At 37.6% G+C, this 72089-nt stretch overlaps 3 protein-coding genes and 2 long non-coding RNA genes across 5 annotated transcripts in view; 2 read left to right on the top strand and 3 right to left on the bottom strand.

Moving 5' to 3' along the window:
* The first annotated feature begins 6462 nt into the window (after positions 1-6462).
* LOC138330783 (THO complex subunit 5 homolog) lies at positions 6463-21297 on the top strand. The gene is made up of 7 exons (XM_069278303.1): positions 6463-6643; positions 6981-7133; positions 8428-8541; positions 8696-8793; positions 8949-9024; positions 9723-9913; positions 21165-21297. The coding sequence occupies exons 1-7, from the start codon at positions 6527-6529 to the stop codon at positions 21295-21297; spliced, it is 882 nt and encodes a 293-aa protein (XP_069134404.1). The 5' UTR covers positions 6463-6526.
* Positions 21298-21586: 289 nt separating this feature from the next.
* On the bottom strand, positions 21587-30577 carry LOC138330784 (calphotin-like). The gene is made up of 4 exons (XM_069278304.1): positions 30448-30577; positions 23759-24164; positions 21979-22217; positions 21587-21786 (listed from the first exon to the last, which is right to left on the bottom strand). The coding sequence occupies exons 1-4, from the start codon at positions 30575-30577 to the stop codon at positions 21587-21589; spliced, it is 975 nt and encodes a 324-aa protein (XP_069134405.1).
* A 5836-nt stretch (positions 30578-36413) lies between these two features.
* LOC138332380 (uncharacterized) lies at positions 36414-41201 on the top strand. Its single transcript, XR_011209825.1, has 2 exons — positions 36414-36679; positions 40861-41201. It is a non-coding gene; the product is annotated as an uncharacterized lncRNA (long non-coding RNA).
* A 19586-nt stretch (positions 41202-60787) lies between these two features.
* The window catches only part of LOC138330785 (neurotrypsin-like), a 25990-nt gene continuing 14688 nt past the window's right edge, over positions 60788-72089 (bottom strand). The window contains exons 7-8 of the mRNA XM_069278305.1: positions 61071-61205; positions 60788-60801 (exon numbers count right to left, since the gene is read on the bottom strand). Coding sequence (XP_069134406.1) covers positions 60788-60801; positions 61071-61205 — 149 coding nt within the window. The remainder of the gene's footprint in view (positions 60802-61070; positions 61206-72089) is intronic.
* Positions 68813-69376, bottom strand: LOC138332383 (uncharacterized). Its single transcript, XR_011209828.1, has 2 exons — positions 69267-69376; positions 68813-68902 (listed from the first exon to the last, which is right to left on the bottom strand). It is a non-coding gene; the product is annotated as an uncharacterized lncRNA (long non-coding RNA).

Genomic DNA, 72089 nt, shown 5'->3' on the forward strand with positions numbered 1-72089 from the left:
TGCACGTGACCTAGCCAATGCGATCCTAGGATGTAATCATCTTCAGCAGATCATACCAAGATCCTTTTGAAGTATTAAACATCAATATCAAGCTATCAAATTTTTGAAAAATCCTAGTTTTCTGCAAAAACATTAAAAAAAATTATTCTAAAGAATTAATGCTTAACTAGGTTACTGTGACCTACTTTTTGATTTTTTTAAATCATTTTTCTGAAGTGAACTTCACAAACCCAATATTTACAGGGAAAACTGCAAAAAATGTTATCTCTATTTTATTATTTAATTAATTCGCATTTAAACAATGAAAATGTAAATTTTCATCCTTTGACCTTTGACCTCTGAGTTACTATGAGCGCGGAAAATATAGGATATTCTGAATAGCATGCAATATGCAGCTGACCCTAATGCATTTGCATGCAAAATATTTTGCTTATCAATGCGTGGCCGTAAAACGGCCCAAAGTGAAACCCCTCCTTTGATAGTACAAATGTATTGTCATGTTAGTATATTTTGAAGTAGTCCACCAGTTAAAGTGTAACCGACTTATATTCAAATCGCAGAATTATATTGATACTGTCATTCACATTTTCATGTCACATGCTTATGCCTTGCTGTCTGTATTTCGTTAGGTAATGGCGTAGTAACTAATGTACTAATGTCTATTTAGTCTTTTCTACAGATTTTGTTGTGTTATCTTTAATTCCACTGGAAGTATCTCACCGTGGCTTAGACAATCTTGAAATCTTCTATGTGATCAGAATCCATTGTGATCAATCTCAGCGTGGTTTGACAATCTATAAATCTTCTATGTGATCAGAGTCCCATGTGATCAATCTCAGCGTGGTTTGACAATCTATAAATCTTCTATGTGATAAGATTCCAATGTGATCAATCTCAGAATGGTTTAGCCAATCTATAAATCTTCTATGTGATCAGAGTCCCATGTGATCAATCTCAGAATGGTTTAGCCAATCTATAAATCTTCTATGTGATCAAAGTCCAATGTGATCAATATGTATTACTGAAAATATGAATATTTTCCCTAATTAAGGTCTATAAATGTTTGCAATGTGATAATGTTCTTGCAATTTAATTTTTGAAAGCTTTCATATATTCTTGCACGGATTTTTTTTTTGGCGCACGGATATATCCATAGAGATAAAATGATTGATAATTGGTAATTGATAAAAAATCTCCACGCCGTGAATAACTCTCCGTTTTTGTCTTAAACAACATAGCATGTGAATTCAGAATGATGTCTACAGTATAAAAGTTAATCATCGACAGATAAGATTTTCCAGCGGATGGTTATGTCACTTGATAATACAGGGACGAGCCTGCACTCGAAATAATAATCCTTTTCTACAGATTTATCTGACAATATCTGGAATGTCAGATAAACAGACACAAGTCAATGTAGCTCGGAACTAACGTATAGTGTATTTTGATATACAATTACTTTCTCCGGGGGCGGTCCACGAATGTCCAGGTGTATCCCGGCATTGTCCGTCACACACCTATGTATTACATACACCGTGGCGGGCGGCGCGGCGTCTGCTCGCTCTCACCATGTGCGCCTGTTTACCTCGCGCTGCGCTCGCGGGACAGATGATATACTTACGATTGTTTCCGGGTCATGTGGCACGCGGCATACTGCTGTCGTGGTACATAATAAAAGACTTACCTCAACAATGCAATGATTTCTTTTTCAAAGGGTACAACAAGATGATTTTATTTTGAAGTTATATTTTTTCATATTCTAAATGACATTGAGATAGGCCCATTTATTATCTCAAATTACAGCTTATTCCGATATCATACTGTAAGGCATTTTGTCAAGGGCGCGTGATTTTTTTTAAAAGGTCATTATGTTTAATGTAGGCCTAGCATATACGTGTAACTAGAAACGATCTAATTCTTTTAAAATAATTTACCTTTGCATGAACTTTTTTATATTTGACTTACTGATGCGTTCAGGATCAGGACTACTTCGTAAAAATGATGAAACTCAACTTCTCCCATGATGCAATGCGATGACTTTTAGGATACGCATATCCGTTTTGAAAATAATCCACGGATTTAATGTTTTTAAGTTGAAAAATTTATCCCTATAGTTCTCAAATATGAAGATCATGTTGACTTTATGTTAGAGTGTAAGTAGAATCAACGACATTCGATTTACAACTGATAATGTAAGACAAAACTAAAGGTCATTCGAAATACAGAGACTACCGAAAATGTTTTATTGTTCACAAAATTAATAACCCTTAACATCATAACTGTTTACCATTAATACAAGGGACACAAACATAACACAAACAGGGGATTAGGGGCCGGGTTTACTTCTCACTCTTATACAAGGGACACAAACATAACACAAACAGGGGATTAGGGGCCGGGTTTCCTTCCCACTCTCCCTTCCAACAAAGATATAATGTGTGTGTATTTCGTAGCACTAACGATTCTAAACAAATTATTTTTATGTAGACGATAAATCATTATGGTCAGTTAGGTGGTACGTCGTTTAGAGTTTAAAATTTAGCTATCCGTCACTCTATACGCCTTGTACACGTTCGTGTGAAAACTTGTTTCAAAGCCTAACTTTAGATTGATAAGTTCCGCTTCTTTCTGTGAGTCACAAAAGGTTAAAGGGCAATAGGAAACCATTTTTTATTATAACGACTTCAATATACATATATTTAACTAAGACCAGCGTCTGTATTTTGGTCGTTTTATGTCGTCCATTCATTCGATCATTGTCTTTAGTCGAATTTTAAGTGATAAATCTGTACACATAGCGATTTTGCTCCTCTGAAGACAATGTTGCTTGACTTTGTTTGATTTAATATAACAGCAATGGTCATTTAGGGACAAACTAACAACAGCCATGGTCATTTAGGGACAAACTAACAACAGCCATGGTCATTTAGGGACAAACTAACAACAGCCATGGTCATTTAGGGACAAACTGACAACAGCCATGGTACAGATTTTAAAACATACCTTTGGTAAAAAAAAATAAAAAAAAAGTGCGATAAAAACTCTAAAATGCTTTCTTCTTCTTCCAGATTTAGAGTCAGACTCAAAGGGTAGAGTGCGTTTGACTCTGGGAGGTGGCATGAAATTTAATGTTGGTTACATGATTTTTTTTAATTTTTTTTTATGATAAAAACTTGTTCTTTTATGGGTGCTAAAAAATGGCAAGGGCGTTTAAACGGTTTTGGATAATTAATAACAAGTTTTTCCAGTTAAAACACAACGATTACATGAAAAAGTGTGTAAATTGTAAGAAAAAAATGACAAAGTTATAAAAAGTGAGACGTCAAACTAAAAATGAAACTAAGATTCATTGTAGTATAAATCTAAGACGATGTAGCATCATCCGTTCAACAGACAATCGAGACTTACACCAAGAACGTTTATCGCGCTTTACTTCTCAGTTCGATTCTAATAACAAGAACAATTTTGGTATTATGAGATTAAAATCTTGTAAAAAGGAATAAAAACTTGTGAGATTAAAATCTTCTGCATTATTGTAATAACAAGAAAAAAAATCTTGTAATAACGAGAACAATCTACAATGTAGTACTTAGGCCAAACAAGTTAATATGTCTGTTTAGGGTTACCCGACCGACCCTAATTTTTTACCCCAGACCCTAATCTTTTTCCACTTTTCTACGAAAAAAAAATAAAAGTCGGGATTTCGATCTTAGACTCCGGTTCCGGCCATTATTTTAGAGTGAAAGACACTAAAAAAAGAAAAAAACAATCCCGACCTACAGACCCTATTTTGCTAATGTAACCGTAAACAGACACAGTTTTTGGCCTTATTAGTTACGAGATTAAAATACAGGTAGCGTAATTACAAAAAAAAAACGTAAAAGGAGAGAACAATCTTGTGATCAATAACAATGATGAAAATCTTGAGTAGGAACTAAAAAAAACAAGGACAATCAAGTTCTTTGTATGACGTCTTCTGTATTTGAGAGTGTATTTGAACCTGTATAAAGGGAGGTAAGTCGTACGAATTTCACAAGGGAAGGCCTTATTCTGAACAACCGGTTCGATCGTTGTTAAAGTCATTATTTCAGGTATAAATCCTGACGGACCTTCAGCTTTTGATACAGGCCTGTGAGACCTTTGTCAAAGCTTGTCTGAAAACAATATAAAATCGCCAGGTCCGTCTTTAATTCATAAACGAACAACTGGGAGACTGTGGTATGTTCTTGTTTTGTCTTCTTGTATAGTGGAACTGTTGCCCTTTTTATAGTGCTATATCACTGAAGCATGTTGCCGAAGACACCAAGCAACACACCCCACCCGGTCACATTATACTGACAACGGGGGAACCAGTCGTCCCACTCCATGTACGCTGAGCGCTAAGCAGGAGCAGAGAAACTACCACTTTATAGACTTTGGAGTGTCTCGGCCAGGGGACAGAACCCAAAGCCTTCCTCATAGGGGCGAACGCCCAACTCGAGGCCAAAAGTGAGGCGGTGCCAATGGAGGCATTAGGAAGGATAAAGTCAGTTAGAAAGAAGAGAAAAGATAAAATCCCAAATTGTGTCGCCTTTTACGATCATGCAATAGGGGCCACAGGTACAATTCTAACGCCCTACCTGCAGGGCCATTAGGTCCAACCGCACAAATCGTATTTTAACCGAAAACGGTCCTACATGTGCAATAATTTTCATACTGACAAATCTAGAAAAGGCTTATGAATCCTTGGTGTTATTCGTCACCAAAAGTTACCAACATTTTAAAAATGACAATATCTACTAACAACGCATTTTTTACATAGATAAATCAGAACTCAAAACGAATTTTTAGTACATGTACTGCCAAAAATCATTAAAATGTATTTACATGTACGTCTGCAAGAGCAATGAAATGCAAGACCATGAAGCCAAGTCATGGTCTACAAATCTATAATTTCACATTTTTACATTTTGCATCGCATTCTTCATTCTAGCTCTTGTCCTTTGTAGCGAATGGACTATTTAAACTGAATCAAATGGGATATTTCAACCATGTATATTTTATTCTACATACTATCAGAGACTTAGATATAATATATATATATTTTATATCTAAGTCTCTGATACTATAATAATTAATTTTTCTTTGTTTCTGGCTTTCTGATTGGCCTAGGCCTATTCATATTTTTCATTCCACGATGAAAAAAAATCGAGAATGGCGCGGAATCTTGACGTTATCGTGACGTCACAATAGAAAAGAAACATTGGCGTTGCATATTGATTTGGAAAAAAATAATCCATTGGAAAATTTCAATGGAATCGTAAGTGGAAACGTATTTCGTTTTATAAAGTAAATTGGAAAATTGATTATAAGCATTGAAGTCACTAATTCTTAATCTCGATACCCCGATGAAATAAAAAAAAATAAAAAAAATAAAAAAAATAGTGACTTCAATTAGTGACTAAAATTAAAAAATAGTGACTTCAATAGGCCTATATATCTTAATAAAAGTCTGGAACGCCCGATGCTTGCACGCATTGGGGCCGCGGTGGCCGAGTGGTTCAGATGTACCGACATATTACCACATGCCCTCCACCTCTGGGTCGCGAGTTCGAATCCCATGTGGGGCAGTTGCCAGGTACTGGCCGCTGTTCGGTGGTTTTTCTCCGGGTACTCCGGCTTTCCTCCACCAACAAACCTGGCACGTCCTTAAATGATTTGTTTGTTTGTTTGATTAATTAACGTCCTATTAACAGCTATGGTCATGTAAGGACGGCCTCCCATGTATGCGGTGTGTTGCGTGTATGTTGTGCGAGGTGCGTGTTTCGGGAGACTGCGGTATATTCATGTTGTGTCTTCTTGTATAGTGGAACTGTTGCCCTTTTTATAGTGCTATATCACTGAAGCATGCCGCTGAAGACACCAAGCAACACATCCCACCCGGTCACATTATACTGACAACGGGTGAACCAGTCGTCCCACTCCCTTTTTGCTGAGCGCTAAGCAGGAGCAGAAACTACCACTTTTACAGACTTTGGTGTGTCTCGGCCAGGGGACAGAACCCAGAGCCTTCCTCACAGGGGCGAACGCTCAACTCAAGGCCAAAAGTGAGGCGGTGCCAAGGGAGGCATTAGGAAGGATAACAATCTGATTAAAATACAGATACTTATTATCACTACGTTTGATAAGAGGGATCTTTATTTAACGTAGTGATAATAAGGATATGTATTTTAATCCGATTGGGTTAATAAGGATATGTATTTTAATCAGATTGGAAGGATAAAGTCAGTTAGGAAGAATAGAAAAGATAAGATCCTTAATTTAGTCGCCTTTTACGATCATGCAATAGGGGCAGCAGGTACAATTCTAACGCCCTACCTGCATACCCTAGCTGTTAATAGGACGTTAAACTAATCAAACAAAGCTTGCACGCACATTTGAGTGATTACGGTAAAACTGCTGATCGTTGTCCTTCGGACGCTTGAGTTATCATCGCTCGAGTAAAGCGTTTGCGAGATCTTTCATTTTGTCTGCATCTTCCGGCGCCATGGCCAGCGAACCTGCGAAAACTGAAATAAAGAGAAAACGGACGATAAGGAAAGAGCCGTCATCTGTTGCAGCATCAGGAGACAGCAAGAGGATAAAAAGTGATGCTACGGTTAAGGTAATTCTTCTTATAGGCCTATAGCCTAGATCAATATTCTCTCGATATGTCAACGTGTAGGATGATTCGGATTTCGAATCATGCCTGCATTCGCATAGTATATAATAAGAACATTTGTTAGATGATTTAGTTAATATTTATCAGGCGAGAACTGGTACTTGGCGAGAACAGGTCGCCTGTCAGTACTGTAAACTTGTTGGAGTTTAACCATTGATTGTGGTTTTGGAAGGAACAGGCTATTTCGCCTCAAATGCCATTCATTTTTAGTGTTGTTTTGTTTTAAATCCTGTTCATCCTGATATGTTTCTCTTTAATATGCAGTGATATTTTGTTGTAGGAAAGTAAGAGTGGTCTTTTCTTTGCGGAGGAGGAAGAGGTTGAGAGTCGTAACCCACAAAATGACCTGACAACCTTCAGGAAAACATGTGAAGAAATAAGGACGGCTATGACAGAGATTAGGAAACTGAAGGAAAAAAAGGGCAAAGATCATGTATGTTTGTCATTGTAGCAGGTTTTAATTATAAATAGTAGTGCTGGGAATCACTATAATATTAAAGATTGATTATCAGTCCCTTCTTACATCGATTGATGATAGATTGCCGGTAAAAATATGTGCTAAAAATAATTGAAGTTTAAGTAGACTTCCCAAACTTCTAAACAAAAACAAAAAAATTCTCACCAACGTGTATCAAAAATTGTTATTTTGGTTAGTAAACAATTACTTGAATAAAAGAAAAGATGTTTATACTTTATGAATAAAAGTATTTCAATAAATTTCTGCAACTATAAGTTTACCATTCCTGTGTCATACAGACGATCACATTGACTACGAATGTATCCAAATAAATTTGGTTATGCATCTTGTATTATATTCCTTATACAGTGCATTTATATTGTTATCTCAAAAATAGTTGAGTCAGATTTAATTGTTTCTGTCTAGTTTATGACGCCTGCGACATCCACTCGCCGAAAAGTGAAAACTAAAGTGTTTCTCCCGGCGGACGCCATATGCATTTGTCATAGCGCTATAAGTGCATGCACGGTCGACCTCTTTGTACATAACCACAGATTCAAAATACTGCACTAGCCATTATTAAGTAAGGAGTGTAACACGCTTCAATGTCGACTCGAAGTGAAGTGACAAAGAACATCACATGAAAAATGAGTTTCATTTTGGTTTTTCAACATTAAAACAATGAATACCAATGTATGTTTACGATCATTTGCAACACATTAACAATAATAATCAATTTCAATGAAAAAATTTTAAATAGATTTTTCATAGGAAAAATAGATCATCGAATCAATTTCTCCATTTAATCGATGTTTTCGGTTATCAGTACACCACTAATAAATAGTGATACAGTCGCCTAGCTTTGTGCTAGGTGGAATTTCCCTTTAGCTTTAGTGGGAAGAACTGTGAACCATAAGTCCAGGGTTAGGTGTTTAAATCCAGCTGGTGACACTCTGCTCTCACTCTGTTACATCATGTAGAAAAATGAAAATAAAAATCTTGTAATAAATAAATCTTTTGCTTTTATGAAGCTGTTTTAAAATCTCTCTATATATATACAGGTACCACACAGTTATAAGAAAAGTTCAATTTCATAGACTAAATATAGAAATGTAGGCCAAACAAATTAATGATAGTGATCAATAAAGATAGAAAGTACAGTTTGTATGTAGTTTAAGTAACTTTTAGTTAAATGTTTTCATATATACATGAACATTTGAATATTCAAAAATGTTTTGTATAATTCGAAATTCATTTCCTCTTTTTGCAGTCTGAAGAAATTGAAGAAAAGAAGATAAATGCTCTTCTACAGTTTGTTGTTCTGAAAAAACTGAATCGCTTGGCCCACGTGCGATGTAAGAAAGTGAGAGATGCCACTAGTGAGGTAAATATATTGTTCAAACAAAGACAGGAGATATAAAACATTCTACACAAAGACAGAATTAAGATACACATATTGACGTGTAGCCACTAATAATGACTTCATTGATCAATGAATACCGTAATTGTAAAACTAAGATCCACATGATGTGTTCCAGGCCAAACAGAGGATTGACCAGTACCACCTACAGCTTCAGAACCTCCTGTATGAGACCATGCATCTGGAGAAAGAGATCACACGCTGTCTAGAATTCAAGTAAGAATTATTATCACAATTCGTCTGAAAAACAGTATGGTCTGTCAAGCTGTGGATGTTTTGTAGGAGGGCAATGCTTCACCCACCATGTTCTACCCTAACTGTAATATATATCTCTACCTGTATATAATTGATAAACTTTCTACTCATTCCAGGTCTAAAGATGAAGAGATAGAGCTGGTATCTGAAGAAGAGTTCTATCAAGATGCACCGAAAGAAGTATCACGCCCAGTAAGTTACACTCTGAAACCAGATGCATGAGCAGCATGACAGTCTTTAAAATCTTGCTAGTTAAAAATTAGCTTTAATGAATATCACATACATTGTAGTTGTATTGATTCAAACATGTGTGTCACATATTGCATCTAGTTCAAAATTTTATATGTTAACAATTTGATGACGGTTTTATATAGCAGATTGTTTGTGCAGGTCAAAAAGATGGTGATTTTGTTTTAGAATAGGAAACCTTTTATTCATCACTTATTATTTGTGGGATCACAACAATGTCATTTGACAGTGAACATACCAACCCCTGGAAAATGACCAACAGTACAGTGTCAAGTTTTAACTCCAGCACTGTAGCTCCTTATATGAGCCTTAGAAACCTGTGTATAGATAACATGTCATGGGATCATAAAAATGTCATATAAAACAGTGAACATACTCCAGCACTGTAGCTCCTTATATGAGCCATAGAAACCTGTGTGTAAATAACATGTACTTTAATTCAATATCATGACTTTCAAAGCTTGAAGTCACGCTGGTCTGATACCTGTGTGTAGGTCGGTGTTTTGTCTCAATGAACTGTGGTTTTCCTCCATCTCCTAAACCTAACATGTCCTGTAATGATCCTTGCTGTAATAAGAGCAGTAAACAAAAACTAATCACATGGTACACTTGTATTTTGATACAATTTTATGTGTTACTAGGAGGTGACACAGGCGGACGCCCATCAGAGAACGCTGGCCCGACTAGACTGGGAGCTGGAACAGAGGAAACGTCTCGACCTGAAGCTGAAGGAAGCCAAGGACAACAAAGAGAAACTAGAACAGGAAATAAAGACAAAACAAGAATATCTAGAGAACCTACAGCCCAAACTTAATACTATATTACAGGTAGGGTATTAATAAAACCAGGAATATCTAGAGAACCTACAGCCCAAACTTAATACTATATTACAGGTAGGGTATTAATAAAACCAGGAATATCTAGAGAATCTACAGCCCAAACTTAATACTATATTACAGGTAGGGTATTAATAAAACCAGGAATATCTAGAGAACCTACAGCCCAAACTTAATACTATATTACAGGTAGGGTATTAATAAAACCAGGAATATCTAGAGAATCTACAGCCCAAACTTAATACTATATTACAGGTAGGGTATTAATAAAACCAGGAATATCTAGAGAACCTACAGCCCAAACTTAATACTATATTACAGGTAGGGTATTAATAAAACCAGGAATATCTAGAGAATCTACAGCCCAAACTTAATATCTAGAGAATCTACAGCCCAAACTTAATACTATATTACAGGTAGGGTATTAATAAAACCAGGAATATCTAGAGAATCTACAGCCCAAACTTAATACTATATTACAGGTAGGGTATTAATAAAACCAGGAATATCTAGAGAATCTACAGCCCAAACTTAATACTATATTACAGGTAGGGTATTAATAAAACCAGGAATATCTAGAGAATCTACAGCCCAAACTTAATACTATATTACAGGTAGGGTATTAATAAAACCAGGAATATCTAGAGAATCTACAGCCCAAACTTAATACTATATATTACAGGTAGGGTATTAATAAAACCAGGAATATCTAGAGAATCTACAGCCCAAACTTAATACTATATTACAGGTAGGGTATTAATAAAACCAGGAATATCTAGAGAATCTACAGCCCAAACTTAATACTATATTACAGGTAGGGTATTAATAAAATCAAAATCTAGAGAACTACAGCCCAAACTTATACTATATTACTAGGGTATTAATAAAACCAGAATATCTAGAGAATCTACAGCCCAAACTTAATACTATATTACAGGTAGGGTATTAATAAAACCAGGAATATCTAGAGAATCTACAACCCAAACTTAATACTATATTACAGGTAGGGTATTAATAAAACCAGGAATATCTAGAGAATCTACAGCCCAAACTTAATACTATATTACAGGTAGGGTATTAATAAAACCAGGAATATCTAGAGAATCTACAGCCCAAACTTAATACTATATTACAGGTAGGGTATTAATAAAACCAGGAATATCTAGAGAATCTACAGCCCAAACTTAATACTATATTACAGGTAGGGTATTAATAAAACCAGGAATATCTAGAGAATCTACAGCCCAAACTTAATACTATATTACAGGTAGGGTATTAATAAAACCAGGAATATCTAGAGAATCTACAGCCCAAACTTAATACTATATTACAGGTAGGGTATTAATAAAACCAGGAATATCTAGAGAATCTACAACCCAAACTTAATACTATATTACAGGTAGGGTATTAATAAAACCAGGAATATCTAGAGAATCTACAGCCCAAACTTAATACTATATTACAGGTAGGGTATTAATAAAACCAGGAATATCTAGAGAACTACAGCCCAAACTTAATACTATATTACAGGTAGGGTATTAATAAAACCAGGAATATCTAGAGAATCTACAGCCCAAACTTAATACTATATTACAGGTAGGGTATTAATAAAACCAGGAATATCTAGAGAACCTACAGCCCAAACTTAATACTATATTACAGGTAGGGTATTAATAAAACCAGGAATATCTAGAGAACCTACAGCCCAAACTTAATACTATATTACAGGTAGGGTATTAATAAAACCAGGAATATCTAGAGAACCTAGAGCCCAAACTTAATAACTATATTACAGGTAGGGTATTAATAAAACCAGGAATATCTAGAGAATCTACAGCCCAAACTTAATACTATTACAGGTAGGGTATTTACCAGAATCTACAAACCCACCCAAAACTTAATACCATATTTTACAGGGACAGGTAGGGTATTAATAAAACCAGGAATATCTAGAGAATCTACAGCCCAAACTTAATACTATATTACAGGTAGGGTATAATAAAACCAGGAATATCTAGAGACTCTACAGCCCAAACTTAATACTATATTACAGGTAGGGTATTAATAAAACCAGGAATATCTAGAGAACCTACAGCCCAAACTTAACACTATATTACAGGTAGGGTATTAATAAAACCAGGAATATCTAGAGAATCTACAGCCAAAACTTAATACTATAACTATTTACAGGGGGTATCTAATAAAACCAGGAATATCTAGAGAATCTACAGCCCACAACTTATATATATTACAGGTAGGGTATTAATAAATCCAGGAATATCTAGAGAATATGACAGCCCAATCTTAATACTATATTACAGGTAGGTTAGTGATAAAAACCGGAATATCTAGAGAACCTCTACATCTCTCCAAACTTTATAAACACCATAATACAGGTAGGTATAATAATAACATGTCAGGAATATCTAGAGAATCTACAGCCCAAACTTAATACTATATTACAGGTAGGGTATTATAAAACCAGGGAATATCTAAGAGAATCTACGAACCCAAACTTAACATATGATTTTACAGGTAGGGTATTAATTAAACCAGGAATATCTAGAGAACCTACAGCCCAAACTTAACACCATATTACAGGTAGGTTATTTAATAAAACCAGGAATATCTAGAGAATCTACAACCCAAACTTAACCCATATTACAGGATAGGGTATTAAATATTGAATCAGGCTATATCTAGAGAACCTACAGCCCAAACTTAATTACTATATTACAGGTAGGGTATTAAAAAATTAGAGAACCTTTGGAATAGGGTAACACATATTAATAAAGTATTCTGTCACAGAGTTAGAGCCCCATACTTAATATATATCTAGAACTGTCACAGTATTTTACGGGTAGATAATAAAACCAGGACCATATTAGACACTCTAAGGGCCCAAACTTAGTACTATATTTACAGGTAGGGTATTAATAAAACCAGGAATATCTAGAGAATGTTTTGCCCCAAACTATTAAGTACTTAAGTTAATCTAAAGAGTTAAGGGTATTGTAAAACAGAGATAGCAGACAAACTTTACTATGTACAGAGGGTATTAATAAAAGGGTTGTATCATAGACTTAGTCTATAAAGATTTGCAAGTCACAAGAGATAGGTAAGGGTTGTATCATCGACAAATCCTATAAAAGAGTTCTGTCATCAGAGTATAGGGTACGGGTTTTGTATCATAGCCATGAGCTATAAATGAGTTCAGTCATAGAGATAGGTAAGCGGATGAATCAGTAGACATGTCTATAAGGAGATCAGTCTCACAAGAATAGGTAAGGTTTGTATCCATAGTACAATGGTCTATACAGAGTTTCTGTCACAGAGATAGGTAAGGGTTGTTAATCATAGACATGTCCTATAAAGATTTTTCGTCGATCCCAGAGAATAGTGTAAGGTGGTTTAATCATAGACAATGCGTACTATAAAAAGTTCCGTTACTGTAGATAGGAAAGGTTGTATCATAGAACAAAAGGTCTATAAAGAGTTCTGTAACAAGAGATAGGTAAGGGTATGTATCATAGCCAAGTCTATAAAGAGTTCTGTCACACAGATAGTAAGGGTATCATAGGGTCTATGAAGTCTGTCATAGATAATGTCTATCAATAAGAGTTAAAAGAAGTATTCTGTCACAGAGATAGGTAAGGGTTGTATCATAGACATGTTCTCTCTATAAATGTGAGTTCAGTCACAAGAGATAGGTATAGGGTTGTATCATAGACAAGGTCTCAGATAAAGAGTTCTGTCACAGAGATAGGTAGGGTTAGGTATCATAGACATGTCTATAAAGAGAGTTCAGTCACAGAGATAGGTAAGGGTTGTATCATAGACATGTCTATAAAGAGTTCAGTCACAGAGATAGGTAAGGGTTGTATCCTAGACATGTCTATAAAGAGTTCAGTCACAGAGATAGGTAAGGGTTGTATCATAGACAAGTCTATAAAGAGTTCTGTCACAGAGTTAGGTAGGTAGTGTATCATAGACATGTCTATAAAGAGTTCAGTCCACAGAGATAGATAAAGGGTTGTATCATTAGACATGTCTATAAAGAGTTCAGTCACAGAGATAGGTAAGGTTATGTATCATATACCTGTCCTATAAAGGTAAGTGGGTTGTGTCATATAGACAGTCTGTATAGTAAGAGTTCAGTACAGAGATAGGTAAGGTGATCCAGATGGTTATAGGTATAGGGTTGTATCATAGACAGATCTGTCAGAGATAGGGTAAGGTATAATAAACATTGATACTGTCACAGAGATAGTTAAGGGTGTGTATCACAGAGTTCATTCACAGAGGATAAGGTAGGTCACACGAGATAGGTATAAGGGTTTTGTATCATAGTCATAAGAGATCTGATCACATGTCTATCATAAAAAGAGTTCAGAGATAGGTAAGGGTTGTCACAGAGATAGGTAAGGGTTGATATTGTCTATAGTTCTGTTCACAGAGAGTAAGGTAAGGTATCATAGACAGTTCAGTTCACTATAAAGAGAGTTCTGTCAACTGAGATAGGTAAGGGTTGTATCATAGACAGAGATTAGGTAAGGTTGTATCATAGACAAGTCTATAAAGAGTTCTCTGTCTGCACAGAGATAGGTAAAGGTTTATATCATAGACATGTCTATAAAGAGTTCTGTCACAGAGATAGCTGTAAGTGGTTGTATCATATAGGTAGACATGTCTATAAAGAGTTTCTGTCATAGACAAGTCAGAGTTCTTGATAGGATAGTAAGGGTTGTTCATAGCACAAGTCTATAAAGAGTTCAGTCACAGAGTTCTGTCGCAAGGAGATAGGTAAGGGTTGATAGGTAAGGGTTGTATCATAGACATGTCCTATAAAGAGTTCTGTCACAGAGATAGGTAAGGGTATGTATCATAGACCTATGTCTAGTTTCAGTCCACATGAGATATGAAAGGGGTTGTATCAAAGACAAGAGGTCCACAGAGATAGGTTAGGGTTGTATCATAGACATGTCTATAAAGAGTTCTGTCACAGAGATAGGTAAGGGTTGTATCATAGACATGTCTATAAAGAGTTCTGATCAACAGAGATAGGTAAGGGTTGTATCATAGACAATCTATAAAGAGTTCTGTCACAGAGATAGGTAGGGTTGTATCATAGACAAGTCTATAAAGAGTTTTCAGTCACAGAGATAGGTAAGGGTTGTATCATAGACATGTCTATGTTCTATAAAGAGTTCATGTCACAGAGATAGGTAAGGGTTGTATCATAGACATGTCTATAAAGAGTATCTGTCACAGAGATAGGTAAGGGTTGTATCATAGACATGTCTATAAAGTAGTTCTGTCACAGAGATAGGTAAGGTTGTATCATAGACAAGTTCTATAAAGAGTTCTGTCACAGAGATAGGTAAGGGTTGTAATCATAGACAAGTCTATAAAGAGTTCTGTCACAAGAGATAGGTAAGGGTTGTATCATAGACAAGTCTATAAAAAAAGAGTTCTGTCACAGAGATTAGTAAGGTTGTATCATAGACAATGTCTATAAGAGAGTTCTGTCACAGAGATAAGGGTAACGGGTTGTAATCATAGACAATGTCTATAAAGAGTTCTGTCACAGAGATAGGTAAGGGTTGTTATCATAGACATAGTCTATAAAGAGTTCAGTCACAGAGATAGGTAACGGTTGTATCATAGACATGGTCTATAAAGAGTTCTGTCACAGGAGATAGGTAAAGTTGTATCATATAGTCATGTCTATAAAGAGTTCTTTCACAGAGATAGGTAAGGGGTTGTATCATAGACAAGTCTATAAAGAGTTCTGTCCACAGAGATAGTAAAGGTAAGGGTTGTATCAGGGTTGTATCATAGACATGTCTATAAAGAGTTCTGTCACAGAGATAGGTAAGGTATCATAGACACTGTCTATAAAGAGTTCTGTCACAGAGATAGGTAAGGGTTGTTATCATAGACATGTCTTATAAAGAGTTCTGTCACCAGAGATAGGTAATGGGTTGTATCATAGACAAGTCTATAAAGAGTTCTGTCACAGAGATAGGTAAGGGTTGTATCATAGACATGTCTATAAATAGTTCAGTCACAGAGATAGGTAAGGGTGTATCATAGCACATGTCTATAAAGAGTTCTGTCACAGAGATAGGTAAAGGGTTGTATCATAGACAAATCTATAAAGATTTCTGTCACAGAGATAGGTAAGGGTTGTATCATAGACATGTCTATAAAGAGTTCTGTCACAGAGATAGGTAAGGGTTGTATCATAGACAAGTCTATAAAGAGTTCAGGGTCACAGAAGATAGGTATAATGGTTGTATCATAGACATGTCTATAAAGTAGTTCTGTCACAGATAGGTAAATGGGTTTGTATCATATACATGTCTATAAAGAGGTTCTGTCACAGAGATTAGGTAAGGGTTGTATCATAGACATGTCTATAAAGAGTTCTGTCACAGAGATAGGTAAGGGTTGTATCATAGACATGGTCCCTATAAAGAGTTCAGTCACAGAGATAGGTAAGGGTTGTATCATAGACATGTCTATAAAAGAGTTCATGTCACAGAGATAGGTAAGGGTTGTATCATAGACATGTCTATAAAGAGTTCTGTCACAGAGATAGGTAAGGGTTGTATCATAGACATGTCTCTATAAAGAGTTCAGTCACAGAGATAGGTAAGGGTTGTATCATAGACAAGTCTATAAAGAGTTCTGTGGTACATCATAGACAAGTCTATAAAGAGGTCACAGAGATAGGTCACAAGGGTTGTATCATAGACATGTCTATAAAGAGTTCTGTCACAGAGATAGGTAAAGTTGTATCATAGACATGTCTATAAAGAGTTCTGTCACAGAGATAGGTAAGGGTTGTATCATAGACAAGTCTATAAAGAGTTCTGTCACAGAGATAGGTAAGGGTTGTATCATAGACATGTCTATAAAGAGTTCTGTCACAGAGATAGGTAAGGGTTGTATCATAGACATGTCTATAAAGAGTTCTGTCACAGAGATAGGTAAGGGTTGTATCATAGACAAGTCTATAAAGAGTTCTGGTCACAGAGATAGGTAAGGGTTGTATCATAGACATGTCTATAAAGAGTTCTGTCACAGAGATAGGTAAGGGTTGTATCATAGACATGTCTATAAAGAGTTCAGTCACAGAGATAGGTAAGGGTTGTATCATAGACATGTCTATAAAGAGTTCAGTCACAGAGATAGGTAAGGGTTGTATCATAGACAAGTCTATAAAGAGTTCTGTCACAGAGATAGGTAAGGTGTTGTATCATAGACATGTCTATAAAGAGTTCTGTCACAGAGATAGGTAAGGGTTGTATCATAGACAAGTCTATAAAGAGTTCAGTCACAGAGATAGGTAAGGGTTGTATCATAGACATGTCTATAAAGAGTTCAGTCACAGAGATAGGTAAGGGTTGTATCATAGACATGTCTATAAAGAGTTCAGTCACAGAGATAGGTAAGGGTTGTATCATAGACAAGTCTATAAAGAGTTCTGTCACAGAGATAGGTAAGGGTTGTATCATAGACATGTCTATAAAGAGTTCTGTCACAGAGATAGGTAAGGGTTGTATCATAGACATGTCTATAAAGAGTTCTGTCACAGAGATAGGTAAGGGTTGTATCATAGACAAGTCTATAAAGAGTTCTGTCACAGAGATAGGTAAGGGTTGTATCATAGACATGTCTATAAAGAGTTCAGTCACAGAGATAGGTAAGGGTTGTATCATAGACATGTCTATAAAGAGTTCAGTCACAAGAAAAGGTACGGTGGTTGTGATATAACAGCCAAAGTCTATCAAAGAGTTTTCTGACCCACAGAGAATAGGTACAGACGTGTATCATAGACATGTGCCATAAAGAGTTTCTGTCACAGAGATAGGTAAAGAGGTTGTATCATAGACAAGTCTATAAAGAGTTCTGTCACAGAGATAGGTAAGGGTTGTATCATAGACAAGTCTATAAAGAGTTCTGTCACAGAGATAGGTAAGGGTTGTATCATAGGACAAGTCTATAAAGATCACAGAGATAGGTAAGGGTTGTATCATAGACAAGTCTATAAAGAGTTCTGTCACAGAGATAGGTAAGGGTTGTATCATAGACAAGTCTATAAAGAGTTCTGTCACAGAGATAGGTAAGGGTTGTATCATAGACATGTCTATAAAGAGTTCTGTCACAGAGATAGGTAAGGGTTGTATCATAGACATGTCTATAAAGAGTTCTGTCACAGAGATAGGTAAGGGTTGTATCATAGACAATGTCTATAAAGAGTTCTGTCACAGAGATAGGTAAGGGTTGTATCATAGACATGTCTATAAAGACAGAGATAGGTAAGGGTTGTATCATAGACATGTCTATAAAGAGTTCTGTCACAGAGATAGGTAAGTATCATAGTACATGTCTATAAAGAGTTCTGTCACAGAGTATTGGTAAGGGTAGACAGGTACTATAAAGAGTTCTGTCACAGAGATAGGTAAGGGTAGTGTATCATAGGCAAGGTCTATAAAGAGTTCTGATCACAGAGATAGGTATAGGGTTGTAATCATAGACATTCTATAAAAGAGTTCTGTCACAGAGATAGGTAAGGGGTCTCATAGACCAAGTAAAGATCACAGAGATAGGTAGGTTGTATCATAGACAGTCTATAAAAAGAGTAATCTGTACACCGAGAATGTATCACGGTAACTAGACATTGTCTATAAAGAGATAGTCACAGAGTCTAGGTAAGGGTTGTATGTCATAGACAATGGTAAGTCTATAAAGATCTGTCACTGAGATTAAGGGTTGTCATAGACAGAGATAGGTAATGGGTTGTATCATAAGAGACAATGTCATAGACAGAGATAGTATTAAGGGTAGTGTAACCATAGCCATGTACTATAAGAGAGTTCTGTCACAGAGATAAGTTAAGAGTTGTTATTTCATAGACATGGTCTATAAATGGACTTCAGGTCACAGAGATAGGTAAGGTGTTGTATCAAAGAACAAGGTCCTATCAAGAGTGTCAGTCACAGAGATAGGTAAGGGTTGTATCATAGACATGTCTATAAAAGAGTTCTGTCACAGAGATAGGTAAGGGTTGTATCATAGACATGTCTATAAAGAGTTCTGTCACAGAGATAGGTAGAGGTTCTTATTTGTATCATAGACATGTCTATAAAGAGAGTTAAAGAGTGGGTAAGGGTTTTTTTCTTTTAAATGCAAGTAGCTTTAAAGATCTTCACAGAGATAGGTAAGGGTTTGTATCTATAGACATGTCCTATATAAGAGTTTCTGTCAACAGAGACTAGTGTAAGGAGTCTGTATCATAGACAAGTCTATAAAGAGTTCAGTCACCAGAGATATGGTAAAGGGTTTGTATCATAGGACAAGGTCTATAAAGAGTTCTGTCACAGAAGATAGGTACCAGGGGTTGTATCATAGACCTGTCTATAAAGTAGTTCTGTCACAGAGAAAGGTAAGGAGGTGTCATCATAGACATGTCTATAAAGAGCTTCTGTACACAGAGATAGGTAAGGGGTGTATCATAGACAAAGTCATATAAAGAGTTCTGTCACAGGAGATAGGTAAGGGTTGTATCATAGACTTTGGTCTATAAAGAGTTCTGTCACACAGAGATAGGTAAGGGGTTGTATCAATAGACATGCGGTCTATAAAGAGTTTCTAGTCACAGAGATAGGTAAGGGTTGTAATCATAAGACATTTCTATCAAAAGAGTTCATGTCACAGTCAGATTAGGTAAGGTTATATCTATTAGTATTGACCTATAATTTATAGTTCATGCTCACGTGATGAATAGGTAATGTGTAGAATCAATAGTCATGTACTATAAACGTGTTCTCGTTCACAAGCTGATTAGGTAAAGGGTTGTATCATTGAGACAATTACCAATAAAGAGTTCTTGATCCACTGTGTCTAGGAAAGGGTTAGTATCCATAGATATGTTCTATAAAGGAGTTTTCATTCAACAGAGTTTAGGTAAGGTATCATATCGACAAGTTATAAAAGGAGTCTATCAGTCACAGTGAAAGGTAAGAGGTATCCCATTAGACATGTCCCTATAAAGATGTCTGGACCCCTGAGACAAGGAAAGGTACATAGCCAGTCATCTAAAGAGTTCTGTCACATAGATATGTAAAGGGGTTGTATCATATACAAGTCAATAAAAGTCAGTCACAGAGATAGGTAAGGGTTGTATCATATAGACATAGACATGTCTATAAAGAGTTCTGTCACAGAGATAGGTAAGGTATCATAGACATGTCTATAAAGAGTTCTGTCACAGAGATAGGTAAGGGTTGTATCATAGACAAGTCTATAAAGAGTTCTGTCACAGAGATAGGTAAGGGTTGTATCATAGACATGTCTATAAAGAGTTCTGTCACAGAGATAGGTAAGGTATCATAGACAAGTCTATAAAGAGTTCTGTCACAGAGATAGGTAAGGGTTGTATCATAGACATGTCTATAAAGAGTTCTGTCACAGAGATAGGTAAGGGTTGTATCATAGACATGTCTATAAAGAGTTCTGTCACAGAGATAGGTAAGGGTTGTATCATAGACATGTCTATAAAGAGTTCTGTCACAGAGATAGGTAAGGGTTGTATCATAGACATGTCTATAAAGAGTTCTGTCACAGAGATAGGTAAGGGTTGTATCATAGACATGTCTATAAAGAGTTCTGTCACAGAGATAGGTAAGGGTTGTATCATAGACATGTCTATAAAGAGTTCTGTCACAGAGATAGGTAAGGTATCATAGACATGTCTATAAAGAGTTCTGTCACAGAGATAGGTAAGGGTTGTATCATAGAATGTCTTTATAAAGAGTTCAGAGATAGGTAATGTATCATACAAGTCTAAGAGTTCTGTCACAGAGATAGAGTTCTTAGAGATAGGTAAGGGTTGTATCATAGACAAGTCTATAAAGAGTTCTGTCACAGAGATAGGTAAGGGTTGTATCATAGACATGTCTATAAAGAGTTCTGTCACAGAGATAGGTAAGGGTTGTATCATAGACAAGTCTATAAAGAGTTCTGTCACAGAGATAGGTAAGGGTTGTATCATAGACATGTCTATAAAGAGTTCTGTCACAGAGATAGGTAAGGGTTGTATCATAGACAAGTCTATAAAGAGTTCTGTTAGTCTAGATCTATTGGATGTATCACAGACTCCGTGATGGTAGTCTAGATCTATTGGATGTATCACAGACTCAGTGGCTGGGTAGTCTAGATCTATTGGATGTATCACAGGCTCAGTGACCTGGGTCTAGATCTATTTGGATGTATCACAGTGCTCAGTGACCTGGGAAGTCTATTGGATGTATCACAGGCTCATGTGGTTCTGGGTAGTTCTAGATCTGGCTCTCGTGACTGGGAAGTCTAGATCTATTGGATGTTCCACAGACTCAGTGGCTGGGTAGTCTAGATCTCACAGGCTCAGTGGCTGGGTAGTCTAGATCTATTGGATGTATCACAGGCTCAGTGATTGGGTAGTCTAGATCTATTGGATGTATCACAGACTCTATTGGATGTCAGTGGCCTGGGTAGTCTAGATCTATTGGATGTATCATACAGGCTCAGTGGCTGGGTAGTCTAGATCTATTGGATCACAGATTGGATGTAGTCTAGATCATTGGGCTCAGTGGCTGGGTAGTCTAGATCTATTGGATGTATCACAGGCTCAGTGGACTGGGTAGTCTAGATCTATTGGATTGTATCACAGACTCAGTGGCTGGGAAGTCTAGATCTATTGGATGTATCACAGGCTCAGTGGCTGGGTAGTCTAGATCTATTGGATGTATCACAGGCTCCGTGACTGGGAAGTCTAGATCTATTGGATGTATCACAGGCTCAGTGGCTGGGTAGTCTAGATCTATTGGATGTATCACAGGCTCAGTGGCTGGGTAGTCTAGATCTATTGGATGTATCACAGGCTCAGTGGCTGGGTAGTCTAGATCTATTGGATGTATCACAGGCTCAGTGGCTGGGTAGTCTAGATCTATTGGATGTATCACAGGCTCCATTACTCAGTGACTGGGTAGTCTAGATCTATTGGATGTATCACAGGACTCAGTGGCTGGGTAGTCTAGATCTATTGGATGTATCACAGACTCCGTGACTGGGAAGTCTAGATCTATTGGATGTATCACAGGCTCAGTGGCTGGGTAGTCTAGATCTATTGATGATGTATCACAGGCTCCAGTGACTGGGTAGTCTAGATCTATTGGATGTATCACAGGCTCAGTGACTGGGTAGTCTAGATCTATTGGATGTATCACAGACTCAGTGGCTGGTAGTCTAGATCTATTGGATGTATCACAGGCTCAGTGGCTGGGTAGTCTAGATCTATTGGATGTATCACAGGCTCAGTGGCTGGGTAGTCTAGATCTATTGGATGTATCACAGGCTCAGTGGCTGGGAAGTCTAGATCTATTGGATGTATCACAGACTCAGTGGCTGGGTAGTCTAGATCTATTGGATGTATCACAGACTCCGTGGCTGGGTAGTCTAGATCTATTGGATGTATCACAGGCTCAGTGCTGGGTAGTAGATCTGGGTAGTCTAGATCTATTGGATGTATCACAGGTCTCAGTGGCTGGTAGTCTAGATCTATTGGATGTATCACAGGCTCAGTGGCTGGGTAGTCTAGATCTATTGGATGTATCACAGGCTCAGTGGCTGGGTAGTCTAGATCTATTGGATGTATCACAGGCTCAGTGGCTGGGAAGTCTAGATCTATTGGATGTATCACAGGCTCAGTGGCTGGGAAGTCTAGATCTATTGGATGTATCACAGCTCAGTGGCTGGGTAGTCTAGATCTATTGGATGTATCACAGCTCAGTGGCTGGGTAGTCTAGATCTATTGGATGTATCACAGGCTCAGTGGCTGGGTAGTCTAGATCTATTGGATGTATCACAGACTCAGTGGCTGGGTAGTCTTAGAATCTATTGGATGTATCACAGGCTCAGTGGCTGGGTAGTCTAGATCTATTGGATGTATCACAGACTCAGTGGCTGGGTAGTCTAGATCTATTGGATGTATCACAGGCTCAGTGGCTGGGTAGTCTAGATCTATTGGATGTATCACAGACTCAGTGGCTGGGTAGTCTAGATCTATTGGATGTATCACAGGCTCAGTGGCTGGGTAGTCTAGATCTATTGGATGTATCACAGGACTCAGTGGCTGGGTAGTCTAGATCTATTGGATGTATCACAGACTCAGTGGCTGGGTAGTCTAGATCTATTGGATGTATCACAGGCTCAGTGGCTGGGTAGTCTAGATCTATTGGATGTATCACAGACTCAGTGGCTGGGTAGTCTAGATCTATTGGATGTATCACAGGCTCAGTGGCTGGGTAGTCTAGATCTATTGGATGTATCACAGGCTCAGTGGCTGGGTAGTCTAGATCTATTGGATGTATCACAGACTCAGTGGCTGGGTAGTCTAGATCTATTGGATGTATCACAGGCTCAGTGGCTGGGTAGTCTAGATCTATTGGATGTATCACAGGCTCAGTGGCTGGGTAGTCTAGATCTATTGGATGTATCACAGGCTCAGTGGCTGGGTAGTCTAGATCTATTGGATGTATCACAGACTCAGTGGCTGGGTAGTCTAGATCTATTGGATGTATCACAGACTCAGTGACTGGGTAGTCTAGATCTATTGGATGTATCACAGACTCAGTGACTGGGTAGTCTAGATCTATTGGATGTATCACAGGCTCAGTGGCTGGGTAGTCTAGATCTATTGGATGTATCACAGGCTCAGTGGCTGGGTAGTCTAGATCTATTGGATGTATCACAGGCTCAGTGGCTGGGTAGTCTAGATCTATTGGATGTATCACAGGCTCAGTGTGACTGGGTAGTCTAGATCTATTGGATGTATCACAGACTCAGTGTCTGGGTAGTCTAGATCTATTGGATGTATCACAGGCTCAGTGGCTGGGTAGTCTAGATCTATTGGATGTATCACAGGCTCAGTGGCTGGGTAGTCTAGATCTATTGGATGTATCACAGACTCAGTGACTGGGAAGTCTAGATCTATTGGATGTATCACAGACTCAGTGGCTGGGTAGTCTAGATCTATTGGATGTATCACAGACTCCGTGACTGGGTAGTCTAGATCTATTGGATGTATCACAGGCTCCGTGGCTGGGTAGTCTAGATCTATTGGATGTATCACAGACTCCGTGACTGGGTAGTCTAGATCTATTGGATGTATCACAGACTCAGTGGCTGGGTAGTCTAGATCTATTGGATGTATCACAGACTCAGTGGCTGGGTAGTCTAGATCTATTGGATGTATCACAGGCTCAGTGGCTGGGTAGTCTAGATCTATTGGATGTATCACAGACTCAGTGGCTGGGTAGTCTAGATCTATTGGATGTATCACAGGCTCAGTGGACTGGGTAGTCTAGATCTATTGGATGTATCACAGGCTCAGTGGCTGGGTAGTCTAGATCTATTGGATGTATCACAGGCTCAGTGGCTGGGTAGTCTAGATCTATTGGATGTATCACAGGCTCAGTGGCTGGGTAGTCTAGATCTATTGGATGTATCACAGACTCAGTGGCTGGGTAGTCTAGATCTATTGGATGTATCACAGACTCAGTGGCTGGGTAGTCTAGATCTATTGGATGTATCACAGACTCAGTGGCTGGGTAGTCTAGATCTATTGGATGTATCACAGGCTCAGTGACTGGGTAGTCTAGATCTATTGGATGTATCACAGGCTCCGTGACTGGGTAGTCTAGATCTATTGGATGTATCACAGGCTCCGTGACTGGGTAGTAGTCTAGATCTATTGGATGTATCACAGGACTCAGTGGCTGGGTAGTCTAGATCTATTGGATGTATCACAGGCTCAGTGGCTGGGTAGTCTAGATCTAGATCTATTGGATGTATCACAGGCTCAGTGGCTGGGTAGTCTAGATCTATTGGATGTATCACAGACTCAGTGACTGGGTAGTCTAGATCTATTGGATGTATCACAGGCTCAGTGGCTGGGTAGTCTAGATCTATTGGATGTATCACAGGCTCAGTGGCTGGGTAGTCTAGATCTATTGGATGTATCACAGGCTCAGTGGCTGGGTAGTCTAGATCTATTGGATGTATCACAGGCTCAGTGGCTGGGTAGTCTAGATCTATTGGATGTATCACAGGCTCAGTGGCTGGGTAGTCTAGATCTATTGGATGTATCACAGGCTCAGTGACTGGGTAGTCTAGATCTATTGGATGTATCACAGGCTCAGTGACTGGGTAGTCTAGATCTATTGGATGTATCACAGGCTCAGTGGCTGGGTAGTCTAGATCTATTGGATGTATCACAGACTCAGTGGCTGGGTAGTCTAGATCTATTGGATGTATCACAGGCTCAGTGGCTGGGTAGTCTAGATCTATTGGATGTATCACAGGCTCCGTGGCTGGGTAGTCTAGATCTATTGGATGTATCACAGGCTCAGTGGCTGGGTAGTCTAGATCTATTGGATGTATCACAGACTCAGTGACTGGGTAGTCTAGATCTATTGGATGTATCACAGGCTCAGTGGCTGGGTAGTCTAGATCTATTGGATGTATCACAGGCTCAGTGGCTGGGTAGTCTAGATCTATTGGATGTATCACAGGCTCAGTGGCTGGGTAGTCTAGATCTATTGGATGTATCACAGGCTCAGTGGCTGGGTAGTCTAGATCTATTGGATGTATCACAGACTCAGTGGCTGGGTAGTCTAGATCTATTGGATGTATCACAGGCTCAGTGGCTGGGTAGTCTAGATCTATTGGATGTATCACAGGCTCAGTGGCTGGGTAGTCTAGATCTATTGGATGTATCACAGGCTCAGTGGCTGGGTAGTCTAGATCTATTGGATGTATCACAGACTCAGTGGCTGGGTAGTCTAGATCTATTGGATGTATCACAGACTCAGTGGCTGGGTAGTCTAGATCTATTGGATGTATCACAGGCTCAGTGGCTGGGTAGTCTAGATCTATTGGATGTATCACAGCTCATGCTGGGTAGTCTAGTCTATTGGATGTATCAGTGGACTGGGTAGTCTAGATCTATTGGATGTATCACAGGCTCAGTGACTGGGTAGTCTAGATCTATTGGATGTATCACAGGCTCAGTGGCTGGGTAGTCTAGATCTATTGGATGTATCACAGGCTCAGTGGCTGGGTAGTCTAGATCTATTGGATGTATCACAGGCTCAGTGGCTGGGTAGTCTAGATCTATTGGATGTATCACAGGCTCAGTGCTGGGTAGTCTAGATCTATTGGATGTATCACAGGCTCAGTGGCTGGGTAGTCTAGATCTATTGGATGTATCACAGGCTCAGTGGCTGGGTAGTCTAGATCTATTGGATGTATCACAGGCTCAGTGGCTGGGTAGTCTAGATCTATTGGATGTATCACAGGCTCCGTGACTGGGTAGTCTAGATCTATTGGATGTATCACAGGCTCAGTGGCTGGGTAGTCTAGATCTATTGGATGTATCACAGGCTCAGTGACTGGGTAGTCTAGATCTATTGGATGTATCACAGGCTCAGTGGCTGGGTAGTCTAGATCTATTGGATGTATCACAGGCTCCGTGACTGGGTAGTCTAGATCTATTGGATGTATCACAGGCTCAGTGACTGGGTAGTCTAGATCTATTGGATGTATCACAGGCTCAGTGGCTGGGTAGTCTAGATCTATTGGATGTATCACAGGCTCAGTGGCTGGGTAGTCTAGATCTATTGGATGTATCACAGGCTCAGTGGCTGGGTAGTCTAGATCTATTGGATGTATCACAGGCTCAGTGGCTGGGTAGTCTAGATCTATTGGATGTATCACAGGCTCAGTGGCTGGGTAGTCTAGATCTATTGGATGTATCACAGGCTCAGTGACTGGGTAGTCTAGATCTATTGGATGTATCACAGGCTCAGTGGCTGGGTAGTCTAGATCTATTGGATGTATCACAGGCTCAGTGGCTGGGTAGTCTAGATCTATTGGATGTATCACAGGCTCAGTGGCTGGGTAGTCTAGATCTATTGGATGTATCACAGACTCAGTGACTGGGTAGTCTAGATCTATTGGATGTATCACAGGCTCAGTGACTGGGTAGTCTAGATCTATTGGATGTATCACAGGCTCAGTGGCTGGGTAGTCTAGATCTATTGGATGTATCACAGGCTCAGTGGCTGGGTAGTCTAGATCTATTGGATGTATCACAGACTCAGTGGCTGGGTAGTCTAGATCTATTGGATGTATCACAGGCTCAGTGGCTGGGTAGTCTAGATCTATTGGATGTATCACAGGCTCAGTGCTGGGTAGTCTAGATCTATTGGATGTATCACAGGCTCAGTGGCTGGGTAGTCTAGATCTATTGGATGTATCACAGACTCAGTGGCTGGGTAGTCTAGATCTATTGGATGTATCACAGGCTCAGTGGCTGGGTAGTCTAGATCTATTGGATGTATCACAGGCTCAGTGGCTGGGTAGTCTAGATCTATTGGATGTATCACAGGTCTCAGTGGCTGGGTAGTCTAGATCTATTGGATGTATCACAGGCTCAGTGGCTGGGTAGTCTAGATCTATTGGATGTATCACAGGCTCCAGTGGCTGGGTAGTCTAGATCTATTGGATGTATCACAGGCTCCGTGACTGGGTAGTCTAGATCTATTGGATGTATCACAGGCTCAGTGGCTGGGTAGTCTAGATCTATTGGATGTATCACAGGCTCAGTGGCTGGGTAGTCTAGATCTATTGGATGTATCACAGGCTCAGTGGCTGGGTAGTCTAGATCTATTGGATGTATCACAGACTCAGTGACTGGGTAGTCTAGATCTATTGGATGTATCACAGACTCCGTGACTGGGTAGTCTAGATCTATTGGATGTATCACAGGCTCAGTGGCTGGGTAGTCTAGATCTATTGGATGTATCACAGACTCAGTGGCTGGGTAGTCTAGATCTATTGGATGTATCACAGACTCAGTGGCTGGGTAGTCTAGATCTATTGGATGTATCACAGGCTCAGTGGCTGGGTAGTCTAGATCTATTGGATGTATCACAGACTCAGTGGCTGGGTAGTCTAGATCTATTGGATGTATCACAGACTCAGTGGCTGGGTCTAGTCTAGATCTATTGGATGTATCACAGGCTCCGTGACTGGGTAGTCTAGATCTATTGGATGTATCACAGGCTCAGTGGCTGGGTAGTCTAGATCTATTGGATGTATCACAGGCTCCAGTGGCTGGGTAGTCTAGATCTATTGGATGTATCACAGGCTCAGTGGCTGGGTAGTCTAGATCTATTGGATGTATCACAGGCTCAGTGGCTGGGTAGTCTAGATCTATTGGATGTATCACAGGCTCAGTGGCTGGGTAGTCTAGATCTATTGGATGTATCACAGACTCAGTGACTGGGTAGTCTAGATCTATTGGATGTATCACAGGCTCAGTGGCTGGGAAGTCTAGATCTATTGGATGTATCACAGGCTCAGTGGCTGGGTAGTCTAGATCTATTGGATGTATCACAGGCTCAGTGGCTGGGTAGTCTAGATCTATTGGATGTATCACAGACTCAGTGGCTGGGTAGTCTAGATCTATTGGATGTATCACAGGCTCAGTGGCTGGGTAGTCTAGATCTATTGGATGTATCACAGCTCAGTGACTGGGAAGTCTAGATCTATTGGATGTATCACAGACTCAGTGGCTGGGTAGTCTAGATCTATTGGATGTATCACAGGCTCAGTGGCTGGGTAGTCTAGATCTATTGGATGTATCACAGGCTCAGTGGCTGGGTAGTCTAGATCTATTGGATGTATCACAGGCTCAGTGCTGGGTAGTCTAGATCTATTGGATGTATCACAGGCTCAGTGGCTGGGTAGTCTAGATCTATTGGATGTATCACAGCTCAGTGGCTGGGTAGTCTAGATCTATTGGATGTATCACAGGCTCCGTGACTGGGAAGTCTAGATCTATTGGATGTATCACAGGCTCAGTGGCTGGGTAGTCTAGATCTATTGGATGTATCACAGGCTCAGTGGCTGGGTAGTCTAGATCTATTGGATGTATCACAGGCTCAGTGGCTGGGCTAGTCTAGATCTATTGGATGTATCACAGGCTCAGTGGCTGGGTAGTCTAGATCTATTGGATGTATCACAGGCTCCGTGGCTGGGTAGTCTAGATCTATTGGATGTATCACAGGCTCAGTGTGGCTGGGTAGTCTAGATCTATTGGATGTATCACAGGCTCAGTGGCTGGGTAGTCTAGATCTATTGGATGTATCACAGGCTCAGTGGCTGGGTAGTCTAGATCTATTGGATGTATCACAGGCTCAGTGGCTGGGTAGTCTAGATCTATTGGATGTATCACAGGCTCAGTGGCTGGGTAGTCTAGATCTATTGGATGTATCACAGACTCAGTGGCTGGGAAGTCTAGATCTATTGGATGTATCACAGACTCAGTGGCTGGGTAGTCTAGATCTATTGGATGTATCACAGGCTCAGTGGCTGGGGTAGTCTAGATCTATTGGATGTATCACAGGCTCAGTGGCTGGGTAGTCTAGATCTATTGGATGTATCACAGACTCAGTGGCTGGGTAGTCTAGATCTATTGGATGTATCACAGACTCAGTGGCTGGGTAGTCTAGATCTATTGGATGTATCACAGGCTCAGTGGCTGGGTAGTCTAGATCTATTGGATGTATCACAGGCTCAGTGGCTGGGTAGTCTAGATCTATTGGATGTATCACAGACTCAGTGGCTGGGGTAGTCTAGATCTATTGGATGTATCACAGGCTCAGTGGCTGGGTAGTCTAGATCTATTGGATGTATCACAGGGCTCAGTGACTGGGTAGTCTAGATCTATTGTATGTATCACAGGCTCCAGTGACTGGGTAGTCTAGATCTATTGGATGTATCACAGGCTCGGTGCTGGGTAGTCTAGATCTATTGGTGTAATCACAGCTCGTGACTGGGAAGTCTAGATCTATTGGATGTATCACAGACTCAGTGGCTGGGTAGTCTAGATCTATTGGATGTATCACAGGCTCAGTGGACTGGGTAGTCTAGATCTATTGGATGTATCACAGACTCAGTGACTGGGTAGTCTAGATCTATTGGATGTATCACAGGCTCAGTGGCTGGGTAGTCTAGATCTATTGGATGTATCACAGGCTCAGTGACTGGGTAGTCTAGATCTATTGGATGTATCACAGGCTCAGTGGCTGGGTAGTCTAGATCTATTGGATGTCACAGACTCAAGTGGACTGGGAAGTCTAGATCTATTGGATGTATCACAGGCTTCCGTGCTGGGTAGTCTAGATCTATTGGATGTATCACAGGCTCCGTGACTGGGTAGTCTAGTCTAGATCTATTGGATGTATCACTATTGGATGAGGCTCTCGTGGACTGGGGTAGTCTAGATCTATTGGATGATGTATCACAGGCTCAGTGCTGGGTAGTCTAGATTCTATTGGATTTAGTTATTTGACATATATTGATGTATCACAAGAAAAGATAAGATAAATAATTGTGTATCCAGATCTATTCAGACCTATAGATTTCAAGAATACTCCTGCTGCATAAGATCTATTATTGATGTATGCCCAGCTGATAACTGGGTTGTCTACAGTTTGGACATATATTGAGTGTTGAATTGGAAAGGAAGTGCCCAGTAGCTCCATCTATCTGGACATATACATGCTCAGTTGACAGAATGATGTAAACTATACATGTGTATCCAGAGGTTTAACATATCGGAGTGTCACAAGATGATAACAACAGGCTGTTCATTAGGTTGTAGTGATGGGAAATATTGAGTGTTACAAGAAGATAACAACATTTGGTATCCAGAGGTTTAGAACATATATTGGAGCTGTTAACAAGAATGATTACAACATTTGTTGGTTTCAGGAGGTTTAGACACATATATAGAGTGTTAACAAGAATGATTACAAATACATTTGCTGACGATTCAGGGTTGTTGAGACATATATTGAGTGTTAACAACGAATGTATTACAAACATTTGTGTTTCCAGAGGTTTTTAGACCTATATTGAGTGTTAACTTGATTGTTTTCAACATTTGAGTGTTCCAGTGTTTTTTACACATATATTGAGTGTTTACATGAATTAGTTCATACATTTGTGTTTTCCAGAGGTTTAGACATATACTTGAGTTTGATAATACAAAGAATGATTACACAACATTTGTGTATTCCAGAGGTATAGAAATATATTGAGTTGTTGACAAGAATGGATACACACATATGTGTTTCCAGAGCGTTTAGACATATAATGAGTGTTAACAAGAATGATTACCAACATTTGTGTATCCACAGGCTTTTAGACAAAAAGGTGAGTGTTGACAAGAATGATAAACATTTGTGTTTCCAGAGGTTTTAGAACATATAATGGAGTGTTGATAAAGAATGATAAACTACATTTGTGGTATCAGAGGTTTTTTCAGACATATATTGAGTGTTAACAAGAATGATAATACTACATTTGAGTATCCAGATGGTTTAGAAAAAAAACCAATATATGAGTCGTTGACAACGGACATGATAACAACAATCGTGTATCCAGTGGTTGTAGACATATATTGACGTGTTGAGTCAAGAATGATAACAACTTTGTTTATCCACGAGTTTAGACATATATTGAGTGTACATGAATGATTTTACAACATTTGTGTATCCAAGAGGTTTAGACATATATTGAGGGTTAAAAGACATGTTATCAACATTTGTGTATCCAGAGGTTTAAACATATATATAGGGATGACGAGATCGATAACAACATTTTGTGTATCCAGAGTTTAGACATCTATTGAGTGTTAACCAAAGACTGATAAACAACATTTGCTGTATCCATAGGTTTAGTACTATATATTGTAGGTGTTAACCAAGAATGATTACATATATTTTTTGTATCAAAGCGTTTTTAGGCATATATAGAGTGGTTGACAAGATTCATAAACATTTGTGTTTCAGAGGTTTAGCGACATATTATTGAGGGAGTGTTAATCATGTAATGGATTACAAAATTTGTGCTATCATGAGGTTTAGGACAGATATTGAGTGTTGTTACTAGAATGATTACTAACATTTGGTTTCCTGAGGTGTAGGCGTAGTTTAGACATATATTGAGGTGTTAACAAGATTGTTTACAAACTTTTGTGTTTCTGTTGGTTTTGACATTTATTGAGTGTTATACAAGAATGATTTACTATATTTGAGTATCCAGAGGTTTTAGACATTTTTGATGTGTTAACAAGAATGATTACTACATATGTGTGTATACCATAGGTTTAGACGAGATACTTGGTGTGTTGACAAGTATGGATAACAACATTTGTGGTTACAGAGGTTTAGACATATTATTGTGTGTTAACAATAGTTGATTACCAACATTTGGGTATCCTGACGTTTAAGACATATATTGAGTGTTTACAAGAATATGCTATTACTACAATTGTGTAGCCAGAGGTTTAGACATATATTGAGTGTTGACGAGAATGATTAAACAAAATTTGTGTATCCAGAGGTGTTTAGACATATACTTGAGTGTTAACAAGAATGATATACAAATTTGTGTAATACCTAGAGGTTGCTAGACTATATATTGAGTGTTGACAAGATGAGAACAATATTTTTGTATCATAGGTTTGGACATATATGAGTGTTGACAAGAATGATTAACAACATTTGTATATCCAAAAGTAAACACAGATATTAGGTGTGTTGACAAGAATGATAACTTCAACATTTGTGTATCCCAGAGGTTTAGGACTTAAATTGAGTAGTTTAACAAAAATGATTACAATAATTGTGTATCCATAGGTTTAGACTGATATTGATTGTTGACATAGGAATGATAACAACATTTGTGTTTCAGTGGTTTAGGACAGATATTGAGTGTTTGTCCGAGAATGATACAAACATTAGTGTCATCAGAGTGGCTTGTAGACATATATTTGAATGATGACAAGAATGATAACAATCATGTGTGTATCCAGAGGTTAAGGACATATCTTGAGTGTTGACAAGAATGATAACAACCTTTGTGTATCCAGAGGTTAAGACATATATTAGAGTGTTGACATGAATTGATATCAACATTTGTGTATACAAGAGTTTAGACATTATATTGATGTTATCAAGTTCTATGATTACAACTATTGTGATCCAGACGTTTAGAACTTATATTGAGTGTTGACAAGGATGATAACAACATTTGTGTATCCCAAGGTTTTGACATATTTTTGAGTGTTAACAACAATGATATACAACAATTGTGTATCCAGAGGTTTAGACTTATAATTGAGTGTTGTCAAGAATGTTTACAACATTTGTGTCATCCAGAGTTTAGACATATATTGCAGTGTTGACAAGAATGATAACATTGGTGTATCAGGAGGTTTAGACATATATTTGAGTGTGAACAAGACTTGATTTACTAACATCTTGCTGTAGTCCAGAGGTTTATGACATTTTTTGAGTGTTAACAACGATGATACCAACAATTGTGTATCCAGAGTTTTAGAAATTATTATTGAGTCAGTTGTCAACGTTTGTTTAACAACATTTGTGTACTCAGAGGGTTTAAGACACTATATTCCGAGTGTTTAACAAGAATGAATACACAACATTTGTTTATCCAATAGGTTAGGACATATATTGAGTGTTAACAAGAATGATAACAACATTTGTGTATCCAGAGGTTTAGACATATATTGAGTGTTGACAAGAATGATAACAACATTTGTGTATCCAGAGGTTTAGACATATATTGAGTGTTAACAAGAATGATAACAACATTTGTGTATCCAGAGGTTTAGACATATTTGTGTCGCTTAACTAGATATATTGAGTGGTTGTAGACAAGAATGAGCTGTTGACAAGAATGATAACATTTGTGTTTCCAGAGGTTTAGACATATATTGAGTGTTAACAAGAATGATTACAACATTTGTGTATCCAGAGGTTTAGACATATATTGAGTGTTAACAAGAATGATTACAACATTTGTGTTTCCAGAGGTTTAGACATATATTGAGTGTTAACAAGAATGATTACAACATTTGTGTATCCAGAGGTTTAGAGACATATATTGAGTAGTTAACAATGAATGAGAACACCCATTTGTGTATCCAAGAGGTTTAGAACATATATTGAGGTGTTAACAAGAATGATTAAACAACATTTGTGTATCCAGAGGTTTTAGACATATATTGAGTGTGAACATGTTGATTTCGTGTTTACAAGAATGATTGTTAACAAACTGAATAACAATTTTTGTATCCAGAGGTTTAGACATATATTGAGTTTTGACAAGAATGATAACAACATTTGTGTATCCAGAGGTTTAGACATATATTGAGTGTTGACAAGAATGATAACAACATTTGTGTATCCAGAGGTTTAGACATATATTGAGTGTTGACAAGAATGATAACAACATTTGTGTATCCAGAGGTTTAGACATATATTGAGTGTTTACAAGAATTATAACAACATTTGTGTATCCAGTTAAGGTTTAGACATATATTGTAGTGTTCGTCAAGAAGAATAACAACATTTGTGTATCCAGAGAGTTTAGACATATAGTATTGAGTGTTTAACCAAGAATGATAACAAACATTTGTGTATCCAGAGGTTTAGACATATATTGAGTGTTAACAAGAATGATAACAACATTTGTGTATCCAGAGGTTTAGACATATATTGAGTGTTAACAAGAATGATAACAACATTTGTGTATCCAGAGGTTTAGACATATATTGAGTGTTAACAAGAATGATAACAACATTTGTGTATCCAGAGGTTTAACGACATATATTGAGTGTTAACAAGAATGATAACTAACGGGATACCATTTGTGTATCCAGAGGTTTAGACATATATTGAGTGTTGAACAAGAATGATTGTACAACATTTGTGTAATCCAGAGGTTTAGACATATATTGAGTGTTAACAAGAATGATTACAACATTTGTGTTTCCAGAGGTTTAGACATATATTGAGTGTTAACAAGAATGATTACAACATTTGTGTATCCAGAGGTTTAGACATATATTGAGTGTTAACAAGAATGATTACAACATTTGTGTATCCAGAGGTTTAGACATATGATTACAAAATTGAGGGTTTTAGACATATATGAGTCGTACAAGAATGATTACAACATTTGTGGTATCCAGAGGTTTAGACATATATTGCAGGTGTTGACAAGATGGATAAACATTTGTGATTTCAGAGAGGTTTAGACATATATTGAGTGTTAACAAGACAATGATTACAACATTTTGTGTATCCAGAGGTTTAAGATCATATATTGAGTGTTAACAAGAATGATTACAACATTTGTGTTTCCAGAGGTTTAGAACCATATAAATGATGGTGGCGATTGACATGATACACCCCAAGTGTGGTTAACAATGAATGATTACAACATTTGTGTATCCAGAGGTTTAGACATATATTGAGTGTTAACAAGAATGATTACAACATTTGTGTATCCAGAGGTTTAGACATATATTGAGTGTTAACAAGAATGATTACAACATTTGTGTATCCAGAGGTTTAGACATATATTGAGTGTTGACAAGAATGATAACATTTGTGTTTCCAGAGGTTTAGACATATATTGAGTGTTAACAAGAATGATTACATATGTTGTATCTGCGATCCAGTAGGTATTAGAAATATAGTAGAGTGTCTGACAAGAATGATAACATTTGTGTCTTCCCAGAGGTTCGCTCCCGACATATCATTGAGTGTTAACAAGAATGATTACAACATTTGTGTATTCCAGAGGATGTTAGACATATATTGATGTGGTTAACAAGATGATTACAACAATTGTTTGTATCCAGAGGGTTTAGACATATATTGACGTGTTGACAAGAATGATAACAATATTTGTGTATCCAGAGGTTTAGACAGATATTGAGTGTTGACAAGAATGATAACAACAATCTGTGTATCCAGAGGGTTTAGACTTATATGAGTGTTGACAAGAATGATTACCAAAATTGTTGTATCCAGAGGTTTTAGACATATATATGAGTGTTGACAGAATGATAAACACAAGTTGTGTACTCAGAGGTTTTGACATTATATTGAGTGTGACAAGAATGATTACAACATTTGTGTATCCTAGAGGTTTAGACATTATTGTAGTCGTTGACAAAGAATGATTACATACATTTGTGTATACAGAGCCCAGAGGTTTAGACATATATTGGAAGTGTTGACAAGAATGATAATACATTCCCTTGATTGTTTCCAGAGGGTTTTAGACTATTAATTGAGTGTTAAATGAAATGATTACAACAATTTGTGTATCCAGAGGTTTAGACATGATATGGATGGTTCAACAAGAATGATTCACCAACAATTTGTGGTAATCCAGAGGTTCTTTGACATATATTGAGTGTTTGACAAGAATAAGGCTGACATTATCTTAAGGCTGACATTATCTTGTGACAATATATTGAGAGTTTGACAAGACATTATCTTGCAGCTGACATTATCTTGTGGCTGACATTATCTTAAGGCTGCACTATCTTAACTTCAAATTTATTTTCAGGCAATGGAAGAAGAGGTGAACTTGCATTATCAGGAACTTATGAAAGAAAAGTCACATGACCAGATTCTGTCCAATCAAATGCAGCGTTTGATGATGTGTTTTGATATCTATCTGGAGACCGAGGCTCATAACACAGAAAGTGAGGGTCCGGTGGAGATCTCCAAGGAAAAGGTGTTTACCAGGGTCACCAGGTATGTATATATCATATAACACAAAGTGAGGGTCTGGTGGAGATCTCCAAGGAGAAGGTGTTTACCAGTGTCACCAGGTATGTAATATATCATATGACACAAAGTGAGGGTCTGGTGGAGATCTCCAAGGAGAAGGTGTTTACCAGTGTCACCAGGTAAGTATATATCATATAACACAGAAAGTGAGGGTCTGGTGGAGATCTCCAAGGAGAAGGTAATTACCAGGGTCACCAGGTATGTATATATCATATAACACAGGAAGTGAGGGTCTGGTGGAGATCTCCAAGGAGAAGGTGTTTACCAGTGTCACCAGGTATGTATATATCATATAACACAGGAAGTGAGGGTCTGTCGGAGATCTCCAAGGAGAAGGTGTTTACCAGGGTCATCAGGTATGTATATATCATATAACAGAGAAAGTGAGGGTCACCAGGATAACGAGGTTTGTATATATCATATACACAGAAAGTGAGGTTCACCAGGGTAACGAGGTATGTATATATCATAATACACAGAAAGTGAGGGTCATCAGGGTAACGAGGTATGTATATATCCTATACACAGAAAGTGAGGGTCACCAGGGTAACGAGTATGTATATATCATAATACACAGAAAGTGAGGGTCACAAGGGTAACGAGGTATGTATATATCATATAGCACAGAAAGTGAGGGTCTCCGCGATAACGAGGTATGTATATATCATATACACAGAACGTGAGGGTCTTTTGAAGATTAGTGATCATCACCAGGGAATCCAAGTGCCAGTTTCACAAACATTCCTTCATTTAATATTCTTTATAGGAAAGCATTACAGAAGCAAAAATTCTTATATAAAGGAATGTTTATGAATCTGGGACCAGATAGGTTCATTTCATGAGATTAAATGGAATGTGTTGGGGAAGACTTTACACTCTACATGATTTGCCCTTTATGTTACAGAGGTCCAAAACGTACCAAACCTTACATGATTTGTCCTTTATATTACAGAGGTCCAAAACGTACCAAACCTTACATGATTTGCCCTTTATTGTTACAGAGGTCCAAAACGTACAAACCTTACATACAAACCGTACCAAACCCTTCATGTTTTGTCCTTTATGTTACAGGGGTCCAAACCGTACCAAACCCTTAATGTTTTGTCCTTTATGTTACAGAGGTTCAAAACTGTACCAAACCCTTCATGTTTTGTCCTTTATGTTACAGGGGTCCAAACTGTACCAAATCCTTCATGTTTTGTCCTTTATATTACAGAGGTCCAAAACGTACCAAACCTTACATGTTTTGTCCTTCATGTTACAGGGATCCAAACTGTACCAAACCCTTCATGTTTTGTTCTTTATGTTACAGGGGTCCAAACTGTACCAAACCTTACATGTTTTTGTCTTTTATGTTACAGAGGTCCAAACCATACCAAACCCTTCATGTTTTGTTCTTTATGTTACAGGGGTCCAAACTGTACCAAAACCTTACATGTTTTGTCTTTTATGTTACAGAGGTCCAAACCGTACCAAACCCTTCATGTTTTGTTCTTTATGTTACAGGGGTCCAAACTGTACCAAACCTTACATGTTTTGTCTTTTATGTTACAGAGGTCCAAACCGTACCAAACCCTTCATGTTTTGTCCTTTATGTTACAGGGGTCCAAACCGTACCAAACCTTACATGTTTTGTCTTTTATGTTACAGAGGTCCAAACCGTACCAAACCCTTCATGTTTTGTCCTTTATGTTACAGGGGTCCAAACCGTACCAAACCTTACATGTTTTGTCTTTTATGTTACAGGGGTCCCAAACGTACCAAACCTTACATGTTTTCCCTTTATGTTACAGTGGTCCAAACCGTACCAAACCCTTCATGTTTTGCCCTTTATATTACAGAGGTCCAAACCGTACGAAACCTTACATGTTTTGTCCTTTGTGTTACAGAGGTCCAAACCGTACGAAACCTTACATGTTTTGTCTTTTATGTTACAGGGGTCCAAAACGTACCAAACCTTACATGTTTTCCCTTTATGTTATAGGGGAACAAACCGTATCAAACCCTTCATGTTTTGTCTTTTATGTTACAGGGGTCCAAAACGTACCAAACCTTACATGTTTTCCCTTTATGTTATAGGGGAACAAACCGTATCAAACCCTTCATGTTTTGTCCTTTATGTTACAGGGGTCCAAACCGTACCAAACCCTTCATGTTTTGCCCTTTAATATTACAGGGGTCCAAACCGTACCAAACCTTACATGTTTTGTCCTTTATGTTACAGGGGTCCAAACCGTACCAAACCTTACATGTTTTGTCCTTTATATTACAGGGGTCCAAACCGTACCAAACCTTAAATGATTTGTCCTTTGTGTTACAGAGGTCCAAACCGTACCAAACCTTACATGTTTTGTCCTTTTGTGTTACAGGGGTTCAAACCGTACCAAACCTTAAATGTTTTGTCCTTTATGTTACAGGGGTCCAAAACATACCAAACCTTACATGTTTTGTCCTTTATATTACAGGGGTCCAAACCATACCAAACCCTTCATGTTTTGTCCTTTGTGTTACAGAGGTCCAAACCGTACCAAACCTTACATGTTTTGTCCTTTGTGTTACAGGGATCCAAACTGTACCAAACCTTACATGTTTTGTCCTTTATGTTACAGGGGTCCAAACCGTACCAAACCCTTCATGTTTTGTCCTTTATGTTACAGGGGTCCAAACCGTACCAAACCCTTCATGTTTTGTCCTTTATGTTACAGGGGTCCAAACCGTACCAAACCCTTCATGTTTTGTCCTTTATGTTACAGGGGTCCAAACCGTACCAAACCCTTCATGTTTTGTCCTTTATGTTACAGGGGTCCAAACCGTACCAAATCCTTCATGATTTGTCCTGTATGTTACAGTGGTCCAAACCGTACCAAACCTTTCATGTTTTGTCCTTTGTGTTACAGGGGTCCAAACCGTACCAAACCTTAAATGTTTTGTCCTTTGTGTTACAGAGGTCCAAACCATACCAAACCTGACATGTTTTGTCCTTTGTGTTACAGGGGTCCAAACCGTACCAAACCTTAAATGTTTTGTCCTTTATGTTACAGGGGTCCAAAACGTACCAAACCTTACATGTTTTGTCCTTTATATTACAGGGGGTCCAAACCATACAAAACCCTTAATGTTTTGTCCTATATATTACATGGGGTCCAAAAACCTTTGTATATACAGAGGTCCAAAACCAAACCTTACATGTTTTGTCCTTTATGTTACAGGGGTCCAAACGTACCAAACCTTACATGTTTTGTCCTTTATGTTACAGAGGTCCAAAACGTACCAAACCTTACATGATTTGTCCTTTATATTACAGAGGTCCAAACCGTACCAAGCCTTACATGTTTTGTCCTTTATGTTACAGGCGAACAAACCGTACCAAATCCTTCATGATTTGTCCTTTGTGTTACAGAGGTCCAAACCGTACCAAACCTTACATGTTTTGTCCTTCATGTTACAGGGATCCAAACCGTACCAAACCCTTCGTGTTTTGCCCTTTATGTTATAGGGGAACATAAACCCGTACCATTACAGAGGTCCAAACCGACCAAACCTTACATGTTTTGTCCTTTATGTTACAGGGGTCCAAACCGTACCAAACCCTTCATGTTTTGCCCTTTATGTTATAGGGGAACAAACCGTACCAAACCCTTCATGTTTTGTCCTTTATGTTACAGGGGTCCAAACCGTACCAAACCCTTCATGTTTTGTCCTTTATGTTACAGTGGTCCAAACCGTACCAAACCTTACATGTTTTGTCTTTTATGTTACAGGGGTCCAAACCGTACCAAACCCTTCATGTTTTGTCCTTTATGTTACAGGGGTCCAAACCGTACCAAACCCTTCATGTTTTGTCCTTTATGTTACAGGGGTCCAAACCGTACCAAACCCTTCATGTTTTGTCCTTTATGTTACAGGGGTCCAAACCGTACCAAACCTTACATGTTTTGTCCTTTATGTTACAGGGGTCCAAACCGTACCAAACCTTACATGTTTTGTCCTTTATGTTACAGGGGTCCAAACTGTACCAAACCTTTCATGTTTTGTCCTTTATGTTACAGGGGTCCAAACCGTACCAAACCTTACATGTTTTGTCTTTTATGTTACAGGGGTCCAAACCGTATTAAACCCTTCATGTTTTGTCCTTTATGTTAAAGGGGTCCAAACCGTACCAAGCCTTACATGTTTTGTCCTGAGGTGGGAATCTTTACACATCGGTGAGATAGTCGGCAACATTTGCTGTTGATAAAAGGACCAGACATGTGTGTTCAGTGACGGCTTCATCCAAGAAAATGCTGCTCAAGAGTACTGTACTGTGAATTTGGTTAAGAAAGGCAAACTAAGGACAAGACGTTTATTTTAAAACTGACTTATATATCTTGATTTTTGTTTTGTTCTGAGAGGGATCAGAGAAGATTGTTGTGAATGTCAGAATTCTATTATTGTCTTGTTGTCACAGATGGTCATGCTGGTAATAAAGTAAATAACAAGTACGTTATTATTTTGTTGGTTTTCTGTTCCCGGGCAGCTCCTTCAGTGTTTTAATGTTATATAGTGGATGTATTGTTAGGTGTCTCTCCTCTGCTATCTGTAAAGGAAGTATCTGGAAACCTTTGATTATTTTATAGCTTATCTGTCAAAAGGACAAGAACTTATACCAAACAGGTCCAGAGACCTTATACCAAACTGGTCCAGAGAACTTATACCAAACTGGTCCAGAGAACTTATACCAAACTGGTCCAGAGAACTTATACCAAACTTGTTCAGAGACCTTATACCAAACTTGTTCAGAGACCTTATACCAAACTTGTCCAGAGAACTTATACCAAACTGGTCCAGAGACCTTATACCAAACTGGTTCAGAGACCTTATACAAACTGGTCCAGAGACCTTATACCAAACTGGTCCAGAGAACTTATACCAAACTGGTCCAGAGAACTTATACTAAACTGGTCCAGAGAACTTATACCAAACTGGTCCAGAGAACTTATACTAAACTGGTCCAGAGACCTTATACCAAACTGGTCTAGACACCTTATACCAAACTGGTCCAGAGAACTTATACCAAACTGGTCCAGAGACAGTGGACCTGTACTACGCTGGCATAAAAAGGATGAAGGGTTATTATCGAATGAATAAATGAAATCTAAATGTCACTTCTTTTTAATAACTAAGGGGCCTTGAGCCATGATATTTGGCATGTATCATGCAGATAATAGAGCTTACATGTATACATGACCTTTATTCAAGGTCACAGAGAGATCCAAAAGGCTAAAATCAACAACTGTTTGCCCATGAACGCAGCTCTATTGTAGCCAGTCATGTACGTGCTCAAATGAATGGCTACAAAGTTTGTTCAAATAGCCTTTACATTTTTCCATGTTAATACATGCATTATATCTTTACTAGTAAATATTTCCTAGGCCTACAGCCATGATATTGGGCCTTTAACATGCCGAGATGTGAGCTACCATGTCTACTGTAATGAAGAACATTGACCTTCACTCAAGGTCACAATGATCAACTAGGATACAATCTTGCAACAACTTCTTGTCAATGACTAAAATACTAACAGTACAAAAAAAGTATAATATCGGGCCCCTAAAATGCATGGATTAATAAAAGGTTTAGACATTTGTTTGAAATGACCTTGACCTTCATTGAAAGTCACAGGTTGGTAAATCCCCCCTAACCGCACCTAACCTTTTACTCCCAATAATCAAGTGACCATTGGGTCTAATATTTCACCTGTACATAGCATGATGGGATAGGTCCCTACGTTTTATCACATAATCCGCCTGATACATGTATTTGGTGATTGTCACTCTGTAATGTGACCTTAACCATTTACATTACGATCTCACGACAAACAAGAAATTAACGTCAAGAAAAACGATGTGACGTCAGGATTTCGAGGATGGTGGCCAACGCTGAAATTTCGCAATATATTTTGTTGTTCAGATTCTTTGAGATGTAGGTTTTTATAGAACTTATGTGATCAAATGTAACTTACAAGATGTAAATATGTGTTCAATGGATAAAGATCCTATATTTATCTATCAAGGTTGTTCTCTCTATGGACTGATAAGATTGGCTTAAGAAATCAATGTTTTCTTCCAGGAAAGTAAGAGTACTACTGTTCATCTGAATATATGTTCCTTAGAACGACTTTCACAATCTTATTAGGCTAGAGACTTTATATATAGGGTTTTGGAATGTGTATTATTGAGAGTGTTTGTATGTGTTGAAGATATCAATTTAAGTGACCTAAACTTTTGTAAATTGTGAGCTTTTAAAATTCATTTCATATATTGGGCATTATAATTAGAATATAATCGTACGTCTATAGTCATCCTGCGTTTTCCCAGAGAGTAAGGATTTTTCTGAAACTTTATAATGAGGTTTTTCTTGTGTCTCATTGCGCCGATGGAATTTCCAAACCAATTTGAAAATTACTGTTCCCACAAAGCTCTGAAGTGACATGTATTCTTTTTCAGATGTTATATCTTGATCCCTGTCCTCGCTGTTCAGATTTCACTTTGACACTGATAGAAAATCATGCTAATTACTTACTTTAATTTATCTTCTGCAACCGGTGCAATACTCTGTGATATACAATAATGTAATGTTGTTGAGCACGTTTCAATAGTAATAAATAAAACAGAGTATAGCAACGAAAACAAATTATAAAATACAATGGTATCTAGGTTCACTTCATCTGTTGAGTGTCCAACTAGTAATTAAGATATTCTGATTTCGTTGGTTTGTCCTTTAGTTGACGACCTCCTATGTACCTGTAATAAAAGCTGTAAGGTTGCCGTGTGTTCTTGTCTTTTAGTAGGTCGGCTTCTAGCTTCCCTTTTGCTCAGTCGGTAGAAGAGCAAACCAGTCGTCTCACTCCTTCTATGCTACGTGAAGGATCAGAAACTACCACTTTTATAGACTATGGTGTGTCTCGTTTAGCCAGGGGACAAAATCCAAAATCTTCCTCACAGGTGCGAACGCTCAAATCAAGACCAAAAGTGTGGTTGTATTCAAGGAAGATAAAAGTCAGCTAGGAAGATTTACAAGTTTCAAAATTTAGTCATGTAATGGGGACAGCAGCTGCTATTTTAACGCCCTAGGTATACCTGGACATGTAGTTCAACCTTTAAAATTCCGCGCTTTGTTACACATGAAAATAACTCTTCCGGAACACCGCGAAAATACCGAATAATATACCGTGTTAAAGTGATTGAAAAATAAACACTTAACGAATGTGTTAGTATGCTAGTATATACAAGTACGTATTCTAATTTAATTACAATGAAGGAATTTGACAGAATGCATGTAAAACTATATACACATACAGTTCAGAGTCTGCTTTTGACAAATGATCCACGGGACGTTTTGAGTACTTTATTTTTTGCCCTCAGTGTTAAACGTGTCACTGAATCTGACAGAGTGTAGGAGTTTCTCCTTACTGCCGTTTCGTCTCTCCTTACAGCCGTCTGCCTGACCATCGTCTATCTCCTCGTCCTCGATATTCTGTAGCTTCCTCTGTATTTTCCTCATTGATTTCTTCTCTGTGTAAGACACACGTTTGAACTCCCGCGGGCCCTGGTACGAGTCCTCCCAGACTGTTGGTAGGGAGTGCGAACTATCGATCTCCCGGGGTAGGGCTTCCTTGCTGTTAGACATTTGGGCGGGGAAAGCCTCCGTGTACTTGATGGGCATGGAGGCTGTTACCCCGAGGGCCTGTGAGCCCGTCCCCTGGGACTGAGAACCAACACCCGCTGTACTGATGGGCTGTATTGCTGTATTGGCTACGATCACACCATATGAACTTGAAGTCCGTATTTTACTATACCGCTGTTTTTGTCCCGGCGAGTCCAGTGAACGTTCTTCATTATCCTCTTGGAACTCGGAGGGAAACTTGCCCGTGTCCGAATCTTGCCCATCCAATTCCGATTGGAAATTATACAGAGGATGGTCAGGGAAAAGCCTATCCGACGTATTGGAACCTAATGAGATTTCAAGTGCCATTTTTGCTACAGCGCGTGCAGTGTGCGTGAGACTCTCGGCGACCTGTTTGACAGACGCCGCCTCACACATGGCTCGCTCGGCCAAGGCCATGGCATGTCGAGCCTTAAGGTCTGCTTCATGTGCCTGGACACGTGCGTAGTGCGCGAGCGAGCTGACCTGTAAGGCCTCTTTAAACACATCTGTTTTGGCCGTGCATTCCTCGTCCGCATCAGCCATGCTTAGTAACCGGGCCTTTGAGCAAATCGTCGCTATGACCTTCTTATGACGTCACAGTGATGTTGACGTAATTTGATTCTTCTCGTCATACAAAATATTTTGCTGTGTACATCATTCGAAGAAGAGACCTTTTTGAGTCTCTAAATTAAATAATTAAGAAACCTAGAGTTCAGATAAAGACGCCAATAATCATCAATCGCAATAGAAAGGATACGAGACAAAAACAATAAAAAGCCACAGGAATGAAACCTCTTTTTAAACTCTTTCCGTATCATGGATTTCTTCTTGAATCCAACTTGCAATGCACTCTTATCATTCAAGTTACATTTCGTAACATGGAAAAAAGTATTGTTTATGCTTGAAACGACAATAAATCGGAAACTAAAAACATATCTCCGTCTGAGAAACGACCAAATTGACAATTGCTCTGAATATTTCACTTAAGCATTATTGAACTGCATTCAATTGGCAATTATGGGAGTATATGAATGCCAACTTAACGACACATTCAGCATAAAACGCTAACGCGCTAAGCGCTTCTTTAGATTTGCTGTTGTCCATTTTGGCATTCATACTCCCATAGTTGCAACTGAATGCAGTTCAATATGTATACACGTATTTTCATGCGATAGCAATTTTATAATGCAATCTCGAGAGATTTTGCATCCATGATGAATAAAGAATTTATTATTGTCAGTGGTGGGACACCCACCTTCCGTGATGACTAAGACTGCGATTATGACGTCACAATGAATGACGTCAAATCTAACGGATAGGTGGTTATGCGCTGAACGTAACCAACTACGTTTAGTCAGGTCAAACAGCGAGGTTGCTGTGAAAATATAAATATTTTGAGTGTTGTGGACAAAGAAGATGGAGAATTAGGGATCCAAACTCATGTACCATACTACCACAACTCCTTGTGATTATCACTGAAAAAAAAAGAAGAAAAGTTCAATGTCCGTTATTTGTGACAAAAGATACTGGGAAGTTGACATGAAAAACAAAATAGGCCTACTGTATGGGGAGGAAAGTGACTTTCAAACGAAATCTCAGAATGAGAGAATGGGATGTTTTTGTATAGGACCGAAATTGTTCTGTGTTCATGTCCATTCCAGGCCACGGTATGATACTGTATTATGAACGGCACCGGGAAGTAATATATTATACAATACTGCAATGTCATTACTTATTCGAAAGTCTATAAATAGGATACACAGCCTAACGTTATATTTCTGAAGTCAAAAACTGCTACTAAAACATAGGCTATTAAATTAAATTATTATCCAATACGTTATTTACATGAACAATGAGTTTAATGCCCATATACCATGACCTAAGTGTATTGTTGCTGTTGTAGACAGCTATTCTAATGTATTATACTTACATAAATAAACATTAAACATAAAAGTCTGTTTCTACAGACGATTATTACCAGGAACTACAAACACTTAGACCTAAAGGCCTACTACCTTTCCTAACCGGCTTATATTTTTTTTAAATGGGAATGTAAAACGACATCGATAATTTGTAGAGTCGCAAAAATTATTATCTAACCATTAATACTACAGGTATCATCACCTTCTGCATAATTTGATTAAAATAGATAATATGTAAATTTTCAAAACGCCGGTCGTCTGATATTTTCCGCCGTCGTCGGCAAAACAGCGAAATGACTCTCCACTGTTATCATATATTACGCGGGAAATCTTTGGTGTTGTAACCTCCTCTTAGGCCATCGGATATGTTTTCTGGGCCCAGTATTTTAAGGAAGGCTCCTAACTTAAGATTTTTCTTAACTTTTGTAATGCTTTCCTATGGAAAATTTTAAGCTAAGGATTTTCTTAAAGTTAAGGAATGTTCATGAAACTGGTCCCTGCTGTTATTAATGAAACCTTTATACTTTGCTCCGGAAAGATAGTGGGCCTTTAATGCTTTCTTGATAAAATCGTATGCAATCTTTCTTTATACACAGAACGCAGTTTTGACAGAGTGTGTTGGCGCGTTTCCAAATTTACCTTTAAGTTTAAGTCAGAAATCAAACACACAAATGAATCATTATACAATGGGACTATTTCACGTACATGTGGTACCACGTGCGGTACTAGTATCTCCAATGGCGATGGAACGTCACTCTTTGTTATCTTCCCGCTGAAACGACGTACAGTAAGCGCGGGACATCATCATTCAACGTCATTCCATCACCAATAGATACAATACATGTAGTCCCGCATAAATGTTATCGGGTATCACGTGGTACGTGATTTATTCCCATTTTATCGATTGCGAGTGATACGGTCGGCTAGCTCAGTCGGTAGGGCGGCGGACCTGGAAGTCCGGGGTATCATCAACATGTGGTAATGAATTTTCAATGACACCTTCTTACTTTTATAAAAATCATAATAAAATTTCATTATTTTGTTTTTTGAAGCAAAGAAAACGAACCTCCATATCTTACAGTAATTTTCACATATACCTAACATACATTTTAAAACTCTTTGTGGAGACCCTAAGGGAATTCCGTAGGACTTTTTTAAGGCAGTCCAAGGTGGCATTTTCCTAAAAGTCCATGGTATCCTTAGTAATCAAAAAATGTTTGTTGTCATTTTGGCAGTCGCGTCTAATTGATTTTATGACGCCATAATGACGTCATAAAAATGGCGACCATAGCAACCAAATGTTGTCATCTTTTTAATGACAAAACAAATATCTGTTAGAAGTCAATGTTGTAACGTCAGCTTGATCAGGAAAATTGAAAGGGATTTCCATTACTGTACAAGTTTAACAACTTTCCTCTTGACGGATCGCCACCTGTCAATCAAACCGCACGTGACTTTGTATTTTGTATTGTGTGTGCTACGATGTTTGCTCCGACATTGAATAGAAACACGTGCGTTTGTGAGCACGAGGCGTGGCTATATTACACCTGGCGATCGGTCAATTGATGCAGAAGATCATTTATAAAAACTAGACGTAATTTTGCTGACAACACACTACCCTGTACGATATCTTTTTGAATATCAATCCAGCTGGACAACTTTTAACATCAGTATATATATAAAAAGTATAGGCCACTCAAAATTATCACAGGATGCATAGGTATTTAATCGATTGAACGGCAAGTACTTGCCGTTATATACATATATATGTTAATATAACATATAATAAAAATGACAGTGACATACCAACACATCGTAGTTGCAGAAATTAAATATTTAATGCGGGAAAATTATGTTAAAGTATGATACTTAGCTCTACGTACAAGAGAAATAAAATTATGTAGTGGTCCTTATACGCCACCGTACAGTTCCATATAGTTGACAATAGAACGCAAAAAAAAAAAATCATATGCCTTACACGACAGATTAAATACAACTCCGACTGGGACCTCTTGTCGTCAGAGACTATCTAACTGAGAAACATTGAGGGTCACTCCCGTTTATTGTCGGATCCGAGAGTAAGTACTGAATAATATTGTTTTGACAGTAATAGTTGTAAGACATATGTATGGAAACTAACACTATAGTTCTTATCGATTTCATCGGCAGTACACTATACTGTATGAACATACATGTATGTATGTATATGTACAATAGCTCATATATTACATCAAGCAACTTAAGTTAGAAGATATGATATGTTGTGAATTCTTGTTTAATATAATAAACACTGTTTTACCGATCAATGGTAATTTCATGCCATGACTGGTTTTTCGGTCATTATTTAGTAATTATGTGATGTTGCTGACATGTTCTATGATCTTACTGCAATTGATATGATAGCATTCCTACTAATTTCTTTCCGGTTTCGTGTGGTATTAATATATAGTGACAGGTAACGGTTTTGCGTCATACATATTGAGCATTGTCACGTGCAGTTGTATTTTTGCGTGATATATTATACAAATATTTCATTGGTTACTGTGCTCTAGTTCATAATATTTAACCCGAGGTGATGGTAATCAAAAAATGTTATATTGCACGAGGCCAAAGGCCGAGTGCAATATAACATTTGTTGATTACCATCACCGAGGGGTAAATATTATGAACTAGAGCACAGTAACCAATGAAATATTTGTTTTATTACATAATCAATTAATCACCAGCTTTTTAGTTGATCTTTAATGAATTCCAGAATCACAGATCAAAATCTTCACCACCGTATCGTACGGGAAACCTTCTAATCATATTGAAGATTGGCATCTAGTCCACGTACTTCATGGCGTAACTCCACTTTTCATGTTGTATTGCATTCTTTTAAATTATTAAAACTATATGCAGCCTTTTAATCCAATACATTCGTCGTGTTCGTCCTCTACTTGATGAAACCAACTGTCAAGCACAGCGAGCAACGTCTATGGCGTGCTTGATCCGACATCTATAAAGCTTGCGCGAAACTGAGCGTGAACCTTTGTGACGTCATAATAACGTTACTCACTTACGCGCCATTCCTCGGAGGCTTTCTACAAAGCTAGACAACAACGGCGAGGTGTTCCAAAAGCCGTGCAATATAACATCTCGAACCGTGCAATATAACGTTTCCATGGTAGCGTGCAATATAACTTCGAACTGTGCAATATAACGGGATAATAGTTGGAAATATCATATTTCCTAATATATAGATTGGTGTAAGCAAATTATGTAATAAATATATATATTCCTGAAGAGCCATCATGAAATGGTGAATGTACAAGAGGAAAGTCGTTGACTTTTATTTTTTTTATATATATATTATACAAATATTTCATGGCCTACTGTGCTCTAGTTCATAATATTTAACCCGAGGTGGTGGTAATCAACAAATGTTATATTGCACGAGGCCGGCCGAAGGCCTCGTGCAATATAACATTTGTTGGTGGTGGTGCCGGCCGAAGGCCTCGTGCAATATAACATTTGTTGATTACCACCACCTCGGGTTAAATATTATGAACTAGAGCACAGTAACCCATGAAATATTTGTTTTATTACATAATCACCAGTTTTTCAGTTGAATATTATTATAAAATGAATACGACAATCACTTAACAAAATCATCAGCACCGTACCGTACGGAAAAGCTTCAAATCCTATTGAAGATTGACGTATAAACCACGTACGTCACGTTGTAACTCCGGTTTGGATGTCTTATTGTCTTCTTTAACAATATTAGACCTGCATGCAGCCTTTTGATCTAATACATTCGCCGTGTCCATCCTCTACTCGATAAACGTCTACATGACGTGCTTGTTTCGAGATCTATAAAGCTAGCGCGAAATTGAACGTGAACCTTTGTGACGTCATAATAACGTAACTCACTGTTACGCGCGATTCCTCGGAGGTTTTCTACAAAACTAGACAACAACAGCGAGGTGTTCCTAAAGCCGTGCAATATAACATCTCGAACCGTGCAATATAACGTTTCCATGGGAGCGTGCAATATAACTTCGAACCGTGCAATATAACAAGGTTTTATTGAACGGTCGGTGTAATAGTTGAAAATATTATATTACTTCATATATAGATTGGTGTAAACAAAGTATGTAATAAATATATATAGAGAGAGAGAATACATGGTTAGTATCTTACAAGTTCCGTCAGAGGTGAAACAAATTCACTTGATCATATGGACGGAAAAAGCACAAGTTTATCCGGCAGTTACGTTATCCGTCAGTATGTTCCTTGTTTCTTTAAGAATATTAATTACATTTTATAATTGGAACGACTTGAACGTAGATTACGACTAGGGACTAAAAACACAATTGGTTGACTTGGTAAGAACAATTATATGTAATGTTGACGCAATTAAAAAGAAAGACCATGAGATACGTTATAAATAGCCGAGGGATTACCGATTGCATATGGTAATTATAGCGACAAGTCATGATCACTATTTTGCATAGTATGGTGTGAACTATGTAAGGCATGGTTCTTTTAGCTTTATTCGTTGTAGTCCGGTGACTTGTGTAATTCCGTGGACTTTTCGTGATGAAGGTTGACACCATATATTAAACTGTTATGTAGGCCAACCTCTTTAAAAAATTATGGTGTTAATTGTTTTGACCATATGGAGGGGTCAAGGTCACGGTTCAATGGTCAAGTGGTTTATGAGCTGAAAATGGCAAAAAGTGAGATTTTATTTTGATTTTCGGAGGACCTAACTTGATTGTCATATGTTTCATTTCCAGACGACCTACCTTGATTGTCATATGTTTGATTTTCAGACGACCTAACTTGATTGTCATATGTTTGATTTACAGAGGACCTAACTTGATTGTCATATGTTTGATTTTCAGACGACCTGCCTTGATTGTCATATGTTTGATTTTCAGAGGACCTAACTTGATTGTCATATGTTTGATTTTCAGACGACCTAACTTGATTGTCATATGTTTGATTTTCAGAGGACCTAACTTGATTGTTATATGTTTGATTTACAGAGGACTTAACGTGATTGTCATATGTTTGATTTCCAGACGACCTATCTTGATTGTCATATGTTTGATTTTCAGAGGCCCTAACTTGATTGTCATATGTTTGATTTTCAGAGGACCTAATTTGATTGTCATATGTTTGATTTACAGAGGACCTAACTTGATTGTCATATGTTTGATTTTCAGAGGACCTAACTTGATTGTCATATGTTTGATTTTCAGAGGACCTAACTTGATTGTCATATGTTTGATTTACAGAGGACCTAACTTGATTGTTATATGTTTGATTTACAGAGGACTTAACTTGATTGTCATATGTTTGATTTTCAGACAACCTGCCTTGATTGTCATATGTTTGATTTACAGAGGACCTAACTTGATTGTCATATGTTTGATTTACAGAGGACCTAACTTGATTGTCATATGTTTGATTTACAGAGGACCTAACTTGATTGTCATATGTTTGATTTACAGAGGACCTAACTTGATTGTCATATGTTTGATTTTCAGAGGACCTAACTTGATTGTCATATGTTTGATTTTCAGACGACCTAACTTGATTGTCATATGTTTGATTTACAGAGGACCTAACTTGATTGTTATATGTTTGATTTACAGAGGACTTAACTTGATTGTCATATGTTTGATTTGCAGAGGACCTAACTTGATTGTCATATGTTTGATTTTCAGACGACCTAACTTGATTGTCATATGTTTGATTTACAGAGGACCTAACTTGATTGTCATATGTTTGATTTTCAAAGGACCTAACTTGATTGTCATATGTTTGATTTTCAGAGGACCTAACATGATTGTCATATGTTTGATTTTCACTAGAGGACCTAACTTGATTGTCATATGTTTGATTTTCAGAGGACCTAACTTGATTGTCATATGTTTGATTTTCAGAGGACCTAACTTGATTGTCATATGTTTGATTTTCAGAGGACCTAACTTGATTGTCATATGTTTGATTTACAGAGGACCTAACTTGATTGTCATATGTTTGATTTTCAGAGGACCTAACTTGATTGTCATATGTTTGATTTTCAGACTACCTAACTTGATTGTCATATGTTTGATTTTCAGAGGACCTAACTTGATTGTCATATGTTTGATTTATAGAGGACCTAACTTGATTGTCATATGTTTGATTTTCAGAGGACCTAACTTGATTGTCATATATTTGATTTTCAGAGGACCTAACCTGATTGTCCTATGTGTGATTTTCAAAGGACCTAACTTGATTGTCATATGTTTGATTTTCAGACGACCTACCTTGATTGTCACATGTTTGATTTACACAGGACCTAACTTGATTGTTATATGTTTGATTTACAGAGGACTTAACTTGATTGTCATATGTTTGATTTTCAGAGGACCTAACTTGATTGTCATATGTTTGATTTACAGAGGACCTAACTTGATTGTCATATGTTTGATTTACAGAGGACCTAACTTGATTGTCATATGTTTGATTTTCAGAGGACCTAACTTGATTGTCATATGTTTGATTTACAGAGGACCTAACTTGATTGTCATATGTTTGATTTACAGAGGACCTAACTTGATTGTCATATGTTTGATTTACAGAGGACCTAACTTGATTGTCATTCAGAGACTACTTGATTGTATATTTTGATTTTCAGAGACCTAACTTGATTGTCATATGTTTGATTTTCAGAGGACCTAACTTGATTGTCATATGTTTGATTTTTACAGAGGACCTAACTTGATTGTCATATGTTTGATTTTGTCACTTATTGTCTTTGATTTTCAGAGGACCTAACTTGATTGTCATATGTTTGATTTACAGAGGACCTAACTTGATTGTCATATGTTTGATTTTCAGAGGACCTAACTTGATTGTCATATGTTTGATTTTCAGAGGACCTAACTTGATTGTCATATGTTTGATTTTCAGACGACCTACCTTGATTGTCATATGTTTGATTTTCAGAGGACCTAACTTGATTGTCATATGTTTGATTTACAGAGGACCTAACTTGATTGTCATATGTTTGATTTTCAGAGGACCTAACTTGATTGTCATATGTTTGATTTTACAGAGGACCTAACTTGATTGTCATATGTTTGATTTTCAGAGGACCTAACTTGATTGTCATATGTTTGATTTCAGAGGACCTAACTTGATTGTCATATGTTTGATTTTCAGAGGACCTAACTTGATTGTCATATGTTTGATTTTCAGAGGACCTAACTTGATTGTCATATGTTTGATTTCAGAGACGACCTAACTTGATTGTCATATGTTTGATTTTCAGAGGACCTAACTTGATTGTCATATGTTTGATTTTCAGAGGACCTAACTTGATTGTCATATGTTTGATTTTCAGAGGACCTAACTTGATTGTCATATGTTTGATTTTCAGAGGACCTAACTTGATTGTCATATGTTTGATTTTCAGAGGACCTAACTTGATTGTCATATGTTTGATTTTCAGAGGACCTAACTTGATTGTCATATGTTTGATTTTCAGAGGACCTAACTTGATTGTCATATGTTTGATTTACAGAGGACCTAACTTGATTGTCATATGTTTGATTTTCAGAGGACCTAACTTGATTGTCATATGTTTGATTTTCAGACGACCTAACTTGATTGTCATATGTTTGATTTTCAGAGGACCTAACTTGATTGTCATATGTTTGATTTTCAGAGGACCTAACTTGATTGTCATATGTTTGATTTACAGAGGACCTAACTTGATTGTCATATGTTTGATTTTCAGAGGACCTAACTTGATTGTCATATGTTTGATTTACAGAGGACCTAACTTGATTGTCATATGTTTGATTTACAGAGGACCTAACTTGATTGTCATATGTTTGATTTTCAGAGGACCTAACTTGATTGTCATATGTTTGATTTTCAGAGGACCTAACTTGATTGTCATATGTTTGATTTTCAGAGGACCTAACTTGATTGTCATATGTTTGATTTTCAGAGGACCTAACTTGATTGTCCTATGTTTGATTTTCAGAGGACCTAACTTGATTGTCATATGTTTGATTTTCAGAGGACCTAACTTGATTGTCATATGTTTGATTTTCAGAGGACCTAACTTGATTGTCATATGTTTGATTTACAGAGGACCTAACTTGATTGTCATATGTTTGATTTTCAGAGGACCTAACTTGATTGTCATATGTTTGATTTTCAGAGGACCTAACTTGATTGTCATATGTTTGATTTACAGAGGACCTAACTTGATTGTCATATGTCATTTTAGGACCTTTGATTGTCATGTTTGATTTTCAGACCTAACTTGATTGTCATATGTTTGATTTTCAGAGGACCTAACTTGAATGTCATATGTTTGATTTTTAGAGGACCTAACTTGATTGTCATATGCTTGATTTATTCACTAGACGACCTAACTTGATTATCATATGTTTGATTTTCAGAGGACCTAACTTGATTGTCCTATGTTTGATTTTCAAAGGACCTAACTTGATTGTCATATGTTTGATTTTTCAGAGGACCTAACTTGATTGTCATATGTTTGATTTTCAGAGGACCTAACTTGATTGTCATATGTTTGATTTTCAGAAAGACCTAACTTGATTGTCATATGTTTGATTTTCAGAGGACCTAACTTGATTGTCATATGTTTGATTTTCAGAGGACCTAACTTGATTGTCATATGTTTGATTTTCAGAGGACCTAACTTGATTGTCATATGTTTGATTTTCAGAGGACCTAACTTGATTGTCATATATTTTGATTTTCAGAGGACCTAACTTGATTGTCATATGTTTGATTTACAGAGGACCTAACTTGATTGTCATATGTTTGATTTACAGAGGACCTAACTTGATTGTCATATGTTTGATTTTCGAGAGACCTAACTTGATTGTCATATGTTTGATTTTCAGACGACCTAACTTGATTGTCATATGTTTGATTTTCACAGAGGACCTAACTTGATTGTCATATGTTTGATTTTCAGAGGACCTAACTTGATTGTCATATGTTTGATTTTCAGAGGACCTAACTTGATTGTCATATGTTTGATTTTACAGAGGACCTAACTTGATTGTCATATGTTTGATTTACAGAGGACCTAACTTGATTGTCATATGTTTGATTTTCAGAGGACCTAACTTGATTGTCATATGTTTGATTTTCAGAGGACCTAACTTGATTGTCATATGTTTGATTTTCAGAGGACCTAACTTGATTGTCATATGTTTGATTTTCAGACGACCTAACTTGATTGTCACATATGTTTGATTTACAGAGGACCTAACTTGATTGTTATATGTTTGATTTACAGAGGACTTAACTTGATTGTCATATGTTTGATTTTCAGAGGACCTAACTTGATTGTCATATGTTTGATTTACAGAGGACCTAACTTGATTGTCATATGTTTGATTTACAGAGGACCTAACTTGATTGTCATATTTTGTTTGATTTTGATTTGACAGAGGACCTAACTTGATTGTCATATGTTTGATTTTCAGAGGACCTAACTTGATTGTCATATGTTTGATTTTCAGACGACCTAACTTGATTGTCATATGTTTTGATTTTCAGAGGACCTAACTTTGATTGTCATGTTTGATTTTCAGAGGACCTAACTTGATTGTCATATGTTTGATTTTCAGAGGACCTAACTTGATTGTCATATGTTTGATTTCAGAGGACCTAACTTGATTGTCATATGTTTGATTTTCAGAGGACCTAACTTGATTGTCATATGTTTGATTTTCAGAGGACCTAACTTGATTGTCATATGTTTGATTTACAGAGGACCTAACTTGATTGTCATATGTTTGATTTCACAGAGGACCTAACTTGATTGTCATATGTTGATTTACAGAGGACCTAACTTGATTGTCATATGTTTTGATTTACAGAGGACCTAACTTGATTGTCATATGTTTGATTTACAGAGGACCTAACTTGATTGTCATATGTTTGATTTTCAAGAGGACCTAACTTGATTGTCATATGTTTGATTTTCAGACTACCTAACTTGATTGTCATATGTTTGATTTTCAGAGGACCTAACTTGATTGTCATATGTTTGATTTTCAGAGGACCTAACTTGATTGTCATATGTTTGATTTATTCACAGAGGACCTAACTTTGATTGTGCATATGTTTGATTTTCAGAGGACCTAACTTGATTGTCATATGTTTGATTTTCAGAGGACCTAACTTGATTGTCATATGTTTGATTTTCAGACGACCTAACTTGATTGTCATATGTTTGATTTTACAGAGGACCTAACTTGATTGTCAATATGTTTGATTTTACAGATGATTCACATATGTTGATTTCAGAGGACCTAACTTGATTGTCATATGTTTGATTTTCAGAGGACTACCTAACTTGATTGTCATATGTTTTGATTTTCAGAGGACCTAACTTTTGATTGTCATATGTTTGATTTTCAGACTGAGGACCTAACTTGATTGTCATATGTTTGATTTTCAGAGGACCCTAACTTGATTGTCATATGTTTGATTTTCAGAGGACCTAACTTGATTGTCATATGTTTGATTTTTCACTTAGACGACCTAACTTGATTGTCATATGTTTGATTTTCAGAGGACCTAACTTGATTGTCATATGTTTGATTTTCAGAGGACCTAACTTGATTGTCATATGTTTGATTTTGATTCCAGAGGACCTAACTTGATTGTCATATGTTTGCCCTAATTTGATTGTCATTTTGATTTTTTTTATATTAGAATCATAACGAATATCAGGGGACTCTCACTCGCAATTATGCGCAATATATTAAAAACATATGTATTGTTTTCTGTTATATCTAATTGTTGCCCACCAGTATTTAGATTTATCTGTTAATTTCTTGGAATTAGAAGGAAAACTTTTTTTTCTAATATTGTGTATATGTGATAGTATTAGAGTGTCTGAGACAAAAACGGCTGGTTCGATTTCACATGTCCATTGGTATCTCATTATGTTATTATGAAAAAGTGGAAAAACCAATAAACAAAATCAGTATGTATACAAATTCACTGATTATTAAACACCACATATTATTGATATGGTGTCAAGTAAATTGGATTGGTGTTGGATTTGGGATGTGATGACTTTTAGAATCGAAATACTCAAAAGGTATCGTTCTTTTCATTTTTCTTATATAAGAAAAACAGAGTCAGAGTAAGTCACACTAATTCCATACAACATATCATATAGACAGAATATTACAAATATCAGCTTGAAATTACAAATTAAATTCCATGTTCCTCAAAATATCATACTGACATTTTAATAAGCGATTACTGTTTTCTAAGTCTTACTTGGTAAAACGATGTGTGATTATGACCAAAGTAAAATTTGCTTTCGTAAATTACCCCAAACGCACGGCAGCCATTATTACGTACAGTACTGCCAAGATCCCGGATTTCGTCCTTTTTCAGAGTCACAAAATTACGTAATTTGGATAACTTTTTCGTTGGAAATTTTGGAATTTAGTTAATGACATAGAAATGAGTTAGTTTATAGTTACTTTTTATCATATTTTTTAAAAAAAAACTACTCGAAGCCGTGCGCAATGTGTCCTGGTCTGCATTTACAGTACTACAATCTGTATTCATAAATCTAAATGCACCGTCTATGTTACATGTATTCAAATTATTTAAACGTAATATCACTTCAATTTGAGACTTCACATAGCAGCCCATGGAATAAAAGCGACTGAAAATTAAAACGTAAACTCTACAGCATGAAATATGAACGATTCTGCCGTTTTATTTTTCGAGATATCGGCAGCCATACGTGTACATACACATGCAGATCTGCATGTACGTGTAACACAGTGGTTTATAGCATCCATTTAAAAGAAGATATACTTGGTTAAGAACAAAATGTAATATCTAAACAAGTATTTATCGAGATAAGTTTTGGTAATTACGGCTTACATTAATATTATTAATTCCCCAACTTATGGGCTGTGGCATGATCATGAGGTGATCTACATGTACCAGCGAAGATAAATTTACTTATATGTAAAATATGTCAATATGTACTCGTATTGTATCCGTATTTAATACTGTAAGTGGAATTTGTGCAAGGATTTTTGAGATTTTGCTTGAAATCCAATGACATGATAAAAAATATTTATGTAAACTATTTTAAGACCGCGTGAAGCCATACTTTTCTAAAATATTACATAATTATCTTGTTATGCTGTGATCAAAAAAATATGTACTACTCTTGTATCATTCTTGTACCATAGGTTGTTTTTCAACCGCAGCCAATGCATAGCCGTCATAAAAAACATGCGAAAGGAAAATTCTCGCTTTAATCGGACATTTTTTTTCCATTGGTCTTATTGGTTAGACAAAAATACATATAATAACAGGTATTATCAAATCGTAAAACAAGTGTGCGCTGCCATAAAGTAAAAAATAAAATACTTCGGCGAATAAATGACAAGATTGCTAACCCTCTGTATTATCTACATGTACTAACACAAATATCTAAAAAGCCAACAGAAATACATTGAAAATTGACATTGGCAGGAGAAAGCAACTCCTGGATATAGGCAAAAACATGCACACATCATTTTGTACAGCAGTGAAGTACTACGTAGCCCGTACCAACTGTCAACTGTCACAATAGGGTAGTCCGCGTTTGATTGGTGGATGTCTGATTATATCACCTGTCACTCACAACCACATAGGCATCTGATTGGTTCTCGCTGCATAGTGTATACGTCACGCTCGATGGCTCAATCCATGACCGCAAAGCGATAAATAAATATGAATACTGAATAATTGATGATATATCATATCAGAAATATATCTTATATACATGTATATATATATGTTTCTGATTATAGTAATTATCCAAGATTTATAAGTGATTATTCATATACGTCCTTGTAATTATCATACTATAAGAAAAAAACGAGTAAAACTTGTCTTTATTGGCACGTAAGGCATATTTGTAAAAATTAATAACGTTTTATGTTGCGATTACATAGTGAATATTTTGTAAATTAGCTGAATATGTCAGCATCAAGAAATCTTCAGTATTATGTGTTATCAATCTTTATTTGAGGACAACTAAAATATATCCTTGAATAAATATTTTGAAAGTTTAATCATATGGATGTATTTTTATACATTATTTACAATGGCATATCGAAAAAAGAACTAATCAAAAACAAGGATTATAATGAATGAACACAAATAAATTCTTGTCAAAAGTAATACATAATGTCAGAAATGATATTTCTGATAATTGCTCGATTTCGGATATTCAATTCTTTGTGAGTTTTTGGTCAATGTAATCATTATTTGATATACATATGATGATAATTTTTATGACCAATAAACGTACTGTATCACTTTGTAGATTATTGCTTAAAAGAGAGATTTAGAACTAGTATGATATATACAATCTGATGTTTTTTCTGGATAAAAGAAATGTGCAAAATCACGTATAATTTTGAACTGAAATACCGTAATAAATTTTTAATTATGAAGATAGGCCTATCCTAAATTGTAGTCATATAATCATAGTATTCAGAAACTAAATTTGAGTCGATATACAGATACAAATTGAGCAAATTTGAGGGCGGTATCTCGGTACTGTGGCCGACTTTTATGTAGTTTCTGACCATCATTGTCAAGGAAATTAAACAGATACTTTTCAATAATATATTTTTTTAGTCCCATGTACGTCATGCGAGTATGCCAAAAATGAAACGAGGTACTTCGACAACGGTATCGTTTTAACCCAGAAGATACTTTACGAGATTCTTCCTTGGAGATGTGTGCCTCTAAGGACACTTGCAGTTTTTTTGTCTTTAATTTTTTAATTGCGCGTTTATCTTTAGTTAATGTAAACAAGATTGAACAATTTATAAGGCCCATATAGTCCGTATCTATTTCACAGTTATATTTTTATAATTTCAGAAGCAAATGTTGAAAAAAAATCCTGTTGTAGAATCAATGCCATATATTTATAGTGCCTATAAATCAGAGAAGTTTCAAACTGATGTATGATACAATTTGATTCAGGATTTAGTTTTAGATAAATAAACAAATAATATTTAAACAGTACTATCGCTAACAGTGGGGGGGTTCCCCTCTTAGGATCAAAACAAGCACGAAGTTATCCGATCATAGTTTAAAAAAATGTCGTTGCCGGAGAGTGCAACCGTCATGTCGACTACACAGTAAACTAACGTCTAACGTCATGTCCGGAACACTTCCGAAAAACAGAGTTCACTGAACTTTCTCCCGACTTTCCGTTACGGGCATATAATCGTAACTTTCTATTGGCGACCTGAACATTTTAAAATGAAATGAAGGGGCAAGTTCACAAGTAACTCAACTTTCCTCAGCAAACTGCCTGTATCCAATTGTTTATTGATTAAAAAAAACATATAGTAAGTATTCCTTTTAATATATCTCTAATTTACAACTTTCTATCTACAAATACAAACTCAATATCATTTTTTCTTGCGTCTACAAGCTTGAAATATTGTAGAAGGTATTTGTCACAGATCTGAATAATGTGGCAGGGTTCCAATCAAATGGAACTAATTCCAATAACAGTATTTATCTAAAACAATCCGTGACTTGACTCAGTCACTTTATACTGTGAACTTTTGAATTTTCATTTCGAATGAAATTTTACAAAACATCATGTCTCGTTTGTGCATATAGATGCATTGAGCAAAGACAATAACTATACCTACTTAAGACCAAAAGTTTTACAAATAACTCTTGCTTCTTCGTCGCTGAAGTTGTCATCACAAACAGTTCCCCATGTACCGTTTTGTAGGATTTCCAACCGCCGGTGGAACTACCGTGCCCATTTACTAAACGGATTTCTAGAATCACAAATAAATTACCGTACTCATTATGATACTAGATTCTATTTTTTAAGAACAATTACTGACATTGAAATTACAGTGGTACAGTTTCCAGGCACTGGCTGCCGGTCGTTGGTTGGTTGTCAACGGATACCTCGGCTTCGTCAATTAACCTAATATATCCTTGAATTACCCTGGTTGTTAATAGGACGTTAAACTTACTTAATCAAACTAAAATTATTTTTTTTAAATTCAGTTGTCTTATTTCATTTGTTATCGAGATTAGTCAGTGTATGTCACATCATAATGTCACATCATAATATGATGAAGAGTTTACTGACCTGACAGCCTGACAGGAGGCTGGAACAGGGGGGTGAAATCTGCAAACAGAATAAATGAGATTACTATACATGGACACACTATCTATCATTCCAGACATCTTATACAGTGTAGATATAAAGATATGAGACAGTAAATCATAACATTTACCTGCACGCAAACTTCACTTACAACTATTAACAGCATATTTCATTTCACAAGCCCCTGTGCTAACAAGGTGTGAATAACCAACCACTTATAATATGAAATTATGACTAGTTTATAGCAATTCTACAACTAATAACCATAAGGATATATAATTATGTATTATTAAACACAACTTATTACGTAACTTTCTTAGTAAACCATATTTAATGGTATTGTAAACAAACAGACGACACTGATTGACATTTGGCGGGACGGACCCAAGCCGAACCAAAAATTACCAATTTACAGCATAAAATGAGTCGACATATCAATGTAACATAAAAACTAGTATTACAGATACTTCATACATTCATTCTATACACTTACTCTTTTGGGGGCCTACCCATTATGGTAAAATTGACTATTTAGCGTGACTGAGACGCTTCCACATGATACTGTCATGGACGCATGGGAACTTGAAAAGTGAAACTAAAAACCGGAGTCAACCGGAGTCTAAATTCCGGAATTATAATTGTCAGACCAAAAAATCCGGACGAAGACCGTAACACTCCCCCTCTGATTTCATTTGAAATCACTTACATAATACACAATACCTCTGTAACTTCTAATAATAAATGTCAACAAATTGTTACTAGATTATAACACATGAATAATTTCAAGTTTTCAACACAAAACTGTTCAACTTATAATAAGTTTCAATTGGTGAAAGTCACTAGTCTGCTTCCAATAGGGTCACCAACTCAGTCACTGGTCTCACGTACAGAACGCGTTTATTGTCTCTCACTACCGCGATCTCCACCTTGCGCACGACTTCGTCATCACTTGGAAATGTACGTTCCACCACTCCAGAAGGCCACTCATTACGCGAACAATCCCCGTCCTTTAGAAGAACTAGATCTCCAGGTTGAAGGTTTCTTGTATGTCCTTTCCACTTCTTTCGCGCTTGTAACCCATGAAGGTACTCACGTTTCCATCTACTCCAGAATTCTTCAGCTAAGGACTGAACATATTTCCACGTTGATCGCAACGCATCCTTCGTGCTGTAGGGTGGAAATGGATCGACATCACAAGTTGTCTTGCTTGTCAGCAACATGGACGGCGTCAGAAGAGCAGGTGACTCAGGGTCGCTGAACACATCCACTAACGGTCTGTTGTTTACGATGGCAGAAACCTCACATAGGAGAGTGGTCAATACCTCATGAGTGAGATCCTTCCTTTTTTGTTGTAGTAGCATAGCATTCAAAATGTTTTTGGCGACACCTATGAGCCTTTCCCAAGAGCCACCCATATGGGGTGAGTGCGGTGGGTTGAAGATCCACTTAACCTGAGAAGCAGATAAGAAGTCTGCAACTGGACCATCTTCAATGAATTCTGCATCAATGGAGAGATCCTCTGTCGCACCAATAAAATTGGTGCCTCTATCGGACCGGAACTGGGTAACTGTTCCACGCACAGCGATGAACCGTCTTAAGGCGTTGATGAATGATGAGCTTGAGAGTTGTTCGATAACCTCAATATGGATTGCCCTTGTTACGAGACAAGTGAACAACAACGCCCAACGTTTCTGTGTGGCAGATCCTCCTCTGGTACGGCGGAATGTGATAGGCCAAGGACCAAATGTGTCTACCCCTACGTATGAAAATGGAGGCGAGGGTGTACATCTATCCGCTGGAAGGTCTGCCATGTACTGCCAGCCGAGCTGACCGCGTAGTTTCCTGCAGGGAACACAATTACGAATAACAGAGTTCACAATTTTCCTGCAATTGACGACCCAAAATCCACCTGTACGGACGGCTCCTTCCGTAAACTTGCGGCCCTGGTGAAACACCTTCTGATGAAAATGTCGAACAACCAACAGCGTAACATGGTGGTCTTTTGGGAGTATAATAGGGTTTCTCAATCCTGGGTCGATGACGTCGTCGCTGATCTTGTTCAGACGACCTCCAACACGCAGTTGTCCATTGGCGTCAATAAACGGACAGAGTATCCCAAGGGAGCTTGAGTGTGGAATGTCTTTACCCTCATAGATGCATTTGAGTTCTGTACTGAATGCGTCATGTTGGGCGAGTTTGATGATAACGCGTTCACTTTCTTGCAAAAGTCTAGGTTCATCAAATCGTTCAGCTAAGCATTTTCTATCCTTTCGTACACTTGTAGCTAAGAATTTGATGCGAGCCACAACTCGAACAAGCTTTCTCCAATCGGAAAACCTCGAGAATCTCTCAGAAAACACTTCTGATATTTCAGCACTCCGTTCAACTTTATCTTCTGAGCTATCAGTGATGTCCTCAGATTGTTTCGTACGACCCACCAGATGTTCTGTGTTTTCCTCCGAGTGTTCCAATTTGAAGCAACGCACTTCAGGACGAATTTCTTTGTCGTTGTCAGGGTCTACTAAATCAAAATTGTCTGATGTAGTTTGTTCGATATCAGGACCTAGAATCCACTTTGATTGCGACAGTGATGAGGCATCCAAACCCCTGGTAGCAATATCTGCAGGATTGCATTCAGAATGTACGAAGCTCCACTGACTCGGTTTACTGAACAAACGAATCTTGCTCACTCTGTTTCCGACATAAATATAAAATCTCCGACTCTCATTAGAGATATATCCAAGTACAACTTGGCTATCTGAAAAGAACTGAAAGGCATCCCGCTGAATGTCTAGTTGATCACGCACAATTTCTGCAATTTCTGTTGCGAGAACCGCTGCGCACAACTCTAATCGCGGGATTGTATGCCCATGGGTGGGTGCTAGTTTGGCTTTGCCTAGGAGAAAACCAATCTTAGATCTATCTGCATCGTACAGTTTGAGATAGGCGACAGCTGCTATTACATCTTTTGACGCATCAGCAAACACAAGAACTTCTCTCTTCAAGGCGTCGGCGAAAGAGATGTCGCAATAAGCTCGCGGTATACTTAGATTTCCTAAGTGGTGCATTGAGTCGACCCATGTACACCACTTACCATATAGTGATTCTGGCAGAGGGTCATCCCACTCATTGCTTGTGGTGACGGACATCATCTCCCGAAGCAACAGTTTCCCGCAAATAGTGAAAGGCTGGGCGAATCCTAGAGGGTCGTAGATACTGTTGATGGTCGACAACAGACCACGTCGTGTGTAGGCTTTCTCAACATGATTAACGCTGAAGGTAAACACATCTGTCTCTGTGTCCCACAAAAGTCCTAAGCTTCTCTGCGTTGGCAGCGCTTCTGCCGCCAGATCAAGATCTTTAAGTTCCTTAGCAAGGTCTTCCTGTTGAAAGGAATGAAGTACTTCCCTGCTGTTAGATGAAAACTTATGGAGTCTGATCCTTCCATTCTCCTCGAGGGCCTGTTTAGTGCGTTTCACAATGCTGATAGCTTCCGATTCGGTCTTACACGAAAGTAACCCGTCATCAACGTAAAAATCCTTGTTTACAAAGTTAGTTACATCCTCATCTGCATTTTCGACAACTTTGCGTATGCCGTAATTTGCTACTGCAGGAGATGTTGTGTTACCAAACACGTGTCTTGTCATCTGATATACTACTAACGGCTGGCTCAAGTCGTTGTCTTTGTGCCACCAGAAACGCAGAAACCGTCGTTGTCCCTCGGGTACTTGAAAATTGTAAAACATCTGTTCTACATCCATGGTGACTGCAATCTTTTCACGTCGGAACCTAAGTAGGATACCAATCAGGCTGTTCAACATATCAGGGCCTTGTAACAGGATATTGTTTAGCGAAGTGTCCTGGCACATGGCTGACGAGTCAAACACGACACGCACGCTTTCCGGTTTCTTAGGGTGTTGAACCGCGAATAATGGTAAGTACCATTTCTCTGTAGAGTCTGGTAAGACTGGTGCTAACTCAGCATGCTGTCTACTAAGTAGTTTCTCCATGAACTCCAAAACCTTCCTCCGTTTGTCTGGGTTAGAGCTAAGACTGATGTCAAACGACTTCGCTCTTTTAAGAGCCATTCTTTTGTTGTCAGGTAAAAATGGTCTATTCTCCTTGAAAGGCATGGGCGCTTCCCAATGTCCACTGGTAGTTCGTTGAAATCCTGTCCTCATAATATCGAGGAACCGCTTGTCCTCCAGCGACAATCCTGGTTTCTCATCGCCGGGAACTCGTTTGAATATTGGGTCCTCCTTTACAGTGAGTTCACTCTCACATGGCTCCAAGTATGAAGGTCTTCCATTTGCAAACACTGTGGTTTTCCGAACATTGACCTGCTCCGGTAGGTGTGCCTGACCTAAACAAACATTACCAATAATGACCCATCCTAAAGGCAACCTTTGTCCAAACGGCAGCATATCTCCACTGATGCGTTGTTCCAAAACATGATGTGCACAGACTAAGTCTCTTCCTAATAATAGTTCGATCTCAACGCCATCGTCTATTGTAGGAATCTGTGGTGCAATGTCCGCAAGATGGCTGTAGTTCTCCGCTACTGTAGGAGATGGTATTTCGCTGCGATTGCTTGGGAGATCATTGCACTCAATCAGACATGGGGATTCCAATGTACATGATCCGTCAAGAGATTGTATGACAAATCCAGATGCTTGACGGCCGGACATAGTGTAACTTCCGGAACATGACGACAGTATGTATTTGGTCTCGGGACCGGATACACCGAAAGAGTCAAATAAAGCTGTTGTACCCAATGACTTGTTGCTCTGGTCATCGATAAGGCAATAAACCTTACGAGCGCGAGATGGTTGTCCATATGGGAAAATGTTTACAAGCAATATTTTTGCACATGACTTGCTAGTACTGTGAAGAGTACTACAGATTTCGGTGCAGCGTGTTTCGACGATTTTCTCCCCTTCACCTTTTCCCTGTGATTCTTGAGACTTCTCCCCCTCATGCTGTTTTCTAGCTTCCAAATCACCATGGAGAATACCGATGTGATCGTTTGAAGCACAAATGTCACATTTGATAATTTCTTTACACGCTTTGCGTGTATGACGCCTCTGTCCACAACACCTTAAACAGTAACCGTTCTTGTAAAGAAAATCTTTTCGATCTTTCATTGTCTTATTTAGGAATTTCCGACAGTCTTTAAGCAAATGGTTAGATTTCTCCCCATGAAGAGGACATTTCCCTCCATTGTTATCCTGCAAAACATCTGTCTTTTTTGAGGACACGCTTTGTTGAGGTACACGGGGTGATTGCTTCGATTTTACATTTGAGATTTCCAAATCATAGCTGGGGTCGTTCCTTAGACGAGCTAGATCATGCAAGTACTTCTTTAATACTGAAAAGGGTACCTGTGATACTCTATGAGTTTCCTTATATCGAAAGCACTGACCAGCCCATTTCTCGCGATAACGTTTTGGCAGTTTTCTAACAAAGTCGTTCATTCCACTAGAAGTGTCGTAATGTGAGAAGACTGGTCCTAAAATGGAGTCACTTTTGATAGATTCAACCTCTGCTGATAAATCATACAGATCATAAAAGCGCTTCGAATCACTTTCCTTAAGGTCAGGAAATTGGTGTATCCTTCGCTTCAAAGCTGTCTCTATAACTTCGGCACTGCCAAACTCACTGTCCAAACGTTTCCAGATTTCCTCGACCGCCTTCTGAGGGTTTCTAGGATTGGTTGCACGTATGTTTTCTGCTCGACGTTTTGAGTCATTCCCAAGATGATTAAGGAGCAAATCTAAATGTTCTAAGACTGAAGCGCCAATCTCCTTCATAACATTTAAAAACCCATATTTCCACGTAAGGTATCTTGCAGGTTCATCAGTAAATTGGCAAAGTCTCTTAGGCAGGAGTTGATTCTTAGCCACTAGTTTTGCCAGTTCCAATGCCTCAGATCTAGTATTGGGTGTAAATACAGCTGCAGAAGGGTTTAGAATATTCATGGAACTAGATTGGATTCCAGGCTGTGACAACATATCGGACTGAGGCAATATGTTGGGCTGTGACGCGATGTTAGGCCGTGACGCGATATCAGGCTGCTGTGATCGGTGACGATGTCAGGCTGTGACGCATGTCACTGTGACTATGTCAGCTGTGACGCTGATGTCAGGCTGTGACGCAATGTCAGGCTGTGACGTCAACTGTCTTAGGCTGTGACGCATATCAGGCGTGAGTATTGTCGAGACATGACGTAATAACAGGCCGTGATGTAATGACGGAACGATGTTAGGCTGCGATGAGATAACAGGACGCGACATAATGTCAGGCTGTACAGTAATTCGATTATTATCCTCTACATAATGTAATGTGTGAAGACTAGCTGATTTTGGTCCGACGTAACTTCCTCGCTTAGCTACAGAGTCTTTCTTACTGCTGTTTGTTGAGTAATCAAAGTCAAAGACCTTTTGAATTGCACTGAGGCCATTCTCGGCTTCTTCCAATTCCCTTTTCACATTTAACATGTTCCTTTGTACCTTCAAATCTGCCTCTTGTTTCACTAACTCTGCCTCCTCTTGTGCAAACTTCATGCGAGACCTTGCCCTCTCCACTTTTGTGGTATGTTTAATCAACATTTCTGTTAGACGACTAGATGTAGACATCCCACTTCTTTGTGAATGTTTACTAGATACTTGTGATCTGGTAGGCAATATGGATTTCATATGTTCTATGTAGTACTCTACTTTATCACGCAAGGCTGACAGATTGAGTTGATGCGCAGACTCCTCATTTGCACTTTGTTCGGTACGAGTTCCTTGTAAGAATAATTCAAACTTCTTAGATTTCCTTTCATAGCGAACAAGGAGTTTTTGTAGATCATCAATAATTTGCTGACTCTGAGAAAGATCCACCTTCTGTGATGACTGTATGATATAATCAATGTCTTTTTTAATTTTCAATAATTTTGTTGTGTGACGAGACACAGTCTCTTCATACAAGGCGATACCTGATTCTGTCATTTTCCTACTGGCTCTAACTTCCATAAGTAACCGTTAATACCATATGTAGCAGTTATATATATAATAGGACATATATATAATAGGACAGTAGGACACACTCACATCTAATGGCCAATGAAAGTTCACTGCAGACTGAGTTTGAAGAGTTTTTCACTGCAGGCTAGTTATCAAGTAATTTCACTTCATGCTGATTTCAGAGGAATTTCCCTGCAGGCCGATTTCAAAGAATTTATTTCACTGTGCTGTCTGGGCAAAAATAAGTTCTACTAGCAGAGACAGTCTAACTTCTTTATTCGTATGCGCACATACACAAACCCCACTAGGTAAATATAGCCTGACAGGAGGCTGGAACAGGGGGTGAAATCTGCAAACAGAATAAATGAGATTACTATACATGGACACTATCTATCATTCCAGACATCTTATACAGTGTAGATATAAAGATATGAGACAGTAAATCATAACATTTACCTGCACGCAAACTTCACTTACAACTATTAACAGCATATTTCATTTCACAAGCCCCTGTGCTAACAAGGTGTGAATAACCAACCACTTATAATATGAAATTATGACTAGTTTATAGCAATTCTACAACTAATAACCATAAGGATATATAATTATGTATTATTAAACACAACTTATTACGTAACTTTCTTAGTTAACCACATTTAATGGTATTGCAGATAGTATTGCAGATACTTCATACATTCATTTTATACACTTACTCTTTTGGGGGCCTACCCATTATGGTAGAATTGACTATTTAGCGTGACTGAGACGCTTCCACATGATACTGTCATGGACGCATGGGAACTTGAAAAGTGAAACTAAAACCCGGAGTTCAACCGGAGTCTAAATTCCGGAATTTAATTGCGTTGGTAATAATGATGACAATCAATAATTATATTGAAATGATGCCATTACTATTCCTTCTGACATTATCTACTTTTTTAGTAATTGATTATTAGGTTGATAAACGGACAACTAAATTGCTTTTATTTGGCTTAAGAGTAATGAATATAAGAGACCGAATTGCGGTATTGCTATGGTAACCTGATAAAATTGCATTATTTCTTATATCGTTTTAAAAAAATCTGACGTGTATAGATAAATATGGGTTAGTAAGCGATAACGTGTTGATTCAAACTGGTGAAAAATGTTGACCTTTAAGCAAAATATTGGATTTTCGTGAACTCCGCTTAAACTTCTTGGTAGTTAAGGGGTTAAGTAAAAATGGCATACAGTAAAACCCCTATAACTCGAACAGCAGGGGACCATATTAATAATTCGAGGAATACAGGGTATTCGACTCATCCGAGGTTGGTCATGATCGACCGTTGACAGTCAACATGTCCGGTCTCCCTATGACAAACAATACATTGTAATGACATTTTAATTATCGTAATTTCAGCATTTTGGATTTTTTATGAAAGTGTTTTTTGATAGCAATATCAAGTTGAAAAAAATATGTATTACATAAAATGAGGGTTTGAAAATACTGACGACAAAGTAAATCTAATGTAAACGATCGTCAAACTTGGTACAAAATACCATATTGGTTTAAAACAGACAATGGGTACAATTTCGATGATTTAATTATAAAATCATTTAACACATTTACAAAATAAATACACACTAAAAAGTTATTAACCAGCATAGTTACGAACAAACAACGATAACCTATGTCTACCTTGTAAAAGCGTTACACGTGTTCACGAGGAAAGTTACGAAAATACAATATGCGGGAAAAGATACGGAACGCACTGATAAAAACGAACATGGGTCAATGTGATTTGTACGTAGCAATATCAAATTTTGGTATCGTTTATATCTTTTGAAAAAAAAACACAGAAACTAAAAAAAAAATTGAACTTATATAGGAAGTCGGACGTCAGCGATTTCTTCCGACTCTTTTGTCATTTCACAATGCGTACTTTCTATTTTCGTATTTAAGCGAAGATTATTACGAGAGAGACATCGATTATTTAATGCCTTTTCTGAAATATTCAAATAAAGTTTGCATCAAACAACGACTGGCGATCGTGAAGGTAGGTAATACAGACACCGTTAATCCCTTAATTACCGAAAGGCTGGTTACGGAAAAAGTGCAAAAAATGAAAACCTAAAAATAGCAAAAGGCACTACTAGACCATAAGAACAATGTGTCTATGAAGTTTCATGGAAATATCTCGGCTGGTTTTAGAGTTGTGCTCCGGAAACGATTCTTACACAAAAATCTGCCATTTTCAGCATTGTTTCCATGGTTACGGAAAAAGTGCAAAAAATGAAAACCTAAAAATAGCAAAAGGCACTACTAGACCATAAAAAGAATGTGTCTATGAAGTTTCGTCGAAATATCTCTGCTGGTTTTAGAGTTATGCTCCGGAAATGAACCTGGTACAAAAATATGATATTTTCAGCAATGTTTCCATGGTTACGGAAAAAGAGCAAAAAATGAAAACCTAAAAATAGCAAAAGGCACTACTAGACCATAAGAACAATGTGTCTATGAAGTTTCATGGAAATATCTCTGCTGGTTTTAGAGTTATGCTCCGGAAATGAACCTGGTACAAAAATATGATATTTTCAGCAATGTTTCCATGGTTACGGAAAAAGAGCAGAAAATGAAAACCTAAAAATAGCAAAAGGCACTACTAGACCATAAGAACAATGTGTCTATGAAGTTTCGTGGAAATATCTCAACTGGTTTTAGAGTTATGCTCCGGAAACCATTCGTACGGACGGACGGACGAACGGACGGGCGGGCGGAACCCATTTGTATATCCCCCGCCAACTTCGTTGGGCGGGGGATAATAATGCATAATAATGTCACACATTTTTACACAACATTTACAATTAAAAAATATTCTTCATTAGTAAAAATGCCCAGCCATTAATTGGCTTATGAGACACGAATGTAATAAAATTATGAACAATATATGTGAATAAAACAACATTATCAGTTAAAGTTACATGTATAATAAGTCAAAATTACTATTATAGAGATCGCCTGCTCCTCATCGCTAAAAAGATATATTTAGCAAGACTAACTTGTAAAACATCACAATTCATTAAAAAGATAAGTTGATTATCAGAAGACATACTTTCAAAATGTTCACATAAAACAGTTACTCTATCAATTATGTAAGTTTTCCTTAAATCACAATACGCTTTACAGTTAAAAATAAAATGAACATAATGCATCCCAATTCTCCTGTAAGATATCGTTCCAGTAAAGTTTATATAACGACTTGCGTTTGTAACTATTATACGAGTTCTGTGTACGTAAGTGTACACGGTATGATAAGATACATCATAAGATATATACTACAGTTTTGTTAATGTTTAATTTATATAAAATGTTGTACACTAGTGGAAGAGGGAAAGGGTTGATATAGGCACTGCCTGTTACCCAATCCCATTGTGTATAATTTATATAAAATAAAATATTTTTAATTGAATTGATATGCAAAATAGTTCCTGCCAATTTAAGCAAGGTGAAGCAGCTGTGATGCTGATCATGAGTCGGCTTATGTCATCAAGTCAAT

This window comes from Argopecten irradians, chromosome 9, assembly GCF_041381155.1.
Source record: "Argopecten irradians isolate NY chromosome 9, Ai_NY, whole genome shotgun sequence".
Classification (NCBI taxonomy): domain Eukaryota; kingdom Metazoa; phylum Mollusca; class Bivalvia; order Pectinida; family Pectinidae; genus Argopecten; species Argopecten irradians.

Coding starts and splice junctions, on each gene's coding strand:
- LOC138330783 (XM_069278303.1), top strand. CDS start 6,527: ATGGCCAGCGAACCTGCGAAAACTGAAATAAAGAGAAAACGGACGATA. Junction 7,134..8,427: donor AAAAAAAGGGCAAAGATCAT/GTATGTTTGTCA, acceptor CTCTTTTTGCAG/TCTGAAGAAATTGAAGAAAA. Junction 9,025..9,722: donor CGAAAGAAGTATCACGCCCA/GTAAGTTACACT, acceptor ATGTGTTACTAG/GAGGTGACACAGGCGGACGC.
- LOC138330784 (XM_069278304.1), bottom strand. CDS start 30,577: ATGGAGCTACTGGGCACTTCCTTTCCAATTCAACACTCAATATATGTC. Junction 24,165..30,447: donor AGTATTCTTGAAATCTATAG/GTCTGAATAGAT, acceptor TACATCCAATAG/ATCTAGACTACCCAGCCACT. Junction 22,218..23,758: donor TACCCAGTCACACTGAGCCT/GTGATACATCCA, acceptor TACATCCAATAG/ATCTAGACTACCAGCCACTG.